Genomic DNA, 58,661 nt, shown 5'->3' on the forward strand with positions numbered 1-58,661 from the left:
GTGGTGGGATCAGCCCAGGGCTTCCTGTGTGTGAGGCAAGCACTCTCCCAGCTCAGGCACTCAATGCCCTCATGAGGCTTCTTGTTCCAAATCAAGAGCTTAAGATATTCTAAAGAGCACAACTGCACACAGAACACGTTTATAGAATCTTAGAGCTTCAGTATCTCCATTAGGTTTTACTGTATCACCGAGGAATGGAGGCAGAGCTTTACCGAGCACTTAAAGTGATAACTGAATCATGTTGATAGATATTTAGTTTGTTTCTATGTGTTCTGTATTAAAATAAAAATGAGCACTGTATGTATTTCAAGTCAAAAAAGCACAGTTACATCACATATCTGGCTGCTGGTACCTACCATGAAGAGTCACCAACAAAACACCAGCAACATAAGGGCATCAGTTCACTGATTTATTGGATAGACATACTCACATAACCAATGAAAACTGTATGATAGAAAATAATTTAGGAATGTTGGGTATTAGCAGCACCATCTGTTATTGAAATAGCAAAAAACTTCACATATTTTAAGCAAACACTAGAAGAGAGTAACTAGATGGCCTAATGCCACTGGTCTGGGACGACTGGTAGTGTGTTAGGCAGACACACCTCCTTCCGTGCCACAGATTTCAGTAACCACAGCAGATGTACTGTTCTAGAAGAATGCTACTGAAGTTAAGAGATACTGCATAGTATGAGTGGGACAAGGAGACTAAAATCAGCTACGTTAGCACAGCTCAGTATTTTTTCTATGAAAGGTTTACTTCTGAATTAGGAAATGTGAAATACAATGTAATTGTAAAAAGACACTAATGGTCCCTAGGAGACATTAAGTGGAGCACAGATCACTATGAAAATACTTCACTCTTCCAGTTCACTTAGTAATTTTCTTTAAAAAGTCATGTTTTCTTCACAAGGGGTGTATACAAGTGTGTAATAAGCATTTTAAAAACTTTAAAGACATTTTTAAAATTGTAAAGATTCTTCTGACTTTTCTTCAACATTAGCCCTGTTGTCACAATTACTGTGTGTCAGAGTAGGAGACTAAACTGTAAAGGATACAAATTTACACACATCTTACAGCAACTTATTCCCTACAGCTACAAAATTCACATTATAATACAGGCAAGTACAAGGCCAGAATAAAACTGTTAAATTCCAAAAAGTCAGAGTGTATACTCTTTATTTTGTCCCCTTAAAAATGTTCAACTTCGGCACCAAGTTTAAAAAGCCCTCGAGTCGCAGGTAGGTAGATCCCTACACTTCCCAGGCCCATCTCAGCACACATACACTGGTTTCCGGTGCTGGTGTAGAAGAGGATTTCCCATCTTCTTCTGGCCCCTGAGTCTGCGCCTCATGGTCAGTTTGACAGAGTGCCTGCGTTGTGATGCTGTAGGGAGACTGGAAGCCTGTGTCCCACTATTCCGACTTAAGCCATTTCGTCGGTGCTTCTTCATAAGAGGGCCAGAGTTGGATTCTTCTAATGTCCTTTTAAAATTGGCTGGAGGGGTTCTTTCAACTTCTTGAGCTTTCATTTGACCTGGAGTTGACATCTTTAAATTTTTTTGGTCCATGATAGTATTTGTTGAATTGGTTGGCATGAGGCCAACTGACAGGGTATTACTCAAAGAATCATGAATCCTTAAAGTCAGGGCTTTGGGGCAATTTTCTTCAAGGGTCTCTGAGTCTTTTGAGGTCATCACTACAGTTTGGATACTCCCTCGAGCTATCTCAGCTGGGACCTCTAAAAACTTCTCTGAGAAGGCATTACTGCGAACAAGGGCAGGTATATGGTCCTTAGAGTTCAGCCTTGGCCATGGATCTTCTTCCAGTGACTAGAAGGGAAAAAAGGAAAAATATTTATCCTATGCACAATAAACTGACACAGACAGTAAGTTCTTAAGAGATTGTTAACGATAGTAAAACCAGCTGGGAGGTAGTGGCGCATACCTTTAGTCTCAGCATTTAGGAAACAGAGGCAGGCAGATCTCTGAGTTTGAGGCCAGCCTGGTATACAAAGCAAGTTCCAGGGCAGCCGGGGCCCCAGAGAGAAACTTTATCTCAAAAACAAACAAACAGATGGCAAAGCATGGCATGCACTCACTTCCTTCACCCTAAGTTGGGGGTGGAGAGTTACAAAGAGGCAATCAGTACAAAGGACCACAGAAAGATCCATCGCATCACAAGAGAAATAGCATCATGTATCCAAGGGGAGAAGACCACATGCTCACAGGTTATTTCCCAACTACAGCTGGGACCAAGTAAAATATTTTAAGGCTTCAAAACAGATCCCTTCAAATAGCCACAAGCACACATTCTACCAAGTCATTCACTCTGTGCCCAGATGCAGAAAAGGGCAAAATTATTGCTTTTGACATTTTAATTTCTTTTCCCCCCATGAGACTCGGGCAGAGTCACACGGGGGATGCGGGATTCGAACTGGGAGAATAGGGCGCGGGTCGCCCAGATATTTTAATTTCTTTACCCAAACTCCATATTACTGTGTTTGCTTATTCATTCATTTGTTTAATGAGACAGAATTTTTCATTGTAGCCCTCCCTGGCTGTCCTGAATCTGGCTATGTAGATCAGGCTGATTTCAAACTCTAACATCTGCCTGCTTCTGTCTCCCCAGTGCTATAATTAAAGTTATATATAATCGCTGCCAGCCAAAACTCTGTATTTTAAGTTTATGTACAATAATATACTACTGATGAACTAGCTCTAATTATTTTACATATAATCTTTATTTTTTGACATAAGCCCATGAAAAACTTAAGCTGACATCCTAACTTTCTAGTAAATTAAATAATGCCTACCTACATAAACTAGTTTCCAATTTTAATTGAAGCATGACATATGTGACATAATGATGACAGAATTGGGGTGAGAAAGAGCAAATTCCTATTCAATGCATTAAGACCTACAGACTTACATTATTGTCCTGCCATGGCATATATGTGTGAGAACAAATACAGACACACAAAATAAATGCAATTTAAAATTTTTGTTAACTTACACTTCTCAAAAAACTTGTGTGTATATGAGAGTGCACACACCATATTATGCATATGCAGAGGTCAGTGGGTAAGTTACATGTGATCTCTCCTCACACTGTGAAGATCCCAGGATTGAGCTTAGGCAGCAAACACTGTCATCAACCAAGTTACCTCAATGCCTCTCAATGGCCTTTTTAGAAAAAAATTTGGGACAGTGTGTCATGTAACCCAGGCTGGCTTTGAACTTGCTATATAACTAGGGGTGACTGTAGATTTCTTTTTGTTTGTTTGTTTGTTTGTTTGTTTTGTTTTGTTTTTCGAGACAGGGTTTCTCTGTGTAGCACTGGCTGTCCTGGAACTCACTCTGTAGACCAGGCTGGCCTCGAACTCAGAAATCAGTCTGCCTCTGCTTCCCAAGTGCTGGGATTAAAGGCGTGCGTCACCACCGCCCGGCGACTGTAGATTTCTGATTCTCTTGCCTCTACTTTCTAGTGCTAGGTTACAGATAGAGGCCAATACTCAGCTTATATAGTACAAGGAATCGAGCCTAGGGCTTCATACATGATGGGCAAGCTCTGTATCAACTCAACTCTAGATCCCCAGTCCTATAAATGCCTTCCTGACTAAAACTAGTTAAAACTAGTTAGCTTAAAACTATAAGTGAAAATTTTCCAGAGGGTTCTTTTAAAAAAATGTTCTCTTTCCTAAATTCTAATTTGTGACTATTATCCATCTAGGAACTGTGAAGTAAAACAGTAAAGCAACCATGTCATAATAGGAAGATAGATAGTAATTCCCTGTCCCATGAACATTAGACACCAGACATCAACTGAAAAAAACAGGTCACGAAGGGACCTCAGTAAGAATAGTAATAGATCACCCTCTTTTTTTGAGACAGGGTCTCACTATGTAGCCTATAATCGTCTCAAACTCTCCAGATTGCCCTCGAACTTGAGATTCCCACCATCTCAGCTTCCCAAGCACTAGGATTACATGTGCACAATACTTCTGAGTGTGTATGTGCATATACGGCATATGTGTGTGTGTGTACATTTATGTGTGTGGATGCAGGTGCTTGTATGTCATGGCATGGGTAAAGGTCAGGGGATAACCTTAGGTGTTGGTCCTAGCCTTGTTTGAGATAAGGTCACTTTGTTTCTGTTTTCTGTTGTGTATTCGAGCTAAGCTGCCCATAAGCTTCCATGGATTCCCCTTTCTCTACATTCTATCTCCCCACGGCGGTGCTAGGATTACAAATGCTCCTGCTGTATGCCCAGCTCACATATGGATTCTGGGGGTTAGGACACCAGTGATCCTGCTTGTACATCACCCCTCCTTTCCCTTTTTATAGAGGATCTTGATAACATTACCCATAACTCTCCAAGAGTTCCAGTGGTAAGAAACGTTTGCTGTCTGCGACAGTATCTCACTCTGTAGTCCAGACTACTATCGGACTTGCAGTGATCCTCCTGTGTAAGCCCCCAGATCTGGAGAGTACAGCACGAGTCACTTTGTGCCTAGATCCCTAACACTATAAGGAACCCTTCTCTATTTGCCTAAATGGCAACTCCATAAGCACACTAGGGAACAAGAAAGTAATAAACATAGTCACTAATCAAAAATAGGTACAAATCTTCAAAGCCTTAAATAAATGAAACTGTAATAGGTGTCATTCTGTTCTATTATTTTAAACTTTTCAATGGAAAGTCTTTTTTTCCTGAGATATGACTTTAGTATGTAACTACCCATATTAATCTGTTAGCTCTACATGATCTATGTAAAGCTAGGCTCATGGCAATCCTCCTGAGACAAAGTATTGCTCTTAGCTCAAGATAGCCTTGAACCCATGATCCTCCTAACCCAGCTGTCAGAGAGGCACACACAACCATGCCTGGCTTGAAAAGAAACCTCTAATGTAAAGTCTCTTTTACGAAAGCCAAGTGTACAAGTGCACGCCTGTAACGTCAGCACTTGGAAGATGAAGGCAAGACAATCAGGAGGTCACAGCCAGCTTCTGGTATATAAAGAGTTTGAAGCCAGCCTGTGGTACAGAAGACCCTATTTAAAAAACTAACATCAAATAAACAAAAATTTTTATTTTTAAGTACTATGGGCTGTTGAGATGGTTCAGTATGTAAGATAAAGATGCTTCCAACATGAGGCCTGGCAAACTGAGTTCAATGCCCAGCACCCACATAAAAGCAAGAGGAGAAAACAGCATAAAATCATCCTCTGACCTCCACATGAACGCTGTGGCATGCACACCCACACTCACATAGTGGTGAACTCAAAAAGAAACTGGGCATGGAGTTGCACATGTTTAATCAGCATTTAGAGGCAGAGGCAGGTGAATCTCTGTGAGTTCAAGGCCAGCCTGGTCTACATTGTGAGTTTCAGGACAGCCAGAGCTATATATATAAAGACACTGTCTCAAAAAAAAACAAAAAAGGGTGTAACTGTGGCAGAATGCTTACCTGGTTTGATAACCAACACAGAAAAACTCAGTGTTATGAATCAGCTCAAACTATGAAGCAAGCCTGTGATCATAGTTATTCAAGTGTCGTCTAAGGCAAGAGAACCACAGATTCAAGGTGAACCTAGGCTATACGTTAAGTTCAAGGCCAGCCAAACTAATGAACTAGCATATAACTTAGCAGTAGAGTGCTTATGCTTCATTCACTAGACCCTGAGGTCTATGAGTCATCCTAGTGCAAAAACAAGCAAACTAGGCCAAGGGGGGAAGAAAGAAAAAAAAAAAAAAAAGCTCATCGTCAATTACTGATGACAGAGTACACTTCACCTCATTGCGTGTGTATTTTTGCCATCTATGTGAAGTAAGAGGTAACATAGTAATGATAAACTCCAGACACTTACTTACACAATCACAGTACCCAAATTAAAAGTCCTTCCAAAGCCAATGTCTAGAATAGGCCTATAATCCAGCAGGAGTTCAAGGCTAGCCTGGGCTACATGACAGCCTATCTAAAAACAAAACAATTCACTGACTCTTTGAAAATTTACTTAATAGATGATGTAGCATAATATTTATCTAATGTATATGAGTACACTGTAGCTGTCTTCAGACACACCAGAAGAGGACATCAGATTCCATTACAGATAGTTGTGAACCACCATGTGGTTGCTGGGAATTGAACTCAAGTCCTCTGGAAGAGCAGTCAGTGCTCTTAACCACTAAGGCATCTCTCCAGCCCCAGACAAGTACTTTAACCAGTGAACTGTCTCTCTCTAGTCCCAACTCAGCACATCTCAAATGCATTCCATCTTAATTTACACTAAGAAATTGAATAATCAGGCATGGTGGCATACTTCTGTAATCCCCGAACTCTGGTAGGAGGATCAGGTTGGAGGCCTGAAATAATGTGTCAAACAAATACATAAGAAGATAATGCTGTTCTTAGCCATGCTAAGAAAAAGACCCAATATCCTAAGGGTCAGTTCAATCTTGATTCTGTATGACTTTGCTCAAAATATTTGATTTCTCAGTGTTGTTTTTCATAACATGGATCATATCAAGAAGCTCTGTATTGTAAGTTTAAATTAACTATTATATATACAAGTGGTTCACAGATTTATAAATGTTTTTACAACGTTCATAGATTCATAGAGGGGAACTCAATAGTTCCACGTATTAACATTTTTCAGTGACCACAATAATTTTTCTGTTGTGTTATATACATATGCCTGACTTTTAAATTGGTCCTGTGTGCAGATGGCTTTTGAAGAACTGGAGGATATGGTTTAGGGGCAGTTGCACTCAGTGTCACTAAGTGGGCAGAGGAGAAAGGGGTTCTTTCCAGCAATGGATTATATAGCAAAGATCCATCATTTTCTTTCCTTCCTTCCTTCCTTTCTTCTTTCCTTTCTTTCTTTTCTTTCTTTCTTTCTTTCTTTCTTTTCTTCTTTCTTTTAAAGATTTATTTATTTATTTATGTGCTGTCACTGTCTTCAGACACACCAGAAGAGGCATCGGATCCCATTACAAATAGTTGTGAGCCACCATGTGGTTGCTGGGAATTGAACTCGGGACCTCTGGAAGAGGAGACAATGCACTTAACTACTGAGCCATCCTCTAGCCACCACCACCTCCCCTTTTTTTTAAGATTATTTTATGTACCATCATTTTCTTGAACTTAATTTAAATCCAAAATTCTGTCTTAATTAACCAGTTATGATTGTAAATCTTGTAATCCCAGCACTTGGGAGATAAAAGTAGGGAGATCAGGAATTCAAGACCATCCTCAGTTACACAGCCAGTGTAAGGTCACCATGGGCCACAGCAATGAGACTTCGTCTCAAAAGCAAACAAGATGTGTTGGAATGGCTTGATATCTGAACACTTGGTACAACTAACTGGTACAATTGTTTATAAAGAATTAGGACAGGTGGCCTTTGTTGAGGGAGGTGTGTATCTGAGAGTAGGCTTTGAGATTTCAAAAGACATGAGAGATTCCCAATGCTCTCTCTCTTGGTTGCGGATCAAGGTTGTGGGCTCTCAGGGCTGGCGAAAAGGCTCAGCAGTTAGGAATACTTTGTGCTTGCAAAGGACCCAGGTTCACATCCCAATACCCATATGGCAGCTCAGCGCCAGCACCAGGCACGTACATGGTAAACAAACATACATTCAAGCAAAACACTCATACACATAAATGAAATCTTTAAAAAAAAAAAAAAAAGTGATCTCAGCTGTTTCTTTCATGGTCCTCATAGACTCTGACCCTCTGAAAACCATAAGCCAGATTAACAAAGTAAGCACTTTCTTATATAAATTAGTTTTTGGTCATTGTGCTTTATCAGGAATAGAAAAGTAACACACAGCCGGGCAGTGGTGGCGCACGCCTTTAATCTCAGCACTTGGGAGGCAGAGGCAGGCGGATTTCTGAGTTTGAGGCCAGCCTAGTCTGCAGAGTGAGTTCTAGGACAGCCAGGGCTACACAGAGAAACCCTGTCTCGAAAAAATCAAAAAAATAAAAATAAATTTTTTAAATTAAAAAAAAAAAAAGTAACACACACACACACATACACACACACCCATCCCTGTAGCACTGTGTACTTGACTGGTGGTTGTAGAACTTGGAGAAGGAGTCATCACACAGGTCCTCTTGGCTGTTGTAAGTAGGGCTATCAGTCAGGTTCAGAAAGAGCTCATCTTCATTAGTGAAGTTCCCTTGATTGTCTACTTCTGGAGAGATGCAGATTACGATGGCACTTGTGTTATCTGCCCGAAGCATACGCTGCCTCCAGCGGCCAAGTGGCTCGATTGACAAGCATTTTAGCACAGGACTGTCCTTGCTCACCCTATATTTAAGAGAACAAGAAGGAAGAACATTAACTCTCAGTACTTACTATTACATAATAATTCAAATTAAACCCCTGGTGGATCTGGTAAAATGGCCTCAGTAGGTAAGAGTGCCTGTGCCAAGCCTGATGACTCCAGGCCTTCAGTTTAATCCACTAGACCCACATGGTAGGAGTCACCAGCTCCTCTTTAATCTACCCTCTGACCAACCACACATGCATACACACCACATACATAAACACAATAAAACAAAAACTTAAAAATAAAAAAGCTGAAGTGTGGCCAAATAAATTAATAAATTCAATTTCTCAAACATGATCTAAAATTTCTATAATCATTTAAAAATACAGTTTGGGCAGGGCATGGTATATTGCAAGCCTTTAATTCAAGCACTGCAAGACAGAGGCAGATGCATCTCTGAGTCCAAAGCCTACACATCGAGTTCCAGCACAGTCAGCACTAATAAGCCCCTGCCTCAAAAAGATGGATGATAGATAGATAGATAGATAGATAGATAGATAGATAGATAATTTTATTTTATCTGGTGGTTAAATTAGATACTGGTTTCACCAGGTATAATGATACAAAACTCTAATCTCAGCACTGACAAGGCTGAGGCAGGAGGATCGCTACCAGGATGGGCTATAAAGGATGTTTTTATTCTCTTTAATCAAGAAGTAAGGAAAGTTACAGAGAAGTCATCTTTCTTTAAGAGGAATTAAATTATTATAAATATAATTAACATATAAGACAATTAGTCATGGTAGGGAAAAAAAACAGCTGCAGGGACAGACTTCCACACAACTGAGGAGCCCACCACAGTGACCTGGTCCAGAATGCAGCTACCCAAGAAACCACTGGTGCCCAAGAAGGAGGAAACACACTGACAACACAGAGATCGCCCAGAACATCCTAGAGCTCACTGTGTAGCCCAGGCTGGTCTGGAACTTGGTAGTCCTCCTGCGTCACATCCTAGGTACTATGATTACAGATATGGAATATCACAAGCTTTTGAGTTATAGAAAAACAACATTTTGTGTGCCATAAAAGAAAAATCACTATCAAATTATAATACACCATTTGGAAAAAGGATCTTAATTTTAGTGACGTTAAAAGAAGAGCCATATATGAGGATGCACACCTGTAATCCTACCACTTGCAAAGTTTAGACACAAGGATCAAGAGTTCAAGGCTAGACTCGGCTGCCTAAGTGTGAAACCAGAGGACTTCATGAGAGCCTGTCTCAAAAAACCTAAACATAACAAAAGGTAGAAAGTATGCATGTAAACTGACTGAGGGCAGTGTCCATGTTTCCTGCTAATTGCTGACTCCCCAACTCTTCTGGGCACATGGCTCACACGGCAGGCAACTCGAGCTATCAGGCAACTCGAGCCATCGAGACTCACTGTCAAGCACTCCTCTGCCCTTCACTTTTTCAGCATATCTACTTTACTACTCAGCAAAGCTCCATGGAGAAAAATAATTCCATACAAGCTATTCTTTCATTTGTTCTTTTAATTTTATTGTTTCTTAAGACAGGGTCTTACTATATAGCTCTGGCTGTCCCGCAATCACCATGTAGACCAGGCTGGCCTCCAACTCAGAGATCCACCTGTCTCTGCATCCTGAGTCCAGAGATCAAAGGTGTGCACTACCACCCAACAAGTTATTTCATCTTTGTTATTATCTGATCACTAACTGCAAAACACTAAGTCTGGGTAATAGAATGAATGGTGAAATAACAACTCTTAGCTTTAACAAACTCAGTTTGATAGGATTGACATTTAGAGTCTTTATTTCAGATTAGGTGCTGAGGACTGAGCATGAGGCAAAGTGATGCATGCCTGTCATCTCTACTATCAGGAAGTAAGACAGGAGAATTAATCCCAAAATGTAGGTCAGCCTATGCAATCTAGGAGACACCCTATATTTGCCTAGCCTCTATTACATTCTGAATTCAATGCTTAGTGCCAGAAAACAAACATTACTTTACATGTTGTGCTAAGTGAATGCTAGATTTTAAAGGCCATTTGGTATATAATCATATGTATAGGAAAAATCCAAAATAGACAAATACATAGAAACAGAAAAGCCCAGAAGTTGCAAAGCATTTGGAAAAGGAGGAGAGTCACTAGAAATGGTTATGAGTTTGTTCAGAGAAAGAATAAGACACAACACAAACCTCCTTAGCTAGACTCACAACCATGGACAACAAAACTCAAACACTTCAGACAACATCAAACCACTAAGTCACTTCTCACCATCAAGTATTTTTTCTCCTCTTGGTCTTGGCACATGGAGATGGCATCTTGAGGTGGAACCATATTCCAAAGTCCATCACTTCCCAGGATAATATACTTGTGCTTCTGGGGGTCAAGAGTGTGGACACTGGTGTCTGGTTCAGGTGACACCACAAACTTACCACTGAAGAAATCATAGCTCCACAAGTCACCTAGGGAAAGGGGGCAGAAGAAGCACTAACTATTACTTGCAAGAGAGTCACATCACTGACTAAAGCACAGAGTCCCTAGATCCGTTCCTATAAATACAGAACAACTAACAGTATTTAAAACCCACACAATCACTCTAGGAACAAGAGAATTCCCTCAACATGCTCAAGAACCAGCATGGGGATTTGCAGCAAACACCCTCCTTAACCTTAAAGTAGTGCTAAAGAAAACTGCAAAATGAACTAAGCACTCTCAGAATACTCGTGTTCTCTCTCATTTGAGTTTCTGAGATTTTAAGCAGATATGTAAGTTCATGTAATTATAGAATGAAATTAGATATGAAACTATCTAGGGGAAACAAAATAGTGAAAGAGAGGATGTCAGGAATGAGATAGGAGGGCATGCTGGATAATATACTCAAAGTACAGAAACACAAAAAAATAACCTAGAGCTTAGGGTCAGGGCTTGTAACTCAGCACCACATACCATTTAAATACCGATGAAAACATATAAATTATAACTATGACATGGGGTAGAGATATACATCAGAAATAAGAGTACTTGATTAGGACATACAAAGACCTAGGTTTGAGCCTCAGATTCAGAAGAAAATAATTAAGGACATTAATTCTTTTTGAACAACAACAAAAGAATACTATGTCTTGACTGCCACTTGTCTTCCAATACTATGCTGGAGTTCTTTCTCAGCCCAGTAGGATGAATTGAATAGGAGGAAATTATCCATGGGTAATTTCATTGCACACAAAAAACAAATAAGTTATTAAAATAAAGCTAAGTATGGTAGCACACACTCAGAATCCCACTATTCTGAAGGATGGGAGGAGAATTGATTCCAAGTTTGAGCCAGATATGGCAACTCAGTAGGACCCCATTATGAAATTGAAAAGCACTCCCAGTGCAGCTCAGCAGTAGAGTGCTTGCTAGCATATGAGGCCTTGGGTTCAAACCCCAGCACCACAAACAGCTCTGCAAACTTGTTAAACCCAACAGAGAGAAGTCAATAGTCAATATATACATAGATACATATATGTTTTTTCAAGACAGGGTCTCTCTGTATAGCCCGGCTGTTCTGGAACTCACTTTGCAGATCAAACTGGCATCAAACTCAGAGATCTGCCTGCCTCTTGCCTTCCAAGTACGTGTACCAACATGTTTATAATAAATATTTTTTAAATGACACACAGTTGACATTTGCTTTTGAATGGCTATCTTCTTCTCAGCCCACTTCCTCCCTAGAGAATGCCTTCTTCTTTCTTTTGTTTTGTTTTGTTTTGTTTTGTTTTGTTTTGTTTTGTTTTTCGCGACAGGGTTTCTCTGTGTAGCCCTGGCTGTCCTGGAACTCACTCTGTAGACCAGGCTGGCCTCGAACTCAGAAATCCACCTGCCTCTGCCTCCCAAGTACTGGGATTAAAGGCGTGTGCCGCCGCCGCCACCACCCGGTGCCTTCTTCTTTCTTAATTAAGAAATTTCTCATATGGATAATATAGATTTAGTAGGCACTGGGCCAGTGAGATAGTTCAGTAGCTAAGGTGACTGATGAACAGCCTGACAACCTGAGCTTGATCCCTGAGACCCACATCCTGGAAGGATAGAACTGTATCTCAAAAACTGTCCTCTGACCTCCACGTGTGTGTTGTGGCATGCATGCACATATACAAATGCATAAATAAATGAGAAAAAATATAAAGAATGGGCATTAAGAAGACAGAAAGAGGAGTTGGAGAGATGGCTCAGTAGTTAAGAACACACTGGTTCTTCTTCCAGAGGATCAGAGTTCAAGTCCCAATATCCACATGGTAGCTCAAAACCAACAATAACTCCAGTCTTATAAGATGTGAAACCCTCTCTGGCCTCTAAGGGCACACTGCACATATACATGGTACAGAACCATGTATGCAAGGAAAATAGCCATACACATAAAATTTTAAAAAATGAAATTTAAAGCAGACTACGGAAGAGGCACTCAGAAAAAGGGCAGTACACACCCAATACACAGATGACAGGCTTCTGAAGAGAGTTACCCAAAAGGTACTTGAGATGGGGTTTGAAACTGCTTTGAATTTATTAGTAAAAATCCCTATAGTCTGAAAATTTAAATTCATCACGACATATTTATAGCCAGCTCCCTAATAGCATCACAGGATGTCTTTTCGGTAGATCAACGGGGGAGCCTTCGGTACTGGCAGCTGCTTGCCTGCTGGTAGTCATTCCCCTTTCCATCAGTAGAGGGTGCTGAAAGGACACCAGGAGCACCTAGCTCCTCTGGTTCCAGGGCTTGCTCCAAACACCTGACAGCTCACAAGTAGCAGCAACTGTCAGACCAGCAACCAACTTCCCCCAAACTGTCATCAACTCTGTGGCTGACCTACCACAAGGGTTCCCAATCCCTGCTTCAGTAATCTAGTATCAAAACTATAATCAAAATAACCTTTTATGACATAAATCTTGAAGCCAGTCATGGTGAATAGTCACTGACTATAATAGCAGCACCTGTCAAGTAGAGGCAGGACAATCAGGGGTTTAAAGACAGTTCAGCTACACATCCAATTCTTCAAATCAGCCTGTGCTATAAGAGACCCCATCTAAAAAAATTTTTTTTAATTTTTTTATAAAAAGAATTAGAAAGAATAGGTCAATGAGTGATTTGGTGTGTAAAGCACTTGTACCAAGCCTGATATCCTGAAATAAATCCCCAACACACACATGATGGGGGGGTGGGGGGGATGCCTTGGGAGATGTTCTCTAACCTCCTCAAGAGCACTGTGGCATGTGTATACCTGTATAATTTTCATTTCCAGACTAAAGACCATAATACTTTTAGTACACCTAAGCCTTGACTAAAACTCATCAGGTCTACCTTACCAACTCAAGCCTTTTTGCTTATTTTTGAGACAGGGGGTCTTGTATGCCAATAGACCTTGAATCAAAGTCATTCTGTAGTTGAAGATGACCTTAAACTTCTGATCCTTCTGCCTCCACCTCTCACGTCCTGGGATTACATGTGTGCACTATGACAGCTAGTTTATTCAGTACCAGGATATAACCCAGTCTATGTGTATGCTGGGCAGGTGCTCTAGAATCTGAGCCACATGCCCAGCCTAATTCCAGCACTGTGACAATTCCTGATACACTACATGATCTTTCCCACATCAGGATCTACTCCTGAAATATTTTTCATAAGGCTAGTCCATTCTCCACTTCCAAGATGCAGCTAACACAATAATCCCTAAAAGTGACATTTCTGTCACAATGTATATTTTTCCCTTCTAAAACAAAGAAAGAAAGAAAGAAAGAAAGAAAGAAAGAAAGAAAGAAAGAAAGAAAGAAAGAAAGTTAGTTCAGCACTGTCTCTTTCTTTCAAGGGATTTCCTAATGTAAAGTTACTTGATTTACATCTTCGCTGCCTACCACTCCCAGCAAGATGTTATTTCATGACAACAGTCTGCCTGCATTACACATCCAAGGCTTACCAAAACACCTGACACTAGGGTACTATCTAGCAAAAAACAAGCTGTTATTTCCTCACAGAATTTTCTTTTATTTTTATTTTATGTGCATTGGTGTTTTGCCTCCGCACATGTCTGTATGAGGATGTCATATCCCCTGAAACTGGAGTTGCAGACAGTTGTGAGCTGTCATGTGTATTTTGGGAACTGAAGTGGGTCCTTTGGAAGAGCAGGCAGTGCTCTGAACTGCTGAGCTCTATCTCCAGCCCCGAGAATTTTCTTTAGATAAACCACCCCTATGCAGAAGAGCCAAAGCAGGTATCTCATTAGTTATAATTCAGTGGTCGCAGCTATATGTGGTAAGCCCTGTAATCCCAGCCAACTGGCAAACTGAGACAGGAGGTTCATTATGATGACAAGGCCACACAGGGCCATACATTTATATCAGGCCAACCTGGGCTACAATGAGATCTCAAAAATAAAACAAAACAAGAATATTTCTCCCACTCTCAGTTTCTCCTACTCTCAGTTCTCTCTCAATTTTACTTAATAAACCAATTTCATTCTGTTCAAAATTAAATAAAACCAAAACAAAAAAAAAATCTAATCTTCATTCTAAAACCAGAAGACTAGGAAAAAACTATTTTTATTTTGGCATCAACAATTTATTTTGCTAAGGAAACAAACAAAAAAAAAACCAAACCTCTGAGGCTTAAGATTATTAAGGGCTAAAGTAAAGAAAAATATTGAAAATTGTTTTAATCATAACATGAAGCCTTGACAAGCATGCAGGCTTATATCTGAATGAGTACTGACAGACACACAGATCTCTAAATATCCCTACAATGAACATGAATACAACTGACTGCTCTTCCAGAGGTCCTGAGTTCAATTCCCAGCGCCCACATGGTGGCTCACAACCATCTGTAATGGGATCTGACGCCCTCTTCTGGTGTGTCTGAAGACAGCTACAGTGTACTCACATAAATAAATAAATCTTTAGAAAGAAAGAAAGAAAGAAAGAAAGAAAGAAAGAAAGAAAGAAAGAAAAAAAAGGAAAGGAAGAAAATGAGTAAGCCCATAGCCATCAATCACAAGCAAAGAACAATACAGACTTTACCTCTTCCCTCGCTCTTAAAGTATTACCATACACTTCCATCATCTCTAATCTCACCATGTAAGGCCTCATCTCTCCATATCATCTTCTATTTCACCACTAGATAGAGCAGAAAATACAGCATGATTTTACCAAATGTAAGTCCATCTTACCAAGTGCTCTTGCTACAGCCAGAAAAGGAATCTGGTCAATGACTGTGCTCCTTCTAACAGGTCCACTGTGAGTGAGCCGAGGTCTTTTCCAAACGACACGATTCACTCCAGACTTGTTCATTACACTAAAAAGTGAATAGAGTACATAAGTAGTCTACATGATTAAAATACAACTAAGCCTGATATGTTAGAAATTAATAAAATGAGACTATATTATCACAAAATAATGACATATATTCAAGTGCAAAGATATAATAAGTCTTGCTATAAAAAGACAGACAAAGCAGGGTAGGAATTATATGAGAGGAATTTGACTAGATTAGGCCAAACAGAACCACCTGCAAATAATATGAAAATGAAGGGATGGGCCAAAGAAAAGCACAGGACAGAAGGACTCAGACAGTAAGGAGGGTGAAAAAGAGCCCTGATAAATAGGTTTTCCAGTTCCATTGGGGGATGAGGGACACAGAAGAATGTCAACTGCAGTGTCTCTGGTTAGAAGAGAACAGGAGCTGGGCATGCTGACTCAGACCTCAGGCCCCTGGAAGGCCGTGGCAGAAGGCTCAGAGCCTCCTTGGAGAACAGATTCCTATATATGTAAATGTTTCTGTAGTTCAAAGCATGAAACTAGACCTCAAGAACACAAAAGCTTTATAGATACATATCTGGGAGTTACAGGATAGAAAAATCCTCCTACAACTTTGCCAAAGGAGTTAGTTAAAAAGGAGTTAGTCACCTCAGGGTACCTAAAACTTTTGTAAGTATGGTTAATTATTTTTTAAAAAGAAATCAAAGAATAATAAAGAATAATGGAAATGATTGCTAATTCTGTACCTGGTGTGACTGAATGGGTCTTATATAAAAGAAATACCCTTATTTCAAATTAACCATGATTTTCCTGTGTCATGCCCTCCAAAACACACACACATACATAAAGCTTCTCTGATTTTTATTTTTTAAATATCAATAGAGGCACTAGAAAGATAGCTGAGTCTGTAAAGTGCCTGCCGTGAAAACAGGAGAACTTTAATTCTATCCTCAGGAACCAAATAAAAGCAAAGCATGCTGGTGCTGGTAGCACCCGCGTAAGGTGAATGCAGGCTGGGGAGGCAAACAGAAGGATCCCTGGAGCTCGCTGGCCATTCAGCCCACACAAGGCAGCAAGGCCAGGTCAAAGAGAGACTGCTCAAACACCAGGTGAACAAACCAGTTCCCAAGGTGTGGTGGCCTGAGTACTTGTAATCCCACCTACTAAGGAGACTGGGTGGGAGGATCATAAAATTTAAGGTCACCTGGACAACATAATGAGAATCTCATCTCCAAATATAACCAAGGGGAGCAGCAAGATACTCCGGAGGGAAAAGGGCTTGCCACCAAGCCTGATGACTTAAGTTCAATCCACAAGGTCCAAATATTAGAAGGAAAGAGCTGGTTCCTGCAAGGTGTTCTCTGACCTTTATGCATGCCTACACACACAAATAAATGTAATAAAAAAAATTAAAAGTTGACAGAAGATAAACAAACCAGTTGATATGAAGACTTTCCCCACCCCATTGGTGGGAACACTGAGCCTTGAGCATGCTAGGCACCCACCTGATTTGCCTTTAGCCCAACATACAGATTTGCCAGGTAGCCTCATTATTAATAAGAAATCTGACACACTGGTCCACATGTCACCTTCTAATTAGTTTATTGTATTTGAGTAGCAGGACCCCATCTCCCTAAACTAAATGAACATTAACTAACTTTATGTGCACTGAGAGTCAATTGGCTTCACAGTCTGGAAAACTAGATTAGGGATACAGCTCAGTTGTAAAGCTCTTGGCTAGCATATATGAGCCCTTAGGTTCAATATCCAGTACTACAGAAGGAAAAAAAAAAAAAAAAAAAAAAGCACAAAACCCTGAAGAAAGGATAGTAGTGATGGTTGGATGCACTGAAGCACTTGACAGTGCAAGCCTGTCGATCTGAACTCAGATCTCCAGGACTTGTGCAAAAGCCAGACATAAATGCAGGGATGTCTACAATCCCAGAACTCCTCCAGGGAGATAGAAGACAGAGATAGCAGAATCCCTGGAAGCTTTCTGGTCACCTAGCATGGTGTATTCAGCAGAAACACAGCAAAGAAACCCTGTGTCACAAGGTAGAAGGCAGAAAGCAATGCCCTAGTTGTCCTGACCTCCATACTTTCCGTGGTACACACACACCCAGATAAGACTGACAGGGCAAGAGTGAGTAGACAAGTTCACCTAAAGAGGACAAGCAAAAGAAACAAAGGCCAAGCCAGGAGAGCCGAGCAACAGTGGGAAATGGTCAATGTGCACTGTCCTACATTAACACAGTGCTAGGAAACACTGTCAGTAGGAAATGGGACACTGATGCTACAGTTTAACTTTTATTCAACTTAAGCAGTCACCATGTGGCCAGTGGTCATCTCTGATATGGTGACAGTACAGCTGAAACAGATTGAAACACATTAACCAAAAAATGTCAATATAGAGCATAATTGCAAAAAGTCCCTTGTTCACCATACTTTGAGAATAAGTTCATCTTTCAGTTCTAAAACCAAGGAGAGGTAGGAGACGAAAGGCAGTAGCATTCTTCTGTTTCTTCAAAGCTGAAGCTCAAATGAGGAAAATGAAGTAAACCGGTCATTCACAAGAACATCAAACAGGAGAAATGCATTGAGAATGAATGCCAGCATTCTGTCTCCAAACCCATCTTAAAGCCCAAGTGTTCTCTCTAAAAGACTACACCTGACAGGCGAGCCTTAGCACAGAGCAACTCCAGTAAGCTGTCTCCAATACAAATGTACTGAGAGTTCCCGATATTTCACTGGCAAGGATATTATGGTCCTTGGGTGTCAGAAACAAGACAAATAATGGTACTGTTTGTTTAAGAAAAAAAAAAAAAGTCTAAAACCAAAGCAGTGTTACAAGACACTATTTTTTCTGCACATTCTGCTGTTGTTCTGTATTAAAAGGCAAATGGAGAGGAACAGCCTGACATGCAGAGCTGACTACACATCAACAGAAGGCTGCAAAAACAAAACTGCTGGCCAACAGCCTAGGTCAGGACTGAGGGACGTCAGGAAATAACTTATCATAAAATGGTTCAGTTCTTGCAAAAATACACCTGCTCCCAAATGGCGAAAGGCATGTGTCCAACTGTCCAGATGGCATTTTTAAGTGAAAAGGCAAAAACTACACTTTCTTTTTAAATGCTATTAAAAAAAAATCAAAGAAAAAAAAAACAAATAAAATAACTTTAATTTAAAATTTCAAGTTAAAAAATAAGAAAATAATCAAGAAAAAATATCTTCTTAAAAATATAATGAGGGCTGGAGAGATGGCTCAGAGGTTAAGAGCACTGACTGCTCTTCCAGAGGTCCTGAGTTCAATTCCCAGCAACCACATGGTGGCTCACAACCATCTGTAATGGGATCTAATACCCTCTTCTGGTGTGTCTGAAGAGAGCAACACTGTACTCATATACATAAAGTAAATAAAAAGCATCCAGTCCACCGATATTAAAAACGTATAGAAAAAGACCAGTGGTACAATTAAGTGGCAGAGATTTGCCTACATGTACAAGGACTAGGTCTGACCTCCAGAAATGAAAAAAAAAAAAAAAAAGCCTCAATTTAAAAGATTGTGAGGGCCAGGTATGGTGACACAATCAGGAAGCATTCACAGACAATCTCTGTGAGATTAAGGTCAACCTGGTCTATAGCCAGAGTTAAGTAAGACCCTGTCTCAAAAAAATTAATTAATTAATTAAATTTTAATTTTAAATAATTAATTAATTATGGGAACTGGGAATACAAGTCAGCAGTAGGGTGCTTGCTTAGCATGTATAAGACTCAATTCAATCCCAAGTAACTAACACATACACACACACACACACACACATACACACACACACAGACACACACACACACACACACTCTCACTCTTACAGTGTCTCTCTCACAAAGAAAGAAAGAGAGAGGGAGGGAGGGAGACAGGGAGACAGGGAGGGAGGGAGGGAGGGAGGGAGGGAGGGAGGGAGGGAGGGAGGGAGGGAATTGGAGGAAGCAGGAGTATAATACTAGTAAGTGAAAGACAGAATAAACAAACATGTGGAAAAAACAAGTATATGTACAACTATCTCAACTATCTCTCATAGGATTCAACAGACTACAACCTGAAAACAGATTCATTTAAGATTACACGTAATAGAACAAAAATAATAAAAATATCCAAGACAGCGATTTCAAAGACAAAGGAAATCTTGAAAGCAATCCTTAAGATTCTCAGGAGTCCCTTTGTAGCCACCAAAATGACTGCTTTGTGGCCTTGGCTATAAGGGAACTTGCTTTGTAGATAATGTTGACCTCAAACCTAGCAGTCTCCCTGCCTCTGCTCCCAAATGCTGGGATTACAGGCAAATGCCACCTCGGCTGGCTTAACAGATAAGTTTTCAATAAACAGGGCCCCACTATGTAATTCAGGCCTGCCTACAATTTACTATTCAACTTGGGCTGGCTACCAACTCATGGCAATCCTGCTTTACCCTCTAGAATGTTGGGATAGCAGGCATGAGCCCCAATACCCAACATAATCAAGTAAATTTCCTATGCCCCAGGAATTCAGCATCTTCTCAAAAGACTGTAACTTCAGGGCTAGAGTGGTGGTCCAGCACAGAAGAGCACTTACTGCTCTTACAGAGAACCCAAGTTCCGTTCCCAGCAGCCTCATTGGTGGCTCACAGGCACTCTAATTCCAGGTCCAGGAAATCTTCTAGACTCCAGTCACCTGCATATATGCAGCATACATTCAAATGTATATATACATACACATAAAATAAAAACCTAACTATAAGGTCTGTACACAAGTTACACTGCACACTTGTTGGAAGCCACAGCTTTGTTTGCAAATAGAAATGTGTAGTGTATGCAAAGTCTCTAGCCAGATGAAGCTTCCTTCATTCCAGGGTCATTTTACAATAAGCAAAGCTATCCTACAACAGAGCTGACATTTGTTTATCTTAACCAGAAAAAGTACAAGAAGATAAACTCAAGGCCATTTTTCAGCAAAATCAAGACATAAGCCGGGTCAGCCTCCTAATCAATAGAGGTGTGTAACTGTCCAAGCAGTTGCTCACTGCCACATAGAAAAAAATTAGCCTTTGTCTCTACTACATTGCTTAGATTTTTTTTAAAAATTCTAAGTTTTAGGTTAAAATCTAAAAGGTAAAGCTGAATGCACATTAGAAAGGTGACTCTCAAAATGTAGTCTGGAGATTCCTCAAGAAATGCCAAAGCTTTCTGAGCAGGTGTGCAGTCAGTTGTTTTCATCTCGAGGGCCAAGTATAGAGTTTTTCAGCAGTGGAATGACTGGCTATGCTACAGAACCCCAGGAGCAAGTGTTTAAATGATAAAGTCATGTACTACAAAACCTGGTATGGGGGCTTCTACAAGTCCTAACTGTATACTATCCTGGAATAAGTAAAACTATGACAGTGAACAGATCAGTACTTAACAACAATAGGAATGGGCACTGAAGAGGCAGAGTGCACAGATGATGTTTGTTTTGGATTTTGGAAAAGTATCTCTACTAGGTAGCTCATGCTATATGGCCCAAGATGGGCTCAAATTACAGGTACAAACCCTCGTGGCTGGTAACACACAATAAAACTGCTTTCCAGATATTGCATTTACTCGTTCCAGGGCTTGGTGACACATACTTTAATCCCAATACTTGAAACGTAGAAGTAGGAGGACCTCTGTGAGTTTGAGGCTAACCTGGCTCACATAGGGTCTCAAAAAATAAACAATTATATTAAAATGTGTGTGTATCCAGCTATTGCAACCAAAGGTAACATTCCACAACAGTCTAAAGACAGAAGATATGAGAGACTAGCTGTCACCTATTAAACACTGCTGAGTTCTGCAAAAATGAAAAAGCAGGCCAGTCCTGTCAATCAAGTGTTTTCTCTCAGTGTAGATACACACACACACACACACACACACACACACACACACACATACATGTCCCAGGAAACTTAAAAAGGAGAACACTTTTCTAAATATCTAGGGTTATGATAAAGATAAATTGTAAAAAGAGTATCTGCAAGGCACATGGCAGAACTGTTCTGCTCTGTCCAGATTCTGAAGGTCTTATGTCAGTATTTATTTGAAAGGCTTACAATAAAATTCTACCTATTGGTTTTGGGTTTTTTTTGTTGGTTTTTTGGTTTTTTTTGGTTTTTTTGGTTTTTCGAGACAGGGTTTCTCTGTGTAGCCCTGGCTGTCCTGGAACTCACTCTGTAGACCAGGCTGGCCTCGAACTCAGAAATCCGCCTGCCTCTGCCTCCCAAGTGCTGGGATTAAAGGCGTACACCACCACTGCCCAGCAATTCTACCTACTGTTACTTGAGATATTACTTCTCCTTTAGAACCATTTTCATAAATAAAACAATTCAAAATAATAAGGTAAATATGAATATATATTTTTGCAACAAGCAAATGAAAATTCATAATACTAGAAGATTAACTGCTTTAAAAGGGAAACAGAGCCTATGCATGTAATCCCAGCAAAGCCCAAAGCCCTTGGGAGGAAGAGGCAGGAAGATCAAGAGTTCCAGATCAGGCTCAGCTACATAAGATTCTATCTCAAAAAAAGAGAGTGGAGGAGGCAAGAGGAAGGATTCATGTATAATCCCAGAACTGTGGAAGCTAAAACAGAGGATAACAAGTTGTAGGCCAGCCTAGGCTATACAGTGAGTTACATACAGGCTGGCTACTTTAAAAAAAAAAAAAAAAAAAAAAAAAAAAAAAAAAACCTTGCCTCAATTAAAAGGGAGACAAAAGACAGAGTACACAGTTAGCTAACCAGAACCAAAATAAGACAGACAAAACAAATGATTACCTCCCGCCAAGTCCTTCAATTCTTTCTCTTTCCTTGGGAAGTTCTGGCTTGTGATCTTGTGTCACCTCCACAGCTCTCACAAAATCATCCTTTGGGTCATCCTGAATTCCAAGGACCACCCCAGAGTCACCTACATGAGCTACATACATCTTCATGCCCCGGATGATAACCACACTGGCAGTTGTCCCGGACGTGCTGGGAAGACCTGTCATAGTCTTTGGCCATTCTGCTGTAATAAGAAAACAAACATTTTATATTTTACTTCTCCAGATATACACATTAGAACAGTTATTAGAATATAAAAAGCAACGTATCTTGAATTAGCATGCTAACACTTGAGTTTATAAAGCAAGAAGTTTAAGAAAAAACATCTTGAACTGGAGATGTAGCTCAGTAGCAGAGCACCTGCCTAGTATTCTCAAGATCCTAAATGCAATTCCTAGTACAGAATGAACAAAAGGGAGAGGGAGGGAGGGAAAGCTTAGAATCCACTTGTCTGAGGTAGGGTTTTTATTGCTGTGATAAAACACCATGACCAAAACAAGCTTGGGAAGAAAAGAAAGGGCTTTTTTTTTTTTTTTTTTTAAAGATTTGCTTATTTATTGTGTAATGTTCTGCCGGCATACATGCCTGCCCACCAGAAGAGGGCATCAGGTCCCATTACAGATGGTTATGAGCCATCATGTAGTTGCTGGGAATTGAACTCAGGACCTCTGGATTCCAGTCCAGCACTCTCAATCTATGAGCCATCTCTCCAGTCTCATGAAAGGGCTTATCTCATCTTACATTTCTACATCATACTCTATTGTCAAGTCAGGGCAGGAACTCAAGGCAGGATCCTGGAGGTAAAAACTGATGGCAGAGACCATGGCGGTCTTGCTCCTCGTGGCTTTCCCATCCTGCCTGCTTAGAGAAGCCTGGACTGCCAGCCCAGGGAAGATACTGCCTATAGTGAGCTGCGCCCTCCCACATCAACCATCAAGCAAGAAAAAGCACCACAGGCTTGACCAGGTCAATCTGGTCAAGGTTTTTCTCAACTGAGGTTCCCTCTCCCAAAATTATTCTATCTTGTGTAAAGTTGCCATAAAACTAACTAGAACACTACCTGAGGATTTAAATTAAATCCTCTAATCAATAAATTTATAAATAATATAACTAGAATAAAACTATAAACCAATACTGAGAGAAAAAAATTACAGGCTAGATTTTCTGGTTCTGTGTACTACATAGAAAAGCAAAGGTATGTTAAGTTTTCTTTGCTAGGAAGCAAACCCAAGGCCTCCTACACACCATGCAAGTCTGCCACTAAGCAACCATCAAGCTCTGCAGTACAGCTGGTTGTAATAGTGTAGCTTTCCAGAAATAGCCATTTGGTTTTATTTTTAAACAACTTTTAAATATTCAAGTATTTGTTTTTTGTTGTTGTTTTCTGTTTTTATTTTGTTTTGTTTGGAAACAAGGTATCACTCTGTAGCCCTATCTGGCTTGGAACTTGCTATGTAGACCATGCTAACCTAATCTTGACCTCAGAGACTCTACCTTTGCCTCTGCTCCTCTCTGCCTCTCTGCCTCTGCCTCCTATATTTTCATTCGTGTGTGTGTGTGTGTGTGTGTGTGTGTGTGTGTGTGTGTAGAGCCCAAACAGGCCAGAAAAGGCTGTCAAATTCCCTGGAGCTAGAGTTATAGGCAATTGTTAGTCTCCTGACGTAGGTGCTAGGAACTGAAGGCAGGTCCTTTGCAAAAGCAAAATATGCTCTTAACTTCTAAACCATCTTTACTGAACACCATGGACAAGGTTCTATACAAAGAAGATTCCGCATACTACTTCAAATAATATTTACAGTACCCTGTAAGACATAAACTTATTCTCTAGCCAGGCAGTGATGGTATGCACCTTTAATCCCGGCAGTCAGGAAGCAGAGACAGGCAGATGTCTGAGTTCAAGGCCAGCCTAGTCTACAAAGTAAGTTCTGGGACAATCAAAGCTATAGAAAAACCCTGTCTTGAAAAACAAAAACAGATTATTCCTATTTCATCTTACAAGTGAAGAAATCAATACCTTGCATGATTAAGAAGCTTGCTTAAGAAAGCTTAAATGTTAAATAACAGAACTCTCAAATCAATTCCAAACTATATACTGTCTAGTTAAATTAAGTGGCAGTCAACAATTCTGTAATACTAAACTATAACTGCAAATTCATGATAGCAGATTGAATCCCTTACTCACATATTCTGCCCACCAAAACACTACTGAAAGGACAAAATATAAAAGTAACCCCATAGCAGACATGAAGCAGAGTAAAGGTCACAAGCAAATATGGAGTCCTGTTAAGTCTGAGCACACAGTTATACTAGGATAACTGCAGAAGGCAGTTGTCTGATGAGAAAAGTTAATAAGAAGGAATAAATTGGTTCTCCTTAATTGAGTTCAAGAAAACTAGTAAAGGCTAAAGATGTGTGGTAGAGCCAGGCTGGGGCTCAGCTCAGCAGTGCCAAGCACCTGCTGCTCAACCGTGAGGATCAGCGTGCACACCTCTAACTCCAGGCCTAAGGGATCCAACACCTTCTGACCTCTTGTGTACACCCACTAGTAAATTACCAGGAACAGAATCAGAAATACTTCACAGAACAAAAGAAAGTATACAAAATGTTCCTACAACCGAAATCAGACAGGCCACCTAAAGGAAAAAAAGACAATATGCCTAAATAGGCCTTGAACCAGAGAGAAAACTCAGACAAAAAAGCATGCAAAGGCACTGGATTTTTCTTCAATCATATGGTAAAACACAAGAGAGCACAGCATGGGTACAACTGCTTAAAGTATGACACAGCAAATGTGGTCAGAATGCGGAGCAGCACAGACTTCAATCAAGTACTGAAGAGAGTGTGAGCGTAGACCAGAACACCACAGGAGCATCTGGGTATTGTGCGAGATGGGAAGACAGGCATCCTCCTCAACCGCCCCTAGGAATACACCACACATTACGGCAGAAACGCATGGCCAGAGCAGCACTGCTCACAAAGGGTGAAGAAAATAAACATCAATCCTGATGCCCTCTGGATTCTACGAAATGTCTAAGAATCTCAGAAACTCCTGAGCTAAAGGAGATATACAGTGACATACCACAAAAACAATGTATTCAATACACCTGATCAAACTACTAAAAACATCAACAAGCAGCAGAAAATTAAGGTTCAAGTGATGGTTACTCCTTGGAAGTAGATAGAAACATGAAGCTACGGTGGCAGAAAACTAATCCTACCTACTAAAAGACTGAAGTGTGTGAGGAGCCGCCCTCACATTCACCGTTGCAAGATGGCGCTGACATCCGTTCGACCAACTGACAAATGGTTTGCGCGTGTGCTAGTGCACTGCCTCACCTGTGACACAATACCGGCCAACGGGCTACAGCCAACCATTGGGTGCCACGTCCTAGGCGGGGAGCAGTTTCCTATATAAGGGCTGGGATTTTGCCCCCTCGGGGTCCTCTTCATCTGTAAGCTTATGCTCTCCCTCTCAAGACGCATAAAAGCTTTACTGCAGAAGGATCCTGTGTGTGCCGCGTCGTTCCTGCTGGCGGGAGGTTGCGCGGGCCATCTGGTGCCGAAACCCGGGAGATCTCGACCTCGTCATCGTCAGCACCTCAGAGGACCCCTCGATTCAGAGGAGGATTCAGAACTGCAGGGAGGTACATTCGGAGAGGTATGTCTGCCCCTGAAATTTATGGCCTGATCTTCACTGTGATTTTCATGGTCCTTGTTCTAGTTGTTAAAAACTGTTTAGGAGATGAAAACTATAAGGAAGCAGTAAGTGAAGGGCAGGTTACTCTCGAGGGAGTTCAGGACAGCATGTCAGAAACCGAATGGAGTGAGAGGTTGGGCGCGCGCAAGAAAAAGGACGTCCCAAAAAAGAAGGATAGGCACCCTCCTAAGACAGGAGAGATACCCCCGATGGAGTCCAGTATCCCTCGTAAGGAGAGAAAGGGTGGGCTCTACCCCTCTTTGGAGCTGGAGGCACTGACCCTCGACAGTTCGGAAAGCTCCAGTGATGATGACACCTCTGGTAAGGATACTCTTAACTCGGAGGAGGAGGCTGAGTTAGATGAAGAAGCAGCTAGATATGAGGCAGAGAGATATCACCCAGATGATAACAAGAAATATAAAAAATTACCTAGAATTCCTCCTCAAAAGACGGTGCCCTCTGCACCTCCGCCTTATGAGGCGCATCCTCCATCAGGTTACTCGCTTGTACCAGAAAAGGTGAGGAGAAAGATCAGGACTGTATTCCCTGTTTTTGAAACAGAAAATGGAGGGCGAATTCATGTGCCAGTAGATTTCAACCAGCTTAAGGAACTGGCCGAATCTGTTCGCAAGTATGGGACCAATGCTAATTTTACCCTAGTACAGCTTGATAGACTTGCCAATTCAGCATTAACACCAGCCGATTGGCAAATGATTGCAAAAGCCGCCCTCCCTAATATGGGCCAATATATAGAATGGAAAGCACTGTGGTATGAGGCCGCACAAGCACAAGCCCGGGTCAACGCTACTGCCTTGACCCCGGAACAGAGAGATTGGACTTTAGACCTGTTAACAGGTCAAGGGGCTTATACTGCTGATCAAGCTAACTATCATTGGGGAGCCTATACCCAGGTCTCTGCCACGGCCATTAGGGCATGGAAGGCACTTTCCCGAAAAGGGGAAGCGAGTGGACAACTCACAAAGATAATTCAGGGACCCCAAGAGTCCTTTCAGATTTTGTGGCCAGAATGACAGAGGCAGCTGGGCGTATTTTCGGAGACATAGGTCCAGTCGAGCCCCTAATCCAACAGATAATTTTTGAACAAGCCACTCAGGAGTGCCGAGCAGCCATTGCTCCACGTAAAAACAAGGGCTTACAAGATTGGCTTAGGGTCTGCCGAGAGCTCGGAGGGCCCCTTACTAATGCTGGGCTGGCGGCTGCTATTCTTCAATCACAGAGGCGTCCCCTGATGAGACCCGGTCCAAAGGTCTGCTATAATTGTGGCAAGCCCGGTCATTTTAAAAAGGATTGTACAAATTTGAATAGAAAGGTAGAGACTCCCACTCTTTGTGACAGATGCGGCAAGGGATATCATAAAGCTAGTGCATGCCGTTCAGTAAGAGATATTAGGGGCAGACTCCTCCCCCCGCTGGATAATCAGTCAGACGAGATGCCAAAAAACGGGACATCGGGCCCCCGGTCCCAGGGCCCTCAAAGATATGGGAACCGACTAGTCAGAACCCAGGAAGCCAACAGAAAGAGAAATCAGGAAATAACCCAGGAAGACCCACAAGGGTGGATTTGCGAGCCGCCTCCAACTTCTTACTAATGCCACAAATGAATATTCAGCCAATTCCGGTGGAGCCTATAACACCCTTGCTTCCTGGAATCATGGGCCTTATCCTCGGCCGAGGATCACTCACCCTGCAAGGTTTAATAGTGTACCCCGGGGTAGTAGATGGCCAGCATTCTCCTGAAATACAAGTCTTATGTTCTAGCCCTAGAGGAGTTTTTTTCTATTACAAAGGGAGATCGAATAGCCCAGTTGCTATTCCTCCCTGAGGTGGGAAGGGTCAATAGAATGGGAACAGAACAGATGGGCTCCTCAGGTAGTGATCTAGCTTACTTAATGATTCCCTTGAATGAAAGGCCTAAACTGTGTTTAAAAGTAAAAGGAAAAGATTTTGAGGGTATTCTAGATACTGGGGCTGATAAGAGTATCATCTCCTCACACTGGTGGCCCAAAGCATGGCCCACCATTGAGTCATCACATTCGTTACAAGGCCTAGGATATCAGTCTTGCCCCACCATCAGCTCCACAACCTTGACCTGGGAATCCCCCGAAGGACAGCAGGGAAAATTTATACCTTATATTCTTCCTCTTCCCGTTAACCTCTGGGGAAGAGATGTCTTGCAGGGTATGGGTCTCACCCTGTCAAATGAACCTATTCTTAAAAAACCATATTCGGACCAGGCAAGAGACATGATGATTAAGATGGGCTACAGGGAAGGAAAAGGACTGGGAAAGTTGGAACAGGGCAGGGTGGAGCCTATATCCCCTAGTAGAAAACAAGATAGAAAAGGGTTGGGTTTTTCCTAGGGGCCGTTGGGGTAGTACAGCCTATACCGTGGAAAACAGAGGACCCGGTGTGGGTTCCCCAATGGCCTTTATCCTCTGAAAAACTAGAAGCTGTAACAAAATTGGTAAAGGAACAATTAGAGCTCGATCACATTGAGTCTTCTACCTCACCTTGGAATACTCCCATCTTCGTGATCAAAAAGAAGTCGGGAAAATGGAGATTACTCCATGACCTCAGAGCTATTAATGAACAGATGAAATTGTTGGGCCCAGTCCAGAGGGGCCTTCCTGTGCTCTCTGCTCTCCCTTGTGGCTGGAAGCTCCTCATTATAGATATTAAAGATTGCTTTTTCTCCATACCCTTGTGCCCTAAAGATAGGCCTAGATTTGCTTTTACTATTCCTTCCATTAATCATATGGAACCAGACAAGAGGTATCAATGGAAAGTCTTACCCCAGGGCATGGCCAATAGCCCCACCATGTGTCAAATTTTTGTTCAAACAGCCTTGGGACCGCTAAGACAACGATTTCCCACCTTACTTGTCATCCATTATATGGATGACATACTTTTGTCACATAAAGAGTTAAAAATATTACAAGAAGCCTACCCCTGTTTGATACAAACTTTGGCACAATGGGGGTTACAAATAGCAGTGGAGAAGGTTCAGATCTCTGAGGTGGGCACCTTCTTGGGGACTGTTATTTCTCCTACCAATGTAATTCCCCAAAAATTGGAAATCTGTAGAGACCATCTGCACACCCTCAATGATTTTCAGAAATTATTGGGAGATATAAATTGGCTCAGACCCTTTTTGAAAATTTCTTCAGCTGAGTTGAAACCTTTATTTGATGTTTTAGAAGGAGACCCCCATATCTCCTCTCCTAGGGCCCTTACTCCTGCCGCAAGTCAGGCCTTAAAGAAGGTAGAGGATGCCTTGCAAAGAGCTCAGCTGCAGCGCATTGATGAATCACAACCTTTTATCCTGTGTGTTATGAAAACCATTCGGCTGCCAACTGCCGTGTTGTGGCAGAAAGGGCCCTTATTATGGGTTCATCCGAACGCCTCTCCTGCCAAAATTATAGACTGGTATCCCAATGCAATTGCCCAGCTTGCGCTTCGAGGAATAAAGGCAGCCATTACTCATTTTGGACGAGAGCCTAACTCTCTCGTTACACCTTATACTGCTGCGCAAGTACAAGTTCTGGTGGCCACCTCTAATGATTGGGCAATCTTGGTTACCTCCTTTTCAGGACAGATTGATAATCATTATCCTAAACATCCTGTTTTACAATTTGCATTGAATCAGGCTATAGTATTTCCAAAAATTACAGCTAGGCAACCTCTTAAGGATGGGATTGTTGTATATACAGATGGGTCAAAGACTGGTCTGGGTGCTTATGTAGTAAATAATAAAGTGGTGTCAAAACAGTTCAGTGAAACATCACCTCAACTTGTAGAATGTTTGGTGGTACTGGAGGTCCTTAAAACCTTTCCAGGGCCTCTTAACATTGTGTCAGATTCCTTTTACGTGGTTAACGCAGTTAACCTTCTTGAAGTAGCTGGAATCATAAAGCCCTCTAGCAGAGTTCATGGCACCTTTCAACAAATACAGCTTGCTTTATTGAATAGAAGATCTCCTATGTATATTACTCATATCAGAGCCCATTCAGGACTCCCTGGCCCTATGACTTTGGGAAATGAGCTAGCAGATAAAGCTACCAAGCTCGTGGCTGTTGAGTTATCATCTCAAACAGAAGCAGCAAGGGAGTTCCACAAACATTTTCATGTGACGGCGGAGACCTTGCGTCGCCGTTACTCACTTACCAGAAAAGAAGCCAGGGAGATTGTTATTCAATGCCAAAATTGCTGTGAATTCTTGCCTGCTCCTCATGTGGGAATAAACCCACGTGGCATAAGGCCTTTACAGGTCTGGCAGATGGATGTTACTCATGTCCCTTCCTTTGGAAGGCTTCAATACTTACATGTCTCTATTGATACATGTTCTGGTATCATTGTTGCCACACCTCTAACAGGTGAAAAGGCCTCACATGTGATCCAACATTGTCTGGAAGCATGGAGTGCCTGGGGGAAACCCAAACTCCTCAAAACAGACAATGGACCAGCTTATACCTCTCAAAAATTTCAACAGTTCTGTCACCAAATGGCAGTAACTCACTTGACTGGACTTCCATACAACCCTCAAGGACAAGGCATCGTAGAACGTGCCCATCGCACACTTAAATCATATTTAATAAAACAGAAAGGGGGAGTTGAGGAGGCTCTCCCCCCAGTACCAAGAGTAGCTGTTTCCATGGCACTCTTTACCCTTAATTTTTTAAATCTTGATGCTCAAGGCCACACTGCGGCTGAGCGTCATTGTATAGAGCCTGACAGGCCAAAAGAAATGGTAAAATGGAAAGATGTGCTAACAGGAAAATGGAAAGGCCCGGATCCTATTTTGATAAGATCCAGGGGAGCTGTTTGTGTCTTCCCACAGGAGGACGAGAATCCCTTCTGGGTACCAGAGAGACTGACCCGCAAGATCTTTGAACATGAAAAACCGATGCTGCCAAAGTCTACAGTTGATCATCATGATGAAGATGTTGATAAGCCTGAGGATGGTAACAGGGACACCATGGTGGGGGATTATGACAACCTTCCCAATTCCCATGCCGGTGACCAATAAGTCTTTGGGCTTGGCCTATATCCCTTATGATGATCAGATTCAGAGCGTGCCCACCAATAACAGCTATCGCTTGTTAGGAAGTTTATGTTTTATATTTTACTTTCTCCCCAGATATTAGCACATATTATAATGATACCTTTATGGGATTTAATTTCACATACATGAATCCGAGAAAGGCAGATGTGAATCCGTTTGACCAATGGCTCCTTTGTGGGGTAAACAGAAGTTGCACCGATCTGTCACCCCTTGTTATGCTAGGGAAGGGGGCCACCGCTAAGGGACAATTGTCATTTGACTGGACGGGTACCCTTGGTGGTTCCCTTGGTAAAAGAAAATCGGGGGGTAGCTTTAGTTGGCAATCTGCTAACACCAAGTATACTGAGTTTAAGAGCATCACATTTGGACCTACTCTGGTCTGTGTATGGCCACCTTTTGTTTGGATAGTGAGCAATGATAGTTTTATCTGGAATGAGACCTTGACATGCACACCTAATACCTGCTTTTTTGTTCTCTGCTGGAATGCTACAATGTTCCCTTTTGCCATGGTTACCCGCTTGCAGAGATTTGTTCTTGTGCCAGTAGAGGCACCCAACACTTTAGCCCATTTTAGAATTAGGAGAGATTTTGGAATTTCTGCCATTATAGTGGGCATTATTGCAGGGGCCGCTGTAATAGGATCGGTTACAGCCTCTGCCCTTGCATTATCCTCCTCGGTGCAGGCGGCAGATTCTATAAACCAACTGTCTGCATCAGTCACTCCAGCATTGGATGTACAAGCCTCTGCCAATTCACAAATCATGGGGGGATTGATGCTAGTGAATCAGAGGATTGACCTGGTTCAAGAGCAAATTGATATTTTATGGCAGTTGGCTCAATTGGGATGCGAACAGAAGATGCCTGGGTTATGTATAACATCCATACCTTATGATAATTATACCCGCACCACTAATTTGTCAAAAGTTTTTTCTCAGTTTTTATTGCAGAATTGGACCCTAGAATTCGAAGAAACGCTTCATAAATTGCGCTTTGCCATAATTGAGGTGAATTTGACCCGCCTTGATTTATTCTTGACCGAGGGATTGTCGTCATGGATCCATTCAGCCATCTCCTTCTTCAAAGAGTGGGTGGGGGTTGGCCTGTTCAGAGCTGCACTCTGCTGTGGGGGTGTGTTACTCCTCTGGTTGGTTTGCAAGCTTAAGGCACAAACGAAAAGAGACAAGGTGGTTGTCACCCAGGCACTCACGGCACTAGAACAAGGTGCCTCCCCCGATATTTGGCTCTCTATGCTTAGGCAATAGATCGCTGGCCACTCAGCTCTTGCACCCCAAGAGGCTGCCCTCACTGCACTGGGTAGAGTGAGTGTGCTTCAGCAGCCCAGGAGAGTTGCATGGCTAAGCACTGCAGCAGAATGGCCCTGCGGTGTTAAATGGGCCTATTCTGGGGAGATATGTCATCTTGCATGAAGGTTGAGTGCCTAAAATAACCTTCCCCCAGGAAAAATGGCACAGAGAGAGTTGTAGGCTATATCAGCCCTTGCACATCGCTGGGCGTTGCCCATTGCACGCGATAGGGTGATCTTGCCTTACTCTAATTTGCTTACTGGGGATTTGACCTCTATCTCTGCTCTCAGCATTGGGTGGTCTATTGCTTGATGATTAAAAGAAAAGGGGGAGATGTGAGGAGCCGCCCTCACATTCACCGTTGCAAGATGGCGCTGACATCCGTTCGACCAACTGACAAATGGTTTGCGCGTGTGCTAGTGCACTGCCTCACCTGTGACACAATACCGGCCAACGGGCTACAGCCAACCATTGGGTGCCACGTCCTAGGCGGGGAGCAGTTTCCTATATAAGGGCTGGGATTTTGCCCCCTCGGGGTCCTCTTCATCTGTAAGCTTATGCTCTCCCTCTCAAGACGCATAAAAGCTTTACTGCAGAAGGATCCTGTGTGTGCCGCGTCGTTCCTGCTGGCGGGAGGTTGCGCGGGCCAGAAGTGGAAGGAGCAACAGTTCAAGGCAAGCTTAGGCAACTTCGTGAGACTATCTCAAGAAAGTAAAATGGAAAGCCTACCTAGAATGCACTGACTTCCATATTCAATACCCAGCAACACACAGGGACACACAAATAAGACCAGCATAGATATACAGGTACGTGTACAATTCGGGCAATGTCCTCTTCTCTATCTGGACAGTATATACACTTATTCATTAGTGACATTTAGTCATCTGTCATGCCAGACATGTAATTCTAGCTCTAGGGAGACAGAGGCAGAAGAGTTGATGACTTCACAACCAGCCTGGTCTACATATCATGTCCTAAGCTAACAAGGGCTACACAAAAAGACCCTGTGTGTCTAAATAAATAAATAACCAATAACAAAAGACAAATTCAGAAAAACAAAAATTTACTAAAGGCATACAAGTAATTGAGTCATGTTCAAAATTCACCTAAAATAAAATGGGTGTGTGTACAAATAAGACAGTCACAGTAATAAGACAGTGCAAATAATGAAGCCACAATATTATTTAAATCACATTTCTGAACCTGACTTGATGGTACACACCTATAATATCAGCACTTGGGAGGGAGGAGGATGATCAAGAGTTCAAGGTTATCTTCAGCTACATACAGAATTCCAGGGCAGCCTGGGCTATATGAACCTCTAATTCAAAAAAAAAGAAAAATTGAAGTCTGGCATAGTGGTGAACGGAATAGTCTAGAAAGGAAAAGCCAGTGGATCTCTGGTTGACATGGTGAGTACCAGGTCAACCAGGGCTATGTAGAGAGACCATATCTCAAAAAAAAAAAAAAAAAAAGGGGGGGGGGATTTTAAAAAGATGGCTCAGCGAGCAAAGGTACTTGCCCCTAAGTCCCTGGAATCCATGAGGCCAGGAGAAGCACCTCCTACAAACTGCCCTCTGAACTTCATAAGCTGCCATTTCACATGTATCCATACACACACATACACAAAACAAATACACAGACACATATAAAAGAACCCCATAAACAAACTGTATGAACAAACAGACATTCTGCAACGGACTAAAAACAATGACATTCACTTGAAATGCCACCTTTATCATGTTATAATTTGTCTCAGATGGAGTTCTGAATTTAAACTAATCTATTTATAGTGTTTGATAACTGAGCTAAAGCAATCCTCCACCTATTCTTTAATATCTCTTACATATGCTTTCCAAAAACAAACAAACAAACACCTATAAACCTGGTTTTTAGTGTTTTCTGAAGGTTTTGTTTGTAAGGTAAAGTATCTCACTGTTTTTCAGGATAGAGGGAACCCACGATCATTCTACCTCATCCAAACAAATATAATAGGATCATGGGCTAAGCACCACTGCACCAGATCCAGGATAAATATATAACAGAACTAGCTTCACACCTATATGGGTGGCTAAGGCAGGAGGCTCACTGGAGTCCCTGAGTTCAAGGCTACGTTATGCTGAGCTGACCAAGTGTGTGCACCTGCAAAGAACCCTGTTCTTCAGTCTGTGTACCATAGCAACAGGGCATTTTTTTGCGGGTGGGCAGGTGGGGGGGGGGGAGTGTTGTTATTGCTGTTGTTCTCCTCTATTACCCAGACTGGGAACAACCACCAAATACTCTTGTCTCAACCTCCCTACAAACTGGGATTTCAGCCTTACCTTGAACCAGGTAAGACTCTGGTACCTCTCTTCTTTTTATTCATTTATTTTTAAATATTTGTTTGTTATGGTGGTGGTGGAGAGTGAACCCAAGATCTTGTGCATCCTAGGCAAGTGAATCACCTCCAGTGTCTGTTTGTTTTCTAAAGATTTTTCACTTTTATGTATGTGTGGGTGCTTGCATGCAAGTCTGTGAGTCACATGTATGTCTCATGTCTGCACAGGCTAGAAGAGGGCATTGGATCCCCTAGAACTGGAACCAAACCTGGGTCCTCTGCAGGAGCAGTGAGTACTCTTAACTTTTGAACCATCTTTCTAGCCCCAATTTCTTATTTTTTATTTATTTATTTATTTATTTATTTATTTATTTATTTATTGGTTTTTCGAGACAAGGTTTCTCTGTGTAGTCCTGGCTGTCCTAGAACTCATTCTGTAGACCAGGCTGGCCTCGAACTCAGAAATCCGCCTGCCTCTGCCTCCCAAGTGCTGGGATTAAAGGCATGCGCCACCACTGCCCAGCTACTAGCCCCTATTTTTGAGATAGGATTTAATTATATAGCACTGGCTAGCTATGCAACTCAGACCAACCCTGAACTCATAGTAATACTACTGTCTCAGCCTCTACAGTGCTAGGATTACATTCCCGAGCCATCTTGCTCAGCTAAGACTCAGTCTTCTAAAAAATAATAATACCTTTTTGAGCTTGGAGTGGTGCCATACACCTGTAATCTAAGCTCCTGGGAGGTAAGAGTCAGGGAATCAGGTTCAAGAAGAATCTAAGTCACACGCAATGGATGAAAGGAAGTGGGAAAGAGAGGAAAGGGGGAAGAGATAGATTTTAATAAAGAAAAAATAACAAGCAAAAATCTATGTGAACTTTGTGGCAAATGTAAAACTTGGGGCACATATTGTATACCTGCTAGCACTATACTCATGCAACTCTTAGGAGGAGGACAGTACTGTCATCAATTCCACCTTACAGATAAGGACACAACAGTCTTATGCAAAGTCACAACACAAGAAAGAAAAGCTTGGACTCAAAACAAGCCAAAAATTCCTTCCTAGCTCTTGCCATGTTAGGAAGCCTATTCTGGAGAGACTAGACTGTGTATAGGTCTTTGGGGGCATGGTGACAGTAATACTCTCCTCCAAAAACATACAAAGAGCAATTATCACAGTCTCTAAAAATCATAGAGACTGGCAGTGATAGTAAAACACAAAGGAGCAGAGCAGATGATCATATATATTCATATATAAAGTTTATCCATTGCAACAATGTGAGAGGTAGCTAAGCATGGCAGCTCAAGTCTGTAATACTCCACTTGGGAGGAAGATCATCATGTGAATTCAAGGCTAGCCTAGGACACACAGTGAGTTCCAGGACAGCCCGAACTCCAGAGTGAATGCTTGTCTCAAAAAGAACAAAGAAAACAGCCAGGCAGTGGTGGTGCAGGCCTTTAGTCCCAGCACTTGGGAGGCAGAGGCTGAGTTCGAGGCCAGCCTGGTCTACTGAGTGAGTTCCAGGCCAGCCAGGGCTATACAGAGAAACTCTGTCTCAGGGGGGGAAAAAAAAGAAAGAAAGAAAGAAAGAGAGAGGGAGGGAGGGAGGGAGGGAGGGAGGGAGGGAGGGAGGGAGGGAGAAAAAAGTCTGAAAACCCCTGGAAAATGACACAATTATAAATCAAATGATACTTAGAAAATGAAATGAGGAAAAAAAAAAAAGAAAGAAAGAAATATAGACTATTACAGAAAAAAAGACCTTAACAAAACTATCCTAGAATCTGGCCAAGTCCCCAGGTTTTTGATCTTTCTGAGATCTGTTCCCTCAGTTTCTTATTTTCCTTTTGGCTCTGGAAAAAGGTCAACTTATTTTCTTGAACTAATACTGAGTAAGTACTCATAATACCTAATTCCTACAAGCAGGAGAAATCTACATCATTAATCCTAAATTGGTTTCTACTACTATAACAAATGCTTAAGAGTGGGTAATTGATTATTTTATTTCATTTTGAAAAAGGGTGTCACTCCTTACCCCAAAGTGACTCAAACTTCCAGGGACCCTTGAGCTAGAATTCCAGGCATTCACCAACAAACACAGCCACATAGTAAGACCCTATTTACAAAATAAATCCATTTTAAAAAATGTAAACTACTGCTACATTTGATAACTGAATAGGTGTTTGTCAGGCTTTCCATTGTAGTCTATTTCCTTTGGAATTAGCTATTTTGGGGGGAAGGTATTCTGAGGAGATGAAAATATGTTTTTAGTAGGCTGTTATCCTTCTGAAACCTGTGACCATTCGGAAAGGGGTCTTTGCAGATGAAAGTAGGTTAAGACCCTTAAAGAGATCATCCTGGATTAGAGTAGGCACTTAGGAGAGACGGGGATACAGAAAGAAGAGGCTGACACACACAGATACATCCATCTTCAAACCAAGAAAGGCAAAGGATGGCTGACAGCCACCAGAGGCAGGCGTAGAGCAGAGTCTCCCTAAGGAACCTACTCGTATTACTTCTTAATTTCCAACTTTTGACATCCAAAGCCATAAAAGCATAAGTTTCTATTGTTTCAAACCACCCAGTTATTGATTATTCAAGAGAGCATTCCTAGGAAGCTAACATAACTCTGCTGCATAAATTTTCACTAATGAGTTTTCGCTTTTTACATTTACTGATTTATTTTGTGGGCAGGAGACGTGAGCCACAGCTTACAGGAGGTCTTAAGACAACTTGAACGAGTCAGTTCTCTCGTTCCGCCCAGTGTTTCTAGGGATCAAACCCAGGCAATCAGGTTTTCCAGCAAGTGCCGCCATCCAGAGTCATCTTGCTGCTCCAATGCAGTTAGTTTTGTATGTCTAAGTGTATGTATAAGGACACATGTGCAGTACACATACATGTGTGTACACATGTTCACATGTAGGAGGCCAGAACTGGTCCCTAGCAGCCTAGGGGGCTGCTGCTAACACCTGCCCTGCTTTCCTCCCCAGCACAGTGCACCTGCTCCACAGGTAAAGGTGCTTTCTGACAACCTGCACTGTCTTCAGAGCTCAGATAGCACAGAGGAACAAGAACCTATTCCTACCAATTGTCTGTCCTCTTACCTATGCCCACACCCCACACATAATAATAAAGTAACAAACGGATCAATGTGTTTATTAAAATATAAAGAAGCTGATTTATTTCATCACTATACCAGACAGAAATTTAACTAACTTCAACTGACTGTTGAGCACCTGCTTTACTTCATGTGCTCCATAAAGACAACCCTAAGAGTCTTAGTTACAAGTAGAGCAATTATCTACGCAGCCAGAAACCTCAAGATTCAGCTAAGAAGCTGACATAAGGACATGCTGGTCTCTAAGTGGTCCATGTGATCTTTAGAGTAGTTCCTCATAATGATGCTAAGAGCTCATCTGCCCTTTGTGCTGTGTTGACTCATAAGTTGGTGGGACAAAGCAATGCTTGGTAAAACCTCGAGTGCCTTATCAGTGGTCACTGCAGAAGCCACAAAGTGAGCTAGCTGTCACTGTATTCTTCATAGCCACACCCTTATAGCTGGGCTTGAGGGGGAAGACATGGTAAGGCATACCTGTAAGCCTAGCACACCAGAGGTAAAACAACAGTATTAAAATTTTACAACTAAGGGACTGGGAAGATAGTTGGTAAAGTGATGTAGACCCTACATAAAGTCAGGTGCAGAAGGAAGCTAGAGAGATGGCTCAGCAGTTAAGGCTGCTCTTCCAGAGGTCCTGAGTTCAATTCCCAGCAACTACATAGTGGCTCACAATCATCTGTAATGGGATCTGATGCCCTCTTCTAGCATACAGGTACACATGCTAATAGAGTACTCATAAACATAAAAATAAACAAATCTTTAATTAAAAAAAAAAAAAGTCAGGTGCACTAAGAGCTTGTGATCCCATCCCTAAGAGACAGAAAAAGATTCCTAGGGTCTATGGCCAGACAGCTTAGCCTAATTAGTGAGCTCTACCTCAGCAAGAGACCCTGTCTTAAAATAAAATAAATAAATAAATAAATATTTTAAAAAGGAACTATAGACAGACAGTACACTTGAGGAATAATACCAAAGGCTATCCTCTAGTACACACATGCCATAAACTTCAAAGGTAGTCTGGGCTACATATTGCAGCCCTATCTCCTTTAAAAAAAAAAAAGTATGCAGTAGCCCAGGGCTGTAATCCCAACTTTGGGAAGTGGAGGCAAGAGGCTCAGAAATCCATGTGCAGCAAATCTGAGATACCCCCCTCAACTATCTGAAACCGTGGCTCAGGAGGAAAAAAAAAAACAAGACACAAAAGATGAAAAGAAAATAAGATGCCGGGCAGTGGTGGCGCACGCCTTTAATCCCAGCACTTGGGAGGCAGAGGCAGGCAGATTTCTGAGTTCGAGGCCAGCCTGGTCTACAGAGTGAGTTCCAGGACAGCCAGGGCTACACAGAAAAAAAGAAAAAAGAAAAGAAGACAGAAAAGATGGTGGTACTTGTCTGAAATCCCAGCACCCCTAAGACAAAGAAAGGAAAAGCAAAGTCAAGGCCCCTGGGCTATGTGACAGATAATATCCTACCAGAAGACAAGAAGCTTGGTTATTTCATATGTATTTTCTTCAAAACAAAGTGAGTTTTCTCTCAAGAAGAGCAGGCTAGAGCATGATGAATTTCTAATTGCTGTTTGGAAGACTCAGTCTGGGAACATGCATATCCGGCAGAGTAGCCTACGGCTTCCCAATAAAATCTTTTCTTGTGGCATCAATGAGAGTAGCCCACTTATTCCCCAGAAGACTTGCTAACATGTACAAGCCCTCAAGTCTGATAAGGGGAAGGATGTCTTGTTTGTTTTGTTTGTAATAGATGGGGCAGTGATTTCCAGGGTCACTCCATACTGAGGAGCTATAAACAAGACAGATGTTGGAGAAGTCATTTTTTTCAGTAACTTTTTTAATTTTTATTTTTAGATTACAGCATAATTACATCATCTCCCCTTTCCCCTCTTCCTTCCTCCAAATCCCCCCATATGCACACACATGAGGTAAGAATTCATGAGGTAAGAATCTTAATGTAAGACCACAAATTTTTCATTAGTGGGGTGTCAGATCATAATTCAACTAAACTTAAGATGCAACCACTTGACACAGAATATTCCATGATCTGAAAACACCAAGAAAACATTCCTTTTCCAACTACATCTGTATATGAAGGTCCTTTTTTAAAAATCTACTTCAAGCAAATAGTACAAGAAACTAAGTGCAGAAACAGACGAGAATTAAGATGTCTTCTATTAAGCCATACATTAAAAGATCCTTTACAGTGAGAATTCTTATTTGGAAATAATATATACTTAGGAATGATGAGTTTGTTATTGTTCTTATTTTTTACTTTTTAAAAAAGATATTAACTTGTAACTAAGTACATATGTGTATAGGCTGTGTGTGGATATGTACACATGAGTGCCGGGACCTGTGAAGGTCGGAGGCATTGGATTCTCCTGGAGCTGAAGTAGTAAGTGGTTGTGAACTGCCCAACATGGGTGCTGGGAATCCAACTCTGGTCCTCTGCTCTCTCTCCAAGCCTGGTTATTACCACTTTATTGAGACAGGTTCTCATTGTGTAACCTGGCATGGCCTACAACTAGTAAGGAAGACCAGGCTGTCTCAAAATGACATCCAACTGCATCCCAAGTGCTGGAATTAACAACATGCATTATTATCCTTACAGATGCTGCCCACATAAACAGCAGCTCTGTCGTTAATAACTTAATAAAAATAGTACAGGAACCTGGAGTAATAGCTCAGAACTAAACCCAGTACATAACATATGAGGCTCTGAGTTCAGTCCCCAGCACAAAGAAATAACTGTCTAAAAGGCAAAATATTTAAGAACTGCTATTAACCCAATGAGTATAAACAAAGAAACAAGAATGCCCAATTCCAAAAGAGACTGTAGTGTTACATAAGAAAATACTGTCTGACAGTCTATATGATCAATATATTTTTGGTTTGGAGGGCAGTAAGCCTAAAAATGAAAAATGTTTATTTATGTGTATGAGTTTTATTTGCATGTACATATGTGATCTGTGTATGTCTGGTGCCCAGGAAGGTCATTCTGGAAATGAAGTTACAGATGGCTGACAGCTGTCATGTAGGTGCTGAGAACAGACCCAGGTCTTCTGAAAAACAAGTGTTTTTAGCCACTGAGCCATCTGTGTAGAGGCACTCAACCCAAAGGAGGAAGGGAGGGAGGTGTTGTTTTCTAGATGTGTGTATATCTGTTTTGTTTTAGACAAGGTCTCATTATGAAACCCTGACTGACCAGGAACTCGCTCTGTAAACCAGACTGGGCCTTGAACTCAGAGAGTCACCTGTTTCTGCCTCCCATTTGTTAGGATTAAAGACAAGAGCCACTATGCCAATTAAAAGTGAAATATTTTAATGTGCCCTGGAAAAGGTAACTTGTCAAAGAAGACAAAAAAAAAAAAAAAAAAAAAGGCTAATTAACATAAGTGCAGAGGGAGGCCGAATATGGCCTGAAAGGGACTTGGCCTGTGGATGACAGGCCACAAACATTAACTTTATTTAATTGGTAGAAAATGAAGAGCTGAACAAAAACTAAGAACTGAAATTTTTTAATTTGTATTTCCTATATCATGATTCTAGTTTACTCAAAATACTTGTTTTGATCGATTCTTCTTTTAAATTTAAGGTTTGAAGATAGAGTTCATTTAAGGTTTCATTCAGCAAAAATAAAAGTGTGACTCAAAAGTGTACGTAGGGCTGGAGACGGCACAGTGGGTTAAGAGCTGTACTGTTTTTCTTCAGGAAGTACCATGTTCCTGAGAGCTCAGTTCCCAGAAGCCACATGGAGCGAGCATCTCATAACCACCGGTAACCTGAGCTCTCAGATGCCTCTGATTTCTGTCTCAGGCATCTTCACCCACATGCACACATCCACACACATACATATAATTTAAAATACAAAGTATTTTTGAAGCTTTTTAAGTATGTGCATGTATAAAAATACATTTACAATTAACAGCATGACCTCTGCTTTATTAAAGGACACTTGGGGATCACAGAGGTAGAGTCTGCGCTTATGTAAGAGACCCTGTGTTCACTTTGACACCAGCACAAAACAGATTAAAATAAAACCAAATATAAAGTTCAACCTTTTTCTTTTCTTTGTGATAGTCTGCTTTGTTGTCCTGGCCCTGAACCTGCACTGACCCTCCTTGGCCTGCCACCACACTCCAATAAAGTTCCAATCTTTGGGGTTTTTTTGTTTTGTTTTGTTTTGTTTTTTAAAGGGTCTCTCTACTAGCCCTGGCTGTCCTGAAACTCTCTCTGTAGAGTAGACTAGGCTGGCCTCAAACTCAGAGATACCCGCCTACCTTGGTACTAGTATTAGAGGCATGTTCACCACACTTAGCTAAAATTCAAATATTAATGGCTTTTGATTCTTAAAGCATATGGGAAATTCACATGCCCCAAGTGCACTGCAAAATAAATGAATTCTGTAATAGTTCTTTGTGTCTAATCTTAATCTTCTTTGTCTCCCTATCCACTTTTAATTCCTCTTCAGCCAATAATATAATGCATTTCTAGAATAAACTACAATGCTTTCAGCTCTACTCTGCCCACACGAAAACAAAATAAATCCATGATAGGGGCCCCAGGGATTTGCTGGGAACTGCCTCCAAAAACCTTAGTGGCTGGTCTTCAAGTCAATCAAATACTTGGCAAAAATCCCAACAGATGGAAAACAGACTTTGAAACCAGCTAGTCTATACTGTATGACAATGCCTTTCTAAAAATACTGTGTATTTTACAAATCTGTTACAGCTTTCTCTGTGTCTCTGTCTCTTTAATGAAAATATAGTTACTTTCTTACACCACTATAAACAAAGAATTTTTAGTGGCAGGAGCATAAATTCTTTTCTGTAATAAAGATATGCACCATATACCCAGAGTAATGAATAAGCAACCATATAATCCTTGGTCATTTATGTTACATACAGAAGTACTGTCTATCTCACAAACATTCAAAATTTCAATGGACTACAATTACACTGAACTTTTAGGAATTAAGATACCTTTTACTAACTACTCCAATGAGTATTTACATGAGTGCTTTTTACTAGGAACTTTTGGGAAACTGAATTCATTTTAGCTAAGTAACCCCTCACACACACACACACACACCAAGAAGTTAACACATACCCCTAAAATAGGGCCAATTTAATATTTAACACATTGCACATCTTTCTCATAAACAATTCAAGGAGTGACTCTAAAACACAACCACAACAGAACTGCTTCCAAAAGTAAGCTGCCTATGTTACACTTCAGCCCTTCTAAATTGACTTACACAGACCCATTCGGGTCAATCTGAAGAAGTCACACCACCGGTAGGAGGCAACCAAGAGGAACAAGCTCAACAAGAACAAAATTATGACAGATGCTAAGGGGACGCTCCAATTCTTACCACCTCCTGCTTCCTTCACCTGGCCCATGTAGAAACGTTTCTTAAATTTATCCCTCGGTTAGAATTTGGCGCCGGCATTCAAACACTTCCAAGCGTGCTGCTACCAAAATGAATTAGCGAAGGGAGAGGGGACCGCTGCCCCCTGATCGTGGGAGGGAGGAGATAATTCAAGGAGCGGTTGCTGGGAGACAAGCCATCCTAGCGTTTCCGAGGCCACCCGGTGCGCCCAGAACTCCAAGCCTGACAGTCTTCACTCGCATCCCCTGTTGGACAGCGTCGCTTGATGGATAGCGCTCTTGGTACCCGGGGAGGCCCACGCGGTGCTGATGCTATAAAAAAGCCCAGGGGGGGGAAAGGGAGAAAAGAAAAAAGAGGCGGGCGCCACACAAGCCGGGGAACTTACCCAGTTTCTTCCACATGGCGAGGTGACAGGCGAGGAAACCTTTGCGGATGGCAGCGCACACCTTGGCGGGCTCGGACGAGGTGAAGCCTTTCTGCTTCTTGATGAAACCCCACAAGTGCTCCCGGGCAAACTGTGCCGCCTCCCGCCCGCCGTGCCCATCGCACACTGCAAAGAAGGCCACCGAGGAGCGGCGGCGACAGCAGCGGCCAGCGGGTAGCGAGGCCGCGGCGTCCGAGGCAGGATCGCGGGCCGCCGCCAGGCCTTTTCCCGATGGCCCGAGGCCGGCGGGAGCGGGGGTCGCCGGCAGCCCGAGCGCCCGCCGCGGTACCAGCGCCTGCTTGTCCTCCGCTGCCGGCTCGGGCTCCACCACAATCTGAGTTACGTCCTCCATGTACTTCCTCCCGCCTTGATCAGAGAAGACGCTCACTCCCAGCGAGTACAGCCCCGCCATGGCCGGCTGCCCGGGATCCCGCCGTTCCCACGCAGCCCGCCGAATTCCGAGGCGGGAGACACACTCGCCGCTCGCCGGCCAACTATTGTTTATCTTCGACGACGCCGAGAACGAGGAGGAGGCGGTCCCCGAGGTTGGGGGGGACGCGTGATGTCGGGACTTGTCCGCGAGAGCTGGGCCGGTCGAGTCGCGGGCGAGAGGAGCCGAGCAGCTGCGCCTGCGCGTTGCACTCGCTCCCCGCCCGCCCGCGCCCACCATACAAATCGGGCGTTCTTTTCCACCCCCTCCGCCTGCTGACGTCACCAGGCTCCCTGAGGAAGACCAATCAGGAGTCGAGGAGAGCGAACTCGCTCCCTCCCTCCTCCCACCCCCGCATCTCTTTGCAACCGCTGCTCTAGCTCCGCCCGCCGACTGCGCGAGCGCGCACCTCGCCGGGTTTGTTTTCTCCAACCGAGGGCTTCTGTGCCCTGGGGGTTTTCCGCTATTACTAAGCGGCTAACGCCTCAATCTGTCACCTTTTTTTCCCCTTAAATCCCTAGAGTGAGACTTCTGGCTTTATCCCCACGGTCCTCTTGTAGAGCCAGCTTTGCAGGCTCCGGCCTTCTGCGATTGTGGAAAATTTGCAGAGGTCAAGGGTGGACTTGACCTTCCACTCATTCAAGCGAAATGGCGCGAAAATGCCCTGCAAAGTCGTTGGTCTCTGTGCGCTGGACCAGAATAGCACGCGTGAACTGGCTTGGGTGGGACATGTCCGGCCGGGAGTTTAGGGAAGCAGTCGATTTTACTTAAGAAGACTTGGAATTTTCCATCGCCAGTTGCGCAGTCCTGTTTTCCGCGATAAGGTCCTGTGGGAGACCTGTCGGCGAATTAAAATCCTAACAATTCTTTACAGCACTTTTTAAAAAGTATTTTTTGCTTATTTTTCCTCTTTTCAGCTTCGTAAATACTTTTTCGGACTAGTCTTGAATACAGCTATTACTGCAGAATCTTAAGTTACCGTTTGGAAAAAGAACATAAACAGGATCTCGTGCCCTAAGGACGCGGTTATTTCCCTCTGTTCACACAGAAGTTGACAGTCCGAACAGCAAAAAGCTTGCTTTTAGACAGATTTCCACGAAATTGAAATAAGTCCTCGAGTGATCAACTTAATATTTTCTTAGTACCGTATTCTTTTGAAGGAGTCAACTTACAGTTAACTTGTTTTTTTGGTTTGGTTTGGTTTTGTTTTTTGTTGTTGTTATTTTTCTGTACAGCCTTTGAGATTTCACATGGAATAGTAACAAAAGAGTGGTGGAAATTTATATACAGCAGCACAGGAAGTACAAACAAGGAAAATCTTTACAGTGGTCTTCCTTTCAACATGGTGTTGCAACAATTCCTATACCTCCCAAGACAATTCCTTTTAAGATTTTCATTAAATAGTTATTTCATTCTCATTATATGTGTATCTCTATGTGAGTGTGGAGGCCAGAGGCTCCTCCTACAACTGGAGTTACAGGTGGTTGTGAACTAGATATGCAGGTGCTCCAAACCAAACTCCTTTGCAAAAAGCAGTTCTGGCTCTTAACCACTGAGCCATTTCTCCACTCCCTTAAAACAGCATTCAGAAATAACTTGGCCTTAACATTTTTTAAATTACTATTTTTTATGTACATTGGTGTTTTGCCTGCAGTGAGAGGGAGTCAGATTCCCTGGAACAGAAGTTACAGACTGTTGTGAGCTGCCATGTCAGTGCTGAAAATTGAACCTGGGTCCTCTGGAAAGCCAGCCAGTGCTTCCAACCGCCATCTATCTCCCCAGTTCCTTTAAGTTTTTAAATTCATTTATTTGTTAGAATTGAACCCAACCCTCAAGATGTTTAACAATTATTGGGGCAAGTTGTGTGTGTGTGTGTGTGTGTGTGTGTGTGTTGTTGTTGTTGTTGTTGTTGTTGTTGTTGTTGTTAGTTTTGTTGGTTTGGGTTTTTGTTTGTTTGTTTTTGAGACAGAGTTCCTTTGTGTAGCCCTGGCTGCCCTGTATCTCACTTTGTAGACCAGGATGGCCTCAAACTCGGATCTGCCTATCCAGCCTCCCAAGTGCTAGATTAAAGACCTATGCCACCACTGACCAACAGAGGCAACTATTTTAAACTAAAATTTAGGCCGGGCAGTGGTGGCACATGCCTTTAATCCCAGCACTTGGGAGGCAGAGGCAGGCGGATTTCTGAGTTGGAGGCCAGCCTGGTCTACAGAGTGAGTTCCAGGACAGCCAGACAGAGAAACCCTATCTTGAAAAAACAAACAAACAAACAAACACCTAAGTTTTTGAGACAAGATCTCACATTGTAACCCTGGATAGCCTGCAACTATATAGTCCTGGCAGGTTTCAAACTCACCGATTCCCAAGTGCTGGGAATAAAGGGGTGTAACACACCTAACTTACACTTGGGCAATTTTTTACAGGAGTAAAGCTGGGAACCAGCAAAATGCCTCAGCCAGTAAAGATGCTCAGTGACAAGCCTGGCAACCTGAGAATTGTCCCCACAACCCGCACAGTAGGAGAGAATAGCACATGTAAGTTGTCCTCAGACATCCAGAGTCAGAACATGGCATTCTCAAGCTTACATACATACAATAAAACTATTGGCTCATCTCAAAAACTAAAGACAGGACGGTAGCCCCAGCAGTGATGGTACTTGGGAGACAGAGGCAGGAGGATCTCTGTGAGGCCAGCTTGGTCTACAGAGTGAGTTTCAGGGCAGTCAGGGCTACACAAAAATCCTGTCTCAAAAAGAAGGAAAGAAAGAAAGAAAGAAAGAAAGAAAGAAAGAAAGAAAGAAAGAAAGAAAAGAAAGAGAGAAAGAGAGAAAGAGAGAGGAGAGAAAGAAAGAGGAAAGAAAAGAGATTTTATATATATAATACATCTTTTATTTTTATTTTTAAATTAAATATAATTACATAATTTTTCTCTTCTTTTCCTCCCTTTAACTCCCACTGTGTGTCACTTCCACAAACTTATGGCCTCTGGCCTCATATGAATATATATATATATATGATTATTCATATAATATATATCATATAATTAATGTATCCATAGGCATGATCAATTTAAGAATATACAGAAAAAGGTCTAAGTAGATAGATAAACCTGTAGGCCAGATGTACCCATACAAATCTATAATTCTAGTACTTGGAAAGCAGGGGCAAGAGGATCAAGAGTTCAAGGTCAGGGTGAGAGAGATGGCTCAGTGGTTAAGAGCACCGACTGCTCTTCCATAGGTCCTGAGTTCAATTCCCAGCAACCACACGGTGGCTCACAACCATCTAATGGGATCCAATGTCCTCTTCTGGTGTGTCTAAAGACAGTGACAGTGTGCTTACATAAAACAAATTGAGAGAGAAAGAGGGAGAGAGAGAGAGAGAGAGAGAGAATATGTTAGTTCAAAGTCATCTTCATCTTCAATTATCTCAGAAAAAGCCCTTCTCACCAATCCTCTAAATTCCATCCCTGGAACCCACTGACAGAGGGTAGAAGAGAACCGATCCTGCACACTCCTCCCTGACCTCCACTTCACTGCTGTGGGATTCTAATACACACCAAAATAAAATTAAGATGCAATCCAAAATAACACCTTCTCAAGAAAGACTAGACTAAGATGGTAACTGAGTAACAAGAATGCTGGGCTTGAAGGGTGGGAACAAACCCTTCAATCTGAGCATTTAGAAGAGGCTTAGGCGGTGGATCTCTGGATCGGAAGCTGGAGTGTTCTACATAGTGAGTTCCAGGACAGCCCCTCACAGGGTAAGGAGACCTTGTTCTAAATAAATAAACAAAATGCTTAGGTCCAAGAAGGAATCTCATCTTGTTACAATAGGTGATCATAGCATTATCAAAACCTAACAAAAGTGCACATGTATAGGCCATATTTTATACAGGAGTTGTAAAATTCTAAATGAGATGGTAGCAGAGTTGCTTCAGCAGCTTCCGTCCCACGAGGCCTTCAAGAAAGAACAGCTTATTTACTTCCCCTTAGATTAGCCACCTTAGCTTGCCTACCTTTGCCCCAAGAGTACACCAGAAGGCAATTCCATCATGAACCTTGACACATTTCCTCCAGTCAACCGTTATCTCTATACTAAACTCCAACTCCACGGCTTTCATTGCACAGGCATCCTAAGTGTTTCAACTTCTGCTGCCAACGATCTCCACGTTATCTCCAGCTCATCTGGAAGTGTTCGAATCAATTAACTTCCCGTCCCAGACACTTTTCAAGTATGGGACTCTATTTTCTTCCCTCACAGCATTCTTTGCTATATCTTTCACCTCTTAGCACCTCCACACACACACCTCCTTTGTAAATCACTGAAGCTCTGACTCCTTTTTCATTCCTCCTAGGTCTTTTATTCATGGCTTCCTATCTGTCCCAGTTTGCTTCTCTGCTGCTGTGATAAAACACTGACTGACCAACTTGGGGAGGAAACAGCGAGGCAAGAGATCAAGGCATAAACCTGAGGGGCTGGACTGTGTTGTGGCCCACATTCTGCCTCAACACTTTGCCTCAACACTTTTGGGGGGCTAAGTGCTCTGGTCAAGAGAGAGTGTGGCTCTTGGGGCAAGAGACGCGAAGAATGGAGACAAGACAGGGTGTGATTCAGTCTCTCTTCTATTTTCTCATGTCTCTCTTATTGAAGGGAATTCTGAGGTATTTATATACACAAGCAGGAGAACACAGGTGAAAACATTTTACCACCTGCACCATACAGCTGAGGTCACTAAACAGCAAAACAAGCTATGTGGGATAAACAATATATTTATCAGAGTGTGCTTCAGCTGTTATAGGCTTTTGACAACCAAGTCTCTCATCAGGGTATATGGTTCCAGATGGCTGCAAAGTTGATCTAGCCGCTTTCTACTAAAGTTGGCTCCCAACAGGACTGCAGCAGCCCATGGAGGACCGCTTACTGGCTTGCTCAGCTACTTTTCTTTTTAAGTTCTTTTTTTAAATTTACTCATTTGATGTGTATGTGTGTCTTGGTATGTCTGTGTACCATGCGTGTGCCTGGCACCAGAGGAAGCCAAAAGAGGACATTTGGATCCCTTGAGAAGGGAGTTATAAATGGTTATGAGCCTCCGTGTGGGTGCTGGGAATAGAAGAGCAGCCAGTGCTCTTAACTTCTGAACCAATACTCCAGCCCCATTCTCTACTTAAGAATGTATCTTAGTTGGTAGAGTGTTACAGGAAACTGTACCTCAGAAACCCATCAACAATTAAGTCATTCTTGTTCCTGCCATTTCTGTTTTCCAGTTTATTGGTTTTGGTGAGTTGGCTGGTTTTGTTTTTTTGTTTGTTTGTTTGTTTTTGTTTTTTTGAGATAGGGTTTCTCTGTGTAGTCCTGGCTGTCCTGGAAACTCACTCTGTAGACCAGGCTAGCCTCGAACTTAGAAATCCACCTGCCTCTGCCTCCAAAGTGCTGGGATTAAAGGCGTGCGCCACCACCGCCCGGCGAGTTGGCTGGTTTTAAAACTGGTTTAGTTTGAGTTTGTTTCTTTGCTTAAGAAAGGATTTCTCTGTCTATCCCTGGCCATCTTGTAACTCACTCTGTAGACTGGGCTGGCCTCAGACTTGGAGATCTGCATGCCTCTGCCTCCCAAGTCCTGAGACTAAAGACATGTGCCACCACTGCCCAGCATTTTCTTGTTTTGTTTTGCTTTTTTTTTTTAACTGAATTTTCTCCATTTGCATGCAAGCATGCTTTCAGCCTAATATGGTGGCACACACCTGAAGACCTAACATTCAAGAAATTGAGACAAGAGAATTGCCACAAGTTTAAGTCCAGCCTGGGCTATACAGTGAGATTGAGACCAGCCTGGACAACAAAGTGAGGCCTAAGTTAAAAATATCAACAATAAATAAATACCACCATGCTTAGTTCTATATTATACACACACACACACTAGCCTACCCTGCACACTCTTTGTCACAGTTCTCAGTCTGTAGACCTGAATGGCCTAGAGCTCTCTGTATAGTCCAAGTTGTCCTCAAAGTCGTTGAGATCCACCTTCTGCCTCACAAGTGTTGGGATCAAAGACCTATGCTACCACACCTGACTTATTTCTCTTTTTTAAAAGACAGTGTGGCCAGGCAGTGGTTGGTAGCACACACCTTTAATCCCAGCACTTGGGAGGCAGAGGCAGGCAGATTTCTGAGTTCGAGGCCAGCCTGGTCTACAGAGTGAGTTCCAGAACAGCCAGGACTACACAGAGAAACCCTGTCTCGAAAAATAAAAAGAAGAAGAAGAGGAGGAGGGGGGGAAGATGAAGAAGAAGAAAAAAGACAAGTGTCTTTCTGTGTTTCTGTGTAGCCCAGGCTGGCCTTAAACTCAGTACCCTCCTGCTCAAGTTCAACTCCTGGGGCTACAAGTTGTACCACCACCCCAGACTTACCTCTTTATATCAGCTCTTTTTTTTTTTAATTCCTCTTTAGAGCTAAAAAGAATTGTTTTAAAAAGTCTTGTATCTCATTGTCTTTTCCAATTATGATGTCATAACTGACTCTAAACTACTTCCAATCAAGCAACCACTCCATCTGACTGTGAAGGTTTTATGACAGCTAGATCTGCCTGATTCCATAACTAATCATAGCTTTTGTGGTTTGGTTTGGCTTGCCTTGGATTTTTTTTTTTTCTTCTTGTTTTGTGTTCAATTCTGGGCATGAGAAGTGGGTGTGGCTGTGGGTGTGGGTGTGGCTGTGCACTCTAGTGCTCTAGTGCAGAGACCAGAAGAAGAACTCTGATATCCTGCTCTAGCAGTCTCCACCATATTCCTTTGAAACAGGGTCTTGCTCTAGAGCTAACTATCAAGTCTCTGCCACCCCGTCCCACTCCCAAAGCACCAGACACAGCCGTGCCCAACTCTTTACATGGGTGTTAGATTTAAACTCAGGTTCTTGTGTTTATTCAGCAAGTGCTATTTCTCTAGCTCTTTGTTTTTGGGGTTTTTTTGTTTGTTTGTTTGTTTGTTTTGTTTTTCAAGGCAGGGTTTCTCTATTAGCCTTGGCTGTCCTGGAACTCACTCTGTAGACCAGGCTGGCCTCGAACTCAGAAATCTGCCTGCCTCTGCCTCCTAAGTGCTGGGATTAAAGGCGTGCACCACCACCGCCCGGCCACCACCGCCCGGCCACCACCGTCCGGCGGGTTTTTTTATTTTTTTTTTTTAATTATTTATTTGTGTCCGGGTCTTGAATACACAAATGTGTGTACATGGGTGTGTGATTGTGTTTGTATAAGTGTGGAGATCAAAGGACAGCTTTCCAGAGTTGGATGTCTCCGTTATATGGGGTCCATCCAGAGACTGAATTCAGGTCACTAGACTGAGTAAAAACCATTTGTATGCATGGAGCCATCTTTTGGCCCTTTGCTCAAAAAAAATAAATAAATAACTTTTTTGAGACAGGATCTCCCTATATGGCTTGGCCTGGAAAACACTATGTAGCCCAGGCTGACCTCAAATGCACAACAGTCCTCCTCCCTCAGTCTCTGAGTCCCTGGATTCCAGGGACATGCCACCACACACATCTGACTTGGTTCACTGAGCTTAGGAAGGCCTGGAAAGGGTAGGCCTCTTGCTTGCACCTATGGGTTGCTGGGATTGCAGCCATGCACCACTGTCTCCTTTTTGGTTTTTTGGTTGGTTGGTTGGTTTGGTTTTTTGTTTGGAGAGACATGCGGCTGAGGATGACTTTGAACTTGTGGCTGAGGATGACTGTGAACTTCTGATCCCTTTACCTTTGCCTCCCAAGTGACTGGATCATAGTCACACAGGTCAAGCTTCGTTCTCCTTAGGTTTTTGTTTATTTTTTGTTTTAATTTTATATAGGATCTTGATAAGAAGCCCTGCCTTGCCTGGTTTTCCCTATCTTTTTGCCCAGAATATTTCTAGATAACCCCAAAATGGTCTTAAACTCATCCCCTGCTTCCACCTCCTGAGTGTTGGGGTTATAGGCAGGTGCCACTACATCTGTCTTGAATTTCTTTTTTTTTTTTTCCTTAAGACCCATTTATTTTTATTTTATGTGTATAAGTGTTTTGCCTGAATGTATATCTGTGCTCAAATGAGGCCAGAAAAAGACAGCAGACCCAAGGAACTGGAGTTAAAGACATTATGAGCCTTTGTGTGTGTGCTAGGAACCAAACCCAGGTCCTCTACCGGAGCAGTAAGTGCTCTTACCTGCTGAGCTATCTCTCTGGACTGCTGACCTTCTTTCAAGTAGCCATATTTCCCGACATACTTTGTAAAATTGCCCACTTTTATCCACTGGTTGTGACATTTTTTTTCTATTGGGATCTACTTCAGGGTTAGGTGCCTTATCTACTGATTGGCTGATTTTAAAGTCATGGCTTGCTTTTCATGATCTCTTAGTGTGTTCCTAACTATTAGGAACAAAATTGGCAGACACACTTTTTTTTTTTTTTTTTTAACTTCCTATGAGCCAGGTGAGAGGTTCTCACTGGCCCGCAGGCTTCTTGCAGGCAGGTCATGTGTGGGCCGTGGCAGGAGCACAGCCGCCTCAGGTTTTTGGGTTTTTTTTGTTTTGTTTTGTTTTGTTTTGTTTTGTTTTAAACACTCTTTTCTTAAACATGTACTTTAAGAATCAATTTTAGTATAAGAATTCAATCAAAGCTGCTGTGGTGGCCTTTAACGCCAAGCAGAGAAGGATCCCTGTGAGTTCAAGATCAGCCTATTCTACAAATTGAGTTTCAGGACAACCAGAACTACGTAACAGAGAGACCCTATCTCAAAACAACAACAAAAAAAAAAAAAAAAAAAAAAAAACCAAAAATCTAATCTGTTTGCTACTGTTTCTTTTCATAACTCTATAGTTCCTCATTAGAGCCAACCAGATATTAACAAGGGCATTATCTCATTAATAGATGAGATGAATGTGTGTCAAGAAGTTAAGTTCTTGCGGGCGGGGTGGCGCGCACCTTTAATCCCAGCACTTGGGAGGCAGAGGCAGGTGGATTTCTGAGTTTGAGGCCAGCCTGGTCTACAGAATGAGTTCTAGGACAGCTGGGCTATACAGAGAAACCCTGTCTTGAAAAAACAAAAAACAAAAACAAAAAAAAAAGAAGAAGAAGTTAAGTAGTTAAGTTCTGTCAGTCTGCCTTTACTGTAGCCCCGCTGTGTGTGCAACTCAGTGTTTAACAAAATAGTCAGTCTAATATGACTACTGCTGTCACACACATCATACATGAACATAAACAAGTGGGAGACACACAGAACTGCTGTGGCCAGACTGCCAAAGGGGTCAGTCCTGTCTGTACTCCCAGTTAGGGAAAATCAATGTCATGCTCCCTACAGACAGCTGCGTTGAATCAATAATATGAGAATATTCAAGCCTTCTCTCTTCAGCTAGCTTGACTTACACACCTTCCATTAAAAGCTTGAACTCCTGTGTCTTACTTGTTTTTTAAGAAAGTGTCTCACTGTAATATAGGCTAGACTATAGCCCAGGCTGACCTTGAACCCACAGCAATCCTCCTGAGTCTTCTCCCAAAGGGCTAGGATTATAGGCCTGGCTAAATTTATTGTTTTTCCTTAGTGATACGTTTCTCTTTTTCGTTTTTTCATTTTCTAAGAAGTTAAACAAAAACTTCATTTTCTAATTGGGCAGCTGAGATAAGAGGTTCTGCAAACAACTGAGGAAACACAGTGAGGACCCTGAATCTCAAGCCAAGTGTAGTGTAGTGCAGGCCTGTAATCCCAGCATTTAGTGCAGGCCTGTAATCCCAGCGTTTAGCCGGTGAAAAACAGAAGTTTTCCGGTGGCACTGGCTACCTGTGACCCATGGGAGTAGCTCAGTGGAACCATCCATACTTGACTAGCATGTGCTGGGATTTGGTTCAGTCCCCAACACTGGAATAATGAAAGCTTTGTGTAAATAATTTAAAAGTAAGGCTTGGTGGTATGTGCCTGAAATCAGAACATCAGAAAAGTGGAGACAGGAACACCTAGCGTTCAAGGACATCCTTGAATACATGTTGAGCTTGCTTAGGTCTGCTTTTTTCAAGACACTATGCACAATACCAACCAACTTGCAGTTCCTTCTTTAAAAAAAAAGTGTGTGTGTGTGTGTATGAGAGAGACAGACAGACAGAGACTTTCCCTGTCTCAAGAGAGAGACAGACAGAGACTTTCCCTGTCTCAAGAGAGAAAACCAAACCCAAAAAAAAGAAAGAAAGAAAGAAGTGAGAAGTATTTTCCTGAAATAATTTATATATATATATGAAGTTTGTGTATATGTGAATGTAGGCACCTAAGGAGTTCGGAAAAGGGAGTCAGATCCCCTGGAACTGAATTTACAGGAGGTTGTAAGCTGCCTGTTATGAGTGATGGGAACCAAAAAAGAATCTTCTACAGGAGCAGGAAATTCTCCTAACTGTTGAGCTGTCTCTCCAGCCTCTACTATGGAGCGTTTTAACTCAGTAGTATTATTTATTAAACTTCTGTTGCAGAAAGCCTTAAGCCCCGAGGAATGTGCCCTTCAAACTTTGATACAAAATTAGCAAAGAACACCTTCAAAATATAAACTAGTAAATTGTATCCCCCACTCCCGGTCTGTTTTTGAGGAAAAGGCTCCCTGTGTTGCTTAAGTCAGCTTTTGTGCTTGGGTGGTCTTCCTGCATCCTCCTTCCCAGTGACCGCAGATGTACCAAGCCACATCCAGTGTAGTCAAATTTAAACACTGCATTTGCTTTAAGGTGTGAACTCAGTAAGTCTGTTACTGAACTACTATAGAAACAGGTCATTTCAGGCCGCTCACTACCTCTTCTGTGTTAAGCTACAAGAACATTTCTTCTGCCTCCATCCAATTTATGAGACGTGGCTGAACTTAAGAACGAACTTCCCTGCTGGTAAGCAGCTTAGCAGGTAAAAGCATGACACACCTGAGTCTGGTAACTTGAGTTCAAAACTCAGAACCTACCTAAAAGTTGAAGAAAAGAACCAATTCCAAAAATGTTTTCCTCTGATCTCTTCATACACACATGGCCCAGGTGCTCACCTCTCTCTGTCTGTCTCTCTGTCTCTCTCTGTCTCTCTGTCTCTCTCTCTCTCCATCTCTCTCTTTGTCTCTCTCTCTCACACACACACACAATTTTTTTTGTTAAAGAAGGAACTTAAAGTTACTTGGCGTTGTGCATAGTGTCTTGAAAAAAGCAGAAAAGAAACTTGCTATTTAGCCCAGGATGGCCCCAAACTCCTGATCCTCCCGCCTCCACCTCCCAAATGCTAAGATTACAGACAAGTGCCACCATGCCCATCTGCACCTCACCTTCTAACTCCTTGGCTTGGCCCAAGTAAATGCAAGGAGGAGTAATGCATGGTGCTGCATGCTTTAACCTCCACACTCAGGAAACAGAGGCAGACAAAAAGTCTGTGTGTGACTGGAGGCTAACCTGGGCTATAAAGTGAGACCTTGTCTAGAAACAAACGAACAAAAAAAGAAAAATCACTCTACTATAGTACTCTTATACAATAAGCTGTGTCAGCTCATCTCATTTTTTTTAAATGAGTGTTTTGCCTGCCTGTATATCTATGTACTGTGTATGCGTGCCTAGTCCTAGAGAGATCAGAAGATTGTCAGATCTGCTGAGTTAACTAGAGTTAACTCTAACTAGAGTAACTAGAGTAACTCTAACTAGAGTTAGAGACACTTATAAGCCACTGTGTGGGTACTGGGAACTGAACCCAGATCCTCCAGAAAAGCAGCCAGTTCTCTTAACCACAGAGCCATCTCTCCAGCCCCAGCTCTTACCATTAGTAATAGTCTTTTTTTTTCTATTACTTTTTTTAAATTAAATTTTCTCAAGAGCTTTATTCTTGTATTCTCCTATGATAAGACCTCCATGTCCTCTACGTTCTATTGCCAGATGCTGTCTCCTGGTTATAAACTTACTTCCTATTTTCCAAGTCTGCCCTCTCCTTTTCATTTGACAACTTTTGTCACATAGATTTTTAGGTGTCTTGTTTTATCTTAACTAATAGTACCAACACTCCAACAACTTTACTTCAGATGCATCCCCTGGTGTTCAGCAACCCCCTTCCTACTGTAAACCATACCAATAGAAAGCTGTCTACATCTTTCAGCTTTGATCTCTTTAAATCAGAATAAGAACTTAAAACACTGTGTGCTTCCAACACAAACTCACTTGGATTTTATGATTTCTCTCTTCTTTTTTTTTTAAGATTTATTTATTTATTTATTTATGAGTCCCCTGTCTTCATGAATCCCAGAAGAGGGCATCAGATCCCGTTCCAGATGGTTATGAGTCACCATATGGTTGCTGGGAATTGAACTCAGAACTTCTGGGTAAGCACCCAGCGCTCCTAACCACTGAGCCATCTCTTCAGCCCCTGACTTTCCTATTCTACCAACAATTATTTATCAGTAGCCTCACCTGAACCTAAGCAGCTGCACTGTGGGGTGTGTGTGAGTGAGTGTGTTACATGTGTGTAGTATGTACACAGGGATGTGGGGTGCAGAGGAGGCTGCTGAGTGTCTTGCTAAGTTGAGGGTCCTCCCCTATCACTCTCCTCACGGCCCTGAGGCATGGTCCCTCCTTGAGCCTGGAACTAGGCCAATGGCCAGCAAGCTCCATCAGTCCTCTAGTTGCTGCCTCTTCTATGGTGCTGGGGCTACAGATGCAGGCAACCATGCATGGCCTTTTTACAAGTCTGAGAAATGGAATTCAGGTCTTCCCAATTTCAAAAGAAACTCTCCCCTGCTGAGCTATCAGTGCCTTTTTATTTTCCCCAAGAATTCAGTTATTCTCAGTTCCTTAATAATGTCAAAGGCAACCTAGACTCAATTGAAAAACAGCGGGGAGCTAGATAGGGTCTTGTTATGTTGCCTACCCTGGCCTTTGACTCACTCTGTAACCCAAACAGGCTTTGAACTTGCAATTCTCATGCCTCAGCCTCCTTAAGAGCTGGGATTACACACTTGTACCACCAACCCTGACTCTCAATTGCATTTAAAAAAAAAAATTGACTTGCCTTGGGTCTTAGAGATGACTTACCAGTGAAAAGAACTTTTTATTCTTTCAGAGGACCCAGTTCAGCTCCCAGCATCAACATTGTGGCTCGTTACCATCCATTACTCCAATTCTAGGGATCAACAGGCCTCTTCTGACCTTCATAGGCATGCACAGACATGCAAGCAAAACATGCACATACATAAGTAAATCTAAACATTTTTTTAATCAAAAGACTGCTTTAGCTTTATGAAGTCTCCCAAAAGTATTCAATTTATTATTCTCTTTTCATAAAGAGAAATAATTTTTCCTACATTAACATTGTACATGTTATGTAACATTTAATTAAATATCCACTTAAAACAAGAATAACTAGAAATAAACCGGTTTGTGCACAAGCATTCACCCAGCATATGGGAACAATAGTATGTCAGTATATCTCAGCTAAAGTCTGTTCCCAGAGGTTCAGTGTTTTCTGGGGTTTAGTATCACTTCCAAGGCAGTGGAGAGCATTGTTGAGTCATCCAAATGGTGACTCCTTAAAGGAACTTCTACTGGATTGCTTCCAGAGGAGCTAACAGTAATGAGGTGAAGCAGTCAAGATCACTGCAAGTTCTAAGCCAACCTGGTCTAGACAGCTAGAAGTTCCAGAACAGCCGGGACCACACAGAGAGATCCTACGTGGGTCTTAACATCCCCATGAACCTTCCCCAAACCCCCAAAAGAATTCCAGACAATATAAGATATTATGTCTTAAAATAAAGATTAGAAGAAAGAAAGGAAGGAAGGAAAGAGAGAGAAATAAAGGAAGGAAGGGAGAGAAAAAGAGAAAAAAAGGAAAAGCGAAAAAGAAAGCATCCTTTTCTTCAATGAAGTATCAGAGTGGATACCAAGAAGCCTCTTTCCCCTGCCAAAAGCCACACCCTTGAGGCAGAGCCCAGAGTCAGAAGGTGGAGGCTGAGAACCAAGATTAGGAAAACACCCCGTTCAAATGCTGACAGTCAAGGCAAGCAGCTGCAGGGCACAGGCACTCTGTCCTCCTGCATCATCCAGAAAGAGTCCATACCTGCATATGCAGGTGGCGCTGCACCTGCATAATGGCACCACCCAGCCACCTTTGCTCCACCTCCACCAAAACAACCATGACAAAAATGGCCTGCTGCAAAATGTACACACGCCTGCATTCCTGAGCTGTGAAGCCACACAAGGAGTGCAGGCACACTCAATCTCGGCACTGAGAATAGGGGCAGAGCAGAGAGCTGCCTATGGGCCCATGACCCTGGAGCCTTTAAACAAAACAAACAAACAAGGAGCCAGAAGTAGGCCTACACTTGTATTCCCAGCATTCAGGATCTGGATCAACTGGATCTGGAATTGAAAGTCATCCTTAGTTAGCTATACAACTGGTTCAAACCAGGCTGTGATACATAAGATTGTTTTT

At 42.2% G+C, this 58,661-nt stretch overlaps 2 protein-coding genes and 1 long non-coding RNA gene across 3 annotated transcripts; 1 reads left to right on the plus strand and 2 right to left on the minus strand.

Moving 5' to 3' along the window:
• Positions 1-515: 515 nt before the first annotated feature.
• Positions 516-44,485, minus strand: LOC117702357 (protein phosphatase 1D-like). The gene is given in 8 exon segments (XM_034493552.2): positions 516-1,833; positions 8,068-8,112; positions 8,114-8,266; positions 8,268-8,312; positions 10,575-10,765; positions 15,500-15,624; positions 22,411-22,639; positions 43,757-44,485. Coding segments are annotated over 8 exon segments (2,055 nt in total). The 5' UTR covers positions 44,466-44,485; the 3' UTR covers positions 516-1,275.
• On the plus strand, positions 25,670-31,198 carry LOC143441106 (uncharacterized). Its single transcript, XM_076928192.1, has 2 exons — positions 25,670-26,113; positions 31,010-31,198. Exons 1-2 carry the CDS (start codon positions 25,916-25,918, stop codon positions 31,196-31,198), a joined length of 387 nt encoding a protein of 128 aa, XP_076784307.1. The 5' UTR covers positions 25,670-25,915.
• On the minus strand, positions 31,280-36,352 carry LOC143433905 (uncharacterized). The gene is made up of 2 exons (XR_013070393.1): positions 32,972-36,352; positions 31,280-32,391 (listed from the first exon to the last, which is right to left on the minus strand). It is a non-coding gene; the product is annotated as an uncharacterized LOC143433905 (long non-coding RNA).
• Positions 44,486-58,661: the final 14,176 nt, after the last annotated feature.

Source organism: Arvicanthis niloticus, unplaced genomic scaffold (assembly GCF_011762505.2).
Source record: "Arvicanthis niloticus isolate mArvNil1 unplaced genomic scaffold, mArvNil1.pat.X pat_scaffold_739_arrow_ctg1, whole genome shotgun sequence".
Classification (NCBI taxonomy): domain Eukaryota; kingdom Metazoa; phylum Chordata; class Mammalia; order Rodentia; family Muridae; genus Arvicanthis; species Arvicanthis niloticus.

Excerpts from the sequence above, each read along its gene's own strand:
- LOC143441106 (XM_076928192.1), top strand. The coding sequence starts at position 25,916 with ATGCTCTCCCTCTCAAGACGCATAAAAGCTTTACTGCAGAAGGATCCT. Across the intron at positions 26,114-31,009 it reads AGGGAGGTACATTCGGAGAG|GAGGACGAGAATCCCTTCTG; the intron begins GTATGTCTGCCC and ends GTCTTCCCACAG.